At 44.6% G+C, this 69,472-nt stretch overlaps 1 protein-coding gene across 2 annotated transcripts; it reads left to right on the top strand.

Annotated features, from left to right (window-relative positions):
- The first annotated feature begins 19,955 nt into the window (after positions 1–19,955).
- On the top strand, positions 19,956–47,743 carry UBALD2 (UBA like domain containing 2). Of its 2 annotated transcripts, XM_087709886.1 has the most exons (4): positions 19,956–20,527; positions 22,017–22,079; positions 27,525–27,563; positions 45,871–47,743. In XM_087709886.1, the coding sequence occupies exons 1-4, from the start codon at positions 20,408–20,410 to the stop codon at positions 46,189–46,191; spliced, it is 543 nt and encodes a 180-aa protein (XP_087566012.1). In that variant the 5' UTR covers positions 19,956–20,407; the 3' UTR covers positions 46,192–47,743. The 2 variants fall into 2 exon arrangements, with proteins under 2 accessions (XP_087566012.1, XP_013912596.1); XM_014057121.2 differs by lacking the exon at positions 27,525–27,563 and having other exon boundaries at positions 19,965–20,527.
- The last annotated feature ends 21,729 nt before the right edge of the window (positions 47,744–69,472 follow it).

The following is a 69,472-nucleotide window of genomic DNA, read 5'->3' as shown; positions in this document are numbered from 1 at the left end:
GAAAAGAGAAAGAAGGGGTTTTGCTGAGAGTTCCTGGGTTTTTTATATACTCTGTTCGGCCCCACCTCTCTGTTTCCTGTTCCTGTGTAAGAAATGTATTCTGATTGGTTGTTGGACTCCTATGGGGCCATGCAGAGGCAACTCTCTAGGCTGTGTTTTGAGTCCAAGTTTGGTTGAGCATTGCTTCTTCCCAGGTGCCCTGTGGTGAGATGGGTCAAGGGCTAATACTATCATACCTTAATTCTATCACCCTGGAGCTGAAGGGTGGTCTTTGTTATGTAGAACAGACCACCTCAAGCCTTTTAATGGCCTATTGACAAAGGTGGGGGCTATTAAGAGTGAGTTTGTTTCCTGCCTAAAAACATGTTTTTCCATTTCTTATCCAGGGAAATATAATATTCTGCCTTTTCAATATTTCCTAGGATATTTCATTCTTCTAGGAGAGGGGTAAGTGCTAACTTCCTACAATATAATAACAGGGGGGGGGGGTAATCAAAAAGGGACAAAACACAAAAATGCATACATTGTCAAGGGGGGGGGGGAAGTAATCACAAATGCTTAAATATAAGTGAGAAAAATACAACTTTTTACCCTTATGCAAACGTGCAGGAGAGCAAAGGTTTGTCTCCCTACCAACTTCAGTACTGCTTCCTGCTTTTCTCAGAACCCGGCTAGAAGCTGGATTTGAAACTCTCCTCCGTAAGCCTCCCACCTACTTAACCTTTTCATGTTGTTTTAAAAGGCATGTGGCAGTAGTCAAGCCAGGTGCTACTGAAGGAGAGAAAAGACAAAAGCAGCAGCATGGGAAATTGGGTCACTTCTGCTTCTGGCTGATATAAAGGCAGCAAATCAATTGCTGTTACCCCTCCCCACCCCCACAAACCAAATACAATCTAGCCATACGAAGGGAGATAAGGTTGTTTGCCACTGTTTGCTCTGCCCACCTATTTTTGTACAAAGCTGTGATACACAATTCCTGCTTCTTTTGTGTTGTGGCTTGGCCGGGCTGCTTTCAAGATAGGGAAGCACATTCGGATTGCAGCATCTCATGGCAAAGTGGACCTCGTTCGTGACACTGAGTAGAGAGCCTGTGTTCCCTACGAGATACAGAAACATTCAGAAGAACAATGGAGCTTTAACACTGCTAGGGAGGTTGAACACTGAATTTAGAATCTCCAGAAGTGAATATCACAGTCCGATGTTGTTCGGGAGTCACAGAATGCCCCTCTTCTGTCAGAAGATGCAAACAAATATATAAAGCTCTCGAGTCCTCATGCTGAATAAAGCTGCTGTCCTCCCTTTGTGGTACCTGGCAGGACACAGCAAATGCACAAAGTTTAGTCTGCGATTTTTGTCTATGTATCAATTTTTAAAACCTCTCATCTGCTTCTGTTGGAAGAAATGTCCTCTATTCAGTTCCAAGTGAGGGAAAAGACACTGGGAACATGAAGGTTGCTTGGAAAGATGGTTTAATGATGAACAGGTTCTCATGGATTGAGTTCCTGAACAGAAAAGGTGATCACATGCTTCAAGTATGATGTTGGGTGAAGAAGAAAAGAGGCAGAGATGCTGAAAGTCCCTAGTTTTATGCCCTGAGCTTATATTCTGATTGGTTGTCAGACTTCCATGGGGCCATGCAGGGGCAACTCTCTAGAATGTGTTTTGAGTCCACGTTTGGTTGAGCATTGCTTCTTCCCAGGTGCCCTGTGGTGAGATGGGTCAAGGGCTAATGCTATCATGCCTTAATTCAATCACCCTAGAGCTGAAGGGGGAGATCTTTGTTATATAGAATAGACTGGCTCAGGCCTTTTAATGGTCCATTCGCAAAAGTGGGGGCTATTAAGAGTGAGTCTGTTTCCTGCTTAAAAACATGTTACTCCATTTCTTATGCAGGGAAATATAATATTCTGCCTTTTCAATATTTCCCAGGATATTTCACTCTTCTAGGAGAGGGATGAGTTTTATCTTCCTACACTTCACAGAGGGACTCTGGGCAGTGTGCAGGTAAAATATCAAAAGAAAAAAAAATCAGTATATAAAATTTAGAATGGCAAGGGTGAATTAGATTTTGCTCAGAAGGCCACGTAGTCTTAAACTTGACTAAGGGGTAACAGTATGAATTTGAAATTGAAACACAGTTTGAATGGTTTCTCTAATTGCCTCTCTTGGTGTCTGCCTGCCCCATCATCAGATCTAGCAGGGTGGGGTCATGCCCTAGCGTTCCTTTTTCAACCATTCCCATCTTGTTGGACCCCGGAGTCCTGTCTTCTCAGTGGCAACATCTGTCTTCTGGAACAGCAAAACTCCCCACTCACCCAAATTTGGATGGTCCCACCATTTAGCCTTTCGCAAAGTTCTAAAAACCTTGCTGTTTTCATTCAGGCCAGGAGGTTAGGTGAGCTCCGTTGCGGCTTTTTTTATTGCTTACCTTGGGTACCATGGGTCATTGCTTAAAGCTGTTGTTCTAATTCTCGCAGGCAAACCAGAATCACTGTTGTGTGATTGGCAGGCATATACCGTGGATGATTTAAATAAATAAATACAAAACATGAGTTGGCAGCTATGCAATTGGCATGCATTTATGATCATTGGAAGCATTCCAGAGTCACATAATCGCCATTTGTGACCTTCCCAGCTGGCTTCCAAGAAGCAAAGTCGATAGGGAAAGCTGGACTCGCTTAATGACTGTGTGATTCACTTGACTGCAGTAATTCGCTTAACAAATGTTGTAGAAAGGTCATAAAATCAGGCACAATTCACAACAATCACTTTGGTTAGCAAAGGAAATTCTGGTCTTACAATTGTTGTAAGTTGAGAACTGTCTGTAATTATATAAATCATGGCGAATGAAAAATTCATTGTTCTGAAGAAAGTTACTTATCATACTTTTGCTGGTCATCTGGAAATTCCCAAGCTTAAATCTCTCCCTACATTTCCTGCATAAACATAAGGTAAAGGTTCCCCTCGCACAGCTCACTCACAGCCAGTGACGTGCAGTGAGGTTTATGGCTGGTGAGGCAAAAAGAAAGAAAGCGGCTTTTGGCCGCCCTGCCGCTATGTCCGACATAGAGGCATCCCGCCTCTATGTCGGACATAGCGCCGGGGCGGCCAAAAGCCGCTTTCTAGAAAGAAAGAAAGTGCCAGCCCGGCAGCAGCGGTGGGTAAAAGACCCGCCTCTGCTGGCGGGCTGCCCGACACAGGGAAAGAAAGCTGGTGGGCTGCCCTCCCTGCCTCTCCTACCCCCTTCCCTCTGAGTGAAGAAACAAACACACACATACACACACACACATGCACACACGCGCACAAATTACTTACAATTACTTACAAATTACATTAATTTTGAATTTCTCCCCCTCCCTCCGACCCACATACCTTTTCCAGTTGTTTCACAATCATAGAGGATTTCAACTCTGCTCTTGCCCGCCATCATGAAAATGTAAAAATATAAAAAGAAAAAGGCAAGAGCTGCTGAGGTCAGGCTGGGTTAGCTGATGCCAGAGTCCTCAATGGATGACTCTGCTTAAGTGTTTAAAAAAGCCTCTAAAAAAAATGCCCTCTACAAGAGGAGGCAAGAGAACCATGTGCCTCCTGTACATAAGGAATTTTTCGGCTTTTAACCCTTGCTTAACTCTGCTCGAGTGATCATAAAGTCAGACTAAATGAAGCACATGGTTCTCCCGCCTCCTTCTGTAGAGGGCACTTTTTTAGAGGCTTTTTTAAACAGTTAAGCACTAAGCAGAGTCATCCACTGTGACTCTGGCAGCAACTACCTCAGCCTTTTTCCTTTTACATTTTTTTCCTTTTCATGATGACAGTGGTGAGGCTCTGCACGTCACTGCTCACAGCTCAGTAGAAGCAAAAGTGAGGGCTAGGCAGCATCCCGTGCTAAACATCATTGTCTTGCAGTCAAGTAAAGGAGAAGGAGATGTCTGGGGTTTTTTTTTTGTATCTTTTGGGGAAATTGTCCTACATTTTTTTTGGGTGATAAAAATATAAAAGTGAACACAGGGAGTTTGTTCCAGGGATGAGTATGTTATTAGTGGTCTGCGGTCACACAGGTATAGGTAGTCCTTCCCTTACAACCGTTTGTATAGTGGCGGTTCAAAGTTACGACGACACTGAAAAAAGTAACTGATAACCTTTTTAAAAAAAATATTTAGATAATTGCAGCATCCCCATGGTCACAGAATCAACATTCGGACACTTGGCAACTGGCATAAATTGTTGACAGTTGAAGTGTCCCAGGGGTCATATTATTTACTTTTTGCAACCTTCTGAGAAGCTAAGTCAGATGTCAAACCCGATCACATTGCGGGCCATATCGTGACCTATTGGGATGTTTTTTGTCTGTGTGGAGCTGGGGTGGGCGTGGCCTACACGGGCCATATTGGGCCAGCAGACCGCCCGTTTGTCAGGCCTGAGCTATGTCAATGCGGAAGCCGGATTCACTTAACAACCGTGTTACTAGCTTAACAACTTCAGTGATTTGCTTAACAATTGTGGCAACAAAGGTCATAAAATGGGGCAAAATTCATTTAACTCTCTTGCTTAGCAATGGAAATTTGGGGCTCGGTTGTGGTCATAAATTGAGGACTACCTGTATAACAATTTGACTTGGCTTAGGAAAGGAAACTGAGGGGAAAAAAGTATTTTGGCCATTCTCCCATATCTCTCAAAAGAGACTCAGCCATTTTTACATTCTAGTTGCACCAGCTCAGGTGGGAAAAAGTAAATAGGCCAGCTGTAGAAGGATTTTAATTCTTACTCCAAGTAGGGAAAAAATACAAGTATTTTACAGGGCCTTTTCTACTAGGGAAGAAGAACTTTGTATGCCCAAGATGATGTCCTGTCATGTTTGAGGAGAACTTTGGGGAGATGATTTTCCTTTTCGGGGTATACAGGGGGTACCCTATCCCATTATTGGCTCCAGGTCCAGCTATGGGAACTTCCTGGGATCTCGGAGGTACCCTTGAGCTGCAATTTCTTGCTCTGTAGCCGGGACGTTGTGAGTGAAATGGGGCGGTTGGCGGTGAATGGAGAGTGTTTTTCGGCTGCCGGCATGGGTGTGGTTGGCGTCAGTGGCATCGGTGGGGCTCCCTGCCTGGGGTTGCTGCCGCTGCTGCCGCTGCTGCCCCCACCATATTATTATCCCGGTTGCTCCCCCCTGCTTATGGACGTGATAGACTGGATTAGTGGGGAGTGGCTAAGGCGGCTGGCATGGGCATTGGTGCCAGCATAAGATGGCCTTGGTAGTTGGCGTGGGAGCGGTTGGAGTGAGGGGGGCTCCTTTGCTGTGGCCCCCACCAGTATCACCGCCATCGCCTGGGCCACTGTACTGTGCCATTTGGCCATTTGGCCCCTCCCCTTGTGACATTATGGACTGGGTTAATGGAGTGCGGCCCCGGCGACTAATATCAGTGCGGCTGGCATGGATGGAGCTCAGTTGTTGGAGTTGAAGTAGCCGCCGCTGCCGCCACTGTCCTCACCACCGCTATCATTGGCCGCTTCAATAACTTGCAATTTATCATCTGCTGCAATTTTGATATCTGACCGTTACCCTTACATATTGTTTTCAACATCAACCATGGCTATGATGGACATAAGCCTCCCGCTACCCCCTTGAACACTGTCGGCTGCCCCCTCCCCCGTGGATATGTCATCTCCCCGTTCCATCTCCCTGTGATGTCACTCCTTTTTGGTTGATGCCACACTCTCCTCTTTGTTATACTGCGACAGAACTTTATTCCCTTCGGGAACTCCCACTTTCCCAGGGATGGCCTTCTTGCTTATCAAGATGCTTCCTTAATGATGGATCTTGGGATCCCGAGAGGTGGCATGCAAAGATGAGGCTTCTTAGGGGGGGTTTACAGGGTTTTTTAAATCAACGGAACACTGTTACCTTCCCACCAAAGGTGGTCCCTATTTTTCTACTTGCATTTTTTATGTGCTTTCAAACTGCTAGATTGGCAGAAGCTGGGACAAGTAATGGGAGCTCACTCCATTACGCGGTGCTAGGATTCGAACCACTGAACTGCCGACCTTTCTGATCAACAAGCTCAGTGTCTTAAACATAGGGCACGCCTAATTCTCAATGCTGCATAATTCACAAGGATGTTGTGAAAATCAAGTGAGGCTATGAGAGAAACAACAGATACCATCCTGTTCTCAGAGAGGATAATAATGCAATAGTAAAATATAATTCATCAGAATTGTTTGATAATAATTATTTGTGTAATACTATTTTAAACACTTACTTTTTTGCTGTTGCTTTTCACTTTTTAAAATTGTTGCAGCAGGACACTCTAAAAAAAACCTTTAAGAGAAATAATGGGGGCAAACTGTCTTTTTAGAAAGTAGGAAGAAAGTCTCAAAATTGGAGCACAGGAGATGGGAAAGAAAAATAAGCATCTTTGAGGAATTTGATCTTTGTGAATTTCAGAATTCACATCTTCTGAGTGAGTGTCCTGTTATTCACAAGCTTTACTGCTTATTGAATAGTCTCCTGCAGTTCTTGCCTCAAGAAACTAAAGTGTGTGTGTGTGTGTGTGTGTGTGTGTGTGTGATTAGGTGTTTTAATAAAATATGCCTCTAAAATGTGCATTTAAATGTGAATATTATTGCAGGCTTACAAATAGGTAAGGTGCTGGCAAACAAGAAAATAGGTCAGGATGGAGCCCTTAAAAGTGAACATTGGCATCCGATCCCTGTAAAAATGGGTTGGACTAGAAACATTGTATAGCTGCGCCTAAACATTACCTAGGCCAGTGATGGCGAACCTTTTTCACCTCGGGTGCCAAAAGCATGTGCTCAAGTGCTAGCTCACATGCCCACCCCCATAATTTAATGCCCCCCTCTGCCGTGACCCCTGCGCATGCGCACCTAACCCCCGCCCCTGCCATGTGCACAGCTTTCTTGGAGGCTGGGGAGGGCAAAAACGCCCTCCCCTGCCTCCCTGGAGGCCCTCCAGAGACCGGAAACAGCCCATTTTCTGACTTCCGGGGGGCCCAGTAGGTCTGTTTTTCGCCCTCCATAGGCTCCAGAGGTTTTCTAGGAGCCTGGGGAAGGCGAAAATGGCCCAACAGGCAAAGCAGAAGTTCAGGAACAGACTTCTGGGTTCTCCTTTGGACTGTTTTTCTCCCTCCGTAGGCTTTAGGAGGGTTCCCTGAAGCCTCCAGAGGGAGAAAAACAGCCCAACGCGCAAACCGGAAGTCCATTTCTAAACTTCCGGTTTGTGTGTTGGGCTTCCTCCGGAGGGAGAAAAATGGCCAAAAATCAAGGCCAAAAGTCAGTTGGCGTGCTGGAGCTGATAAGGCAACGCCTCGCGTAACCTCAAAAATGGCTCTGCATGCCACCTGTGGCACATGTGCCATAGGTTCGCCATCACGGTCCTAGGCAATCCAGCAGGCACCATCCCACACACACAGACCTTATTAGCCTTTTGGAAACTGGGAGAAAATGAGATGGGAGTCTATGGGGTGCTCTCACCATTGTAGAGTAGGGGGAATAGGGGGAATAAGAACTTTTTCTGATATAGTCCAGAGTTGCATTAACCCTTCTAGTAGCTATCTCACACTTGGCTGGTCAGTGGTCAGTGACCATAAGCAAGCCCTTCTCCCATGCAGTGCTTCCAAACCACGAATCTGCTATTTTGTCTCTTTTTCCATACATTTTTTTCTCTTTTGGTAAATATAACATCTCACATTTTTCCTCTCTAGAAAAGACATCTTGTTCCTGTCTTTTCTTATAACCTTTCCAGACTAGATTGCAATATCATTCTGTCATCTTGGATCTTGGCCAGACCTCCAAACTTTGTATGTGAAAATCTGACAAGCAGCTCATCAATCCTATCACCCATGCCACTAATACAAATGTTGAATAACATTGCACTTAGGAATTATACTGGTTACAGCGTTCCACCTCAACACAGAGCTATCGGTGCTGACTCAAACGCGATTAAATAGCCAGTTGTGGATACACCTGACTCAATGGTGGGATTCAGCCTGTTTGCAGGATAACCGGTTGTTAAGTTTCTGAGCAGTTTGGTTAAACTGGTTGTTGGAAGAAATCCTTAGGGCAGAGAACCGGTTGGTAAATTATTTGAATCCCCCAGCTGACCTGACTGTATTGCCATTCAAATCACACTATAACAGCTTATCAGTGACAATGTCAGACGAACCCTGTCAAAAGCTTTTGGTGAAACTGAGGCAGATTATAGTCACAACATTTTATACATCTACTAGATATCGTATTTTTCAGAGTATAAGGCACCTTCTTCCCTCAGTAAAGTGCATGAAAATCTGGGTGCCTATTATGCACTGAATACAGCATTTTTGGCCTACTGAAACCCCACCCCTTTTGCAAAAATGGACATGCAGAGGGTTTGGGAGGCTTGCAAAGTGCTCCTGAGAGCTGGAGAGGACAAAAACAATGGGATGTTTCCTCACCACCACCACCAGCCCATAGGAGCACTCTAAGAGCCTCCTAAAGCTCTGCATGCCCTTTTCTTTTTGCAAAAAAAATGTCCTGTTTTTGTGAAAAATGGGACATTTTATGCTTGTTTTTGCCCCCCCCACCTGCAGGAGCACTGTACAAGCCTCCCAAAGTTCTGCATGCCCCCCCTTTTTTTGTTTCAAAAAACGAGGCATGCAGAGGGTTTAGGAGGCCCGCAGAGTGCAAAAACGTTTTTTAAAACATTACCTCTTCAAAATCGTGGTGCATCTTATACTCCGATGCGTCTTATAGTCCAAAAATATGGTACCATATGAAAGAAAGACAAGACTGATCTCCCATGACCCTTTTTTGACAAAACCATGTTGCTTTTCAGAAAATGCATCATTGTCTCTGAGATATATACAAGTGGCCTCTTTTATTATTTGCTCTAACATACCAGATATTGAAGTTAGGTTAATTACTGGGATCCCCCCCCCTTTTTTTTTCCTTGAAGAAAAGAAGAACATTTGTTCCAGTCCTCTGGGACATCTCCAGTTCTCTAAACTCCTCCAAAATAATTGACAGGGATGCAACAGCTCTTCTTCCAGATCTTTCAGTGTTGTTTGAGGCTGAGCTATCTTTAGTTTTCTTTTCAAGATACCCCAGCTGGCTACACCACTTTCGCTGTTCCTCCCATGACCTCTCCCTTATAGTTTCTCTTGGTTTCTTAAAACCAACCTTTCTAAAATCCATGGATTATGTTTGATTGTTCTTTAACCAAACTTCTGTGAAAACCAAGATTTGAGAATTAGATCTCCTAGTTTCCTGCTTAACTTTTTTAAAATTATCACTAATCAAGAATCTATGTGACATCTAATATTTGGCAGGATTCATCTTCCAACAAATGTCTTGGTAGCTGAAATGTCCAATCACAACCAACTCATGATTTTTGGGATTATTATCTAGTTTAATAAATTAATTGAGTGAAACACAATAGCCTCATAGCAAGATATCCCTTCATTTGTCCTTCTATCCTGACCCAGAAGTTTATAGTACTCATGCTACCATCAGTTCAGCTGGACCTAATACAGGTAAGCTCATTCTACTGTGTTTCCCCGGAAATAAGACAGGGTCATATTTTCTTTTGACCCCCCTGAAATAAGCGCTTGGCCCTATTTTAGGGGAGGTCTTATTATTTTTGAGGTGCAGGAGGCGGCAAGTGTGATCACCTCATGGCTACTGCTGTGTTGCAATATTTTCAGGGAGAGCTTATTTTCAGGGGAGGGCTTATTTTGGGGGAAACACGATATATATAAAACATTACTATACAAATTCTTCCCTTGTATTTCCTTCTCCTCTGAGATAATGTGTACTTTCAAGGCCAGTGCAGCGCTGTTGAGATTGATCCCACCATGTTTCTGTAAACCCTATTATAGTATACTTGCTTTTGTATCCCACGACATCCATCTCATTTTGCTTGTTTTTCATACATTTGTAAGACTAGACATTTAAGATAATAGACTAGACACGCTATGTTCAGTTTCCCTTTTTTCTTTATCTCTGTACCTGCATTGTTACTTTGGTAAACTAGTGCTGCTGTACTTAGTCCAATATTTCCCAATTTGTTACTCATCAATAGCCTTAACACTTGTGCCCTTTTGTGTTTCAGTTCAAAGTCCTCCTGACGGAGTTAGTCTGCTCCTGTCCAGAGACTTACTTTCTCTCCTTAGTGAGATGAATTGCATTCCTCAAAGCCTCTTCCTTGAAGATTGTACCACTATTGAAAACCCAAGCCTCTGTTGCATGCACCAACTTGACATCTTGAAAAAGTTTCCATTCTTTTGCCAGGCCTTTATCTTTAATGGTAAATATTGATGAGAACATTACCTGGATCCCAAGAATCTTCATCCTCTTCCCAAAATCATGAAGTCTCTTCGGATATGCTGTAGATCTTGCCCTGCAGAACCATTTGTGCCTATGTAGATGAGAAGGAAAGGTCTGTGATTAGCAAATCCAATGTCTAATCCAGTGGTAGTCAACCTGGTCCCTGCGGCTCACTTGTGGGCTTTCCAGCTTTCATGGTGGGCGGTAGGGGTTTGCTGTAACTCTGCTTTATAAATTTTATAAAGTAAATTTATTTCCCTACTTTATAAATCACCATTACTGTGGAACCAGTGGGCGGTTAGAAAATTTTACTACTAACAGAGATACAAAAGTGGGTGGTAGATATAAAAAGATTGACTGCCTCTGGTCTAATCCATCTATCCTATCCTCCTTGATTTTAGGCACTCAGAAAACAGCAGACATGAAGGCGGGGCTAATTTCACTATGATACGACAAGCAATCTTGGAGCTCCAGGATTGCTGTCAATATCTCTGTTGTTGGATGGTCCTTTTTGGACCTAAACCGTCCTGTAGAGACGGTGATAGAGAAGGGCGCGTCCTCCTGATCTCAGGGGCATCGCAAAGCCCCTGATCGATCCAGGAGAAGCCCTTTTTTCCGGCTAGAAAAGAAGCAGCCATTGAGGCTGCAGAATGTTGGGACAGACCCCTGAAACGGAAGCAGAACAGGAGAGAGTGTGTGTCGGAAATGGTGAGAAAAATTTTACTATTGGAGAAGAGAACACCCAAAAAGACTTAGAATTAAATTAAAACTGAAGACAAAAAGAAAGAAAGCTGCGAATTAAGCCTGGATTAAAACTGTTGTGTTATCTTTTTCTTTTTAATTTCGTTCCTTTATATGGATGGAATTTTTACAAATGCCTCTTACTTTTAAATTGGACTGGTCTTTTTTCCCCCCTTTTTCTTCTATTTTTCTCCATTTTTTGTATTTGTGGATTAAAATTCTCTTTCCTCTCAAGGCTCAGCTGGATCATAACTTTTAAGCATTTTTTTCTCTTCTTGAGTTCGGAGATTAAAGAGAGAGATAAAAGCAGAGAAAAAAGAAGTAAAACTGCCACCTAGAGGCTGGAGGCTTGGTAACATCTGATATTACAAGGCTATTAAGCATGTTTTGTTTATACAGGTGCTCTTTTGGAGTAAAGAGAAAGCCTTGACTTGAAAGATTACACTGAATTTGTTTGAAACCTAGCAAAAAGCCTTGGATGTCTTAGTAGCAGTGTTTACAACCTGGAAAAATGGTGCAACATGAAGAAGAAAAGGAATTAACATTACAAATAATTATATTAGAAATTCAAAAAGTACTAATAAGCACAGAGAGAATTGATAAGAGATTTGAGATTATAAAACAAAATACAGAAAGAATGGAGGGAAGAGTTGAGAATATTTACAAAACAGTGATGAAACTTGAGGACGGAGTTCAAAAATTGCAGAGAAATATGAACAAAGTGATAAGAAAATTGTTGACACTGACAGCAAACTGAGAGTGGAGGGAAATGATATGTGAACTCTATCTCAGACTTCAAAACATAGATGAAGAAAGGGGAGAAAATTTGGCAGAAATAATGAGTAATTTTGGCAGAAGCACCAGTGATAACTAAAGGCAAGCTGATGGAAGGAACAGATGGAGGGTTTGGACTCTCTATAAGATATGGAATGAACAAGTTGCCAAGAGAAGTCCACATAAGACTTATCAAGAAAACACTTAGAATACAGATTCTACAAATGGCAAGAGATATTGGACTGCACTACTACTGGAAGGATACAGGATGATGAAATGAAATGTCACAATAAAATTAAGTTAAACTTAGTTAAACTTTGAGTATTATGTATAAGACAAAGTAATAATAGTTATAGTCAAATAAATGATTAACAATGATAATAATGCATTTATATATACTAGATTGATAATATGAAATTTTATATAAAATTGCAAGTGGGACTATGGAGATGATGTTGAAAAGCTTTTTTTTATAAAAGATAAACAATTTTATATAAAATAGAAGATAAAGATGTAATATCATTGGATGATTTCAGGACGATGTAATGAAACGCCATAATATAAATTTACTTTAAATTTAGTATGCTTCATATAAAAAGGATGTAATAATAGCTATACTCAATGAATGTTTAATAATCATAACAATTGTATACATATATATTAGATTAATGATACTAATAATGGAAAAAACATGGAATTGGAAATTATTAGAGAATGTTATCAATACTAAAATAATGGAATGACTTAGAATAGGATATAAAAATACTTTATTATTGGATATATTGAAGATGATATAATGAATTATTATAATATAAATGAATTCATATTTAGAATACCTTGTTTAAAATGAAGAAGCAATAGTGATAATCAAACAAATGAAGTACCATAAAATAATGTATATAAATATATTTAATTGACAATATGGTCTCAGGCTGCTGTTGCTAAATGCCAGGTCTGTTGTTCACAAGGCTCCCCTCGTCCGGGACTTAATTTCTGACGAGAGGGCAGACCTGGCATGTATTACTGAAACCTGGCTGGGCACAGAAGGAGGAGTCCCCCTTGTAGAGATGTGCCCAGAAGGATTTCAGGTGCTTCATCAGCCGAGAGCCCAGGGAAGGGGTGGCGGTGTGGCTATTGTTATCCGGGAGTCTCTAGTACCTCGTAGGATCCCTGCTCCGGAGCTTGTCGGGTGTGAGACTCTGCTGGTGAAGTTGGACCTCAAGGGTCAAGTGGGTCTGCTGCTAACGTACCTGCCTCCCAACTGCGTTGCAGCAGCCCTCCCCTCGCTCCTCGAGTCAGTAGCCGAGCTGGCAATTGAGTTCCCCAGGCTTATGGTTCTGGGGGATTTCAATTTGCCATCGCTCGGTGAACACTCTGATGGGGCGCAGGAGTTCATGGCTTCCATGACAGCCATGGGCTTGACCCAGGTAATTCGGGGCCCAACCCACTCAGCGGGTCACATGCTCGACCTCGTATTTCTCTCGGAGCAGTGGATGTGTGATCTTGGTCTGAGGGGTAATGAGACCATACCCCTGTCGTGGTCAGACCACTGCCTACTGAGGCTTGACTTCCGGAGGCCAAACCCCCACCGTAGGGAGGAGGAACTGACCAAGTGGTTCCGCCCCAGGCGACTTATGGTCCCTTTGAGGTTCCAGACGGAGCTTGGGGTTATTCCTGATACTCTCGCCCACAGTTCGGCGGAGACTCTGGCTGCTGCCTGGTACTCGGCGGCATCGGAGTCTCTTGACCGGATTGCGCCACTACGGCCCCTCCGGGTCAGCGGATCCCGGAGACCTCCTTGGTTCACCGAGGAGCTCCGGAAGAAGAAGCGCCGGAGGAGACGCCTAGAGCACTTGTGGAGGTCCGATAAATCCGAGTCGAACCGAGCAATGTTGACAACTTGCAACAAGGATTACATCAGGGCATTGAGGGCTGCCAAAAGAACACATATCGCCACCTTGGTTGCGTCCGCTGAGTCTCGCCCAGCCGCCCTGTTTAGGATCACCCGCTCCCTCCTAAATAGGAGGGATGTGGCAGACCCCCTACAGGGTAAGGCTGAGGACTACGCCCAGTTCTTAGCGGACAAAGTTGCTCGGTTTCGGTCGGACTTGGACTCCACCGCTGCAGATCCAGTCGGGACACAAGAGGATTACTTGGCAAACCATCTCTGGGTTGAGTTTCAGGATGTTGCCTCTGGGGATGTGGACAAGGCCATTCGAGCTGTGAGTGCCTCCACCTGTATTTTGGACCCGTGTCCCTCCTGGCTGGTTGCCAACAGCAGTGAGGTGACACGTGGCTGGATCCAGGCGGTCGTAACCGCCTCCCTTCGGGAGGGGCACTTCCCCGCCGCACTTAAAACGGCGGTGGTGAGACCCCTCCTGAAGAAACCATCCTTGGATCCAGCCATTTTAAATAATTACCGTCCTGTCTCCAACCTCCCCTTTGTTGGGAAGGTTGTTGAGAAGGTGGTGGCCTTCCAGCTTCAATGGGCCTTGGAGGAAGCTAGTTACCTTGACCCCTTCCAGTCTGGCTTCAGACCCGGTTACAGCACAGAAACCGCTTTGGTCGCATTGACTGATGATCTCTGGAGGGCCAGAGATGGAGGCCGTGCGTCCATCCTGGTTCTCCTTGACCTCTCGGCGGCTTTCGATACCATCGACCATGGTATCCTTCTGCGACGACTGCGGGAGGTGGGGGTGGGAGGCACTGTTTTGCAGTGGTTCTCCTCCTACCTCTCGGACAGGTCGCAGTCGGTGTTGGTCGGGGGGCAGAGATCGTCCCTGAGGCCCCTAAAATATGGGGTGCCGCAGGGTTCGGTCTTATCCCCCCTACTATTTAACATATACATGAAACCGCTGGGCGAGATCATTCGGAGGCACGGGATAAAATACCATCAATATGCGGACGATACGCAATTGTATCTGTCCGCCCCGTGCCAACTCAATGAAGCGGTGGACGTGATGAACCGGGGTCTTGAGGCCGTTAAGAACTGGATGAGTGCTAACAAACTGGTACTCAACCCGGACAAGACCGAGTGGCTGTTGTGTTTCCCTCCCAACAATTTGGCCAATGTTCCATCTATCAGGCTGGGGGGTCAAATTTTATACCCCTCAGATAGGGTTCGTAACTTAGGAGTCCTCCTGGACGCACAGCTGACTCTCGACCAACATTTGTCGGCTGTGACCAGGGGGGCATTTGCCCAGGTTCGCCTGGTCCGCCAGTTACGACCCTACCTGAACTGGGAGGCTCTCGCAACAGTCACTCGAGCCCTTGTGATCTCTAGGCTGGAATACTGCAATGTGCTCTACATGGGGCTGCCCTTGAGGTGCATCCGGCGATTGCAGTTAGTTCAGAATGCGGCCGTGCGAGTGATAGTGGGCGCACCGCGGTTCGCCCACATAACACCCATCCTCCGCGAGCTGCACTGGCTACCTGTTGATCTCCGGGTGCGCTTCAGGGTGTTGTTGACCACCTTTAAAGCCCTTCATGGTAGTGGATCTGAGTACTTGAGAGACCGCCTTCTGCCGATTACCTCCCTCCGACCGATAAGATCGCACAGACTGGGCCTCCTCCGAATTCCATCCGCCAGTCAATGCCGACTGGCGACTACATGGAGGAGAGCCTTTTCTGTTGCAGCTCCGACCCTGTGGAACGACCTCCCCGTCGAGATACGCACCCTCACCACCGTCCAGGCCTTCCGCACAGCCCTCAAGACCTGGCTATCCCAACAGGCCTGGGGATAAGCTTCTAATTTGCCCCACCCGAGTGTTGAGTGTTGAATGCAAGTTGTGTTTTATTATTTTACTTTGTTCACATACTGTTTATTTTTGAATTGCACCCCCTTCCTAATGATTGTAAGCCGCCCTGAGTCCCCTCAGGGAAAAGGGCGGCCTATAAATCCTAATAAACATAAACATAAACAAACATAATATGTGACTTTAGATAAAGTTTAAGTGATGACTATGGAAAGGACGCACAAAAACCTTGTAACCAATCGACATACTGTATGTAATTGAATATGTTTTTATGTTACATGTCTTGTTTGTTTATGTTTATTTAAAAATAAAAAAAATATTAAAAAAAAGAAAACAGTAGACGTGGAGATGAAAGATCTGCCTTCATTTTCTGTTCAACGATTGGTGATGGATCATTTCCATTAACATCAAGTAGCCAAACTTCAACTATTTTGTTGTTGTTAGTTGCGAAGTTGTGTCCGACCCCATGGACAACGTTCCTCCAGGCCTTCCTCTACCATCCTCTAGAGTCCATTTAAGCTCACGCCTACTGCTTCGGTGACACCATCCATCCACCTCATTCTCTGTCGTCCCCTTCTTCTTTTGCCCTCAATCTTTCCCAGCATTAGGCTCTTCTCCAGTGAGTCCTTCCTTCTCATTAGGTAGCCAAAGTATGTTTGATTTTGTGTATGTTTGTATCTTTTTCTGAGGTTGGACCTGGTGGACTGAAATGAGAATAGTTTACTTTGTGACTGTTTTGCGTTTGACGGCAACACGTTGCCAACTCCCATGATTTTCATCCTGTGATGAAACTTAAGCTTACCATTACTCTCTTGCCTGTGGCAGGTGATGGTATCCACCATCATTATTCACGATGGATTCATGTGTTGACATATAAGGTATAAAACTAAGGCTCAGGCCTCCAGTCCCCTAAATGTTGTTTTCAATGTTTTCACAAACTTACACTTTACACAGATGAAGTTTGCTTTGTCTTGTGGGAGAAGGAAGGACATGATGCATCTTTTGGAGATGATGGCCAGCATTCCATCTATGGGAACAATATCCTTTATGCTATGGAGGAAGAGAAAGAAAAGGAAAGAAAGAGATTTTTCCATGTTTGGGGGGCACTGGGTTAAGCTGGTCAAATGAAATTGCTTGGCTGCACGCGGTCTTCCCAAAATATACCATGATGCCCAGCATTTGTCCCATCCCTTTCAATCCCCCAACCCTTAGCTGCAATGGAGAATACAGGTAGTTCTCCATTTACAACCCCAATTAAAGCTCAAAATCTCTGTTGTTAAGTGAGACATTTGTTAAATGGGTTTTGCCCCCATTTTACAACCTTTGTTAAGTGAATCACTGCAGTTAATAAGTTAGTAACCGATTTTTAAATGAACCTGGGTTCCCCATTGACTTTGCTGGTCAAAAGTTTCCAATGACCGTGGGACACAGCAATGGTCATAAGTATGAATCAGTTGCCAAGCATCTGAAATTTGACCACATGATCATGGGGTTGCTACAAAGGTTGTAACTGTGAAAAATGGTCATGTCACTTTTCAGTGCTGTTGTAATTTTGAACGGTCACTAAATGAAATGTTGTACGTCAAGGACTACCTGTAAAAGGAGCAATTGAGCAATTCATAAGGAAAAGCAACCGGGACTGTGTTGACCTTCAACTGCTAGTTGTCAGAGTGGATTAGCTGGGTTAGAATGCTAACGAAACAGATAATTCTCCCATCTTTGACTCAGGTAATGTGGTATGAACAAGGTCATATGCAATTATGAAAATCTATCTTTTTTTTCATCATTGGCACCATGAGATGCGCAGACTCTTCTCCTGGGGCAAATCTGATCTCTTTATGCCTGTTTGTCCACCTACTAGGACATGGAAAGCCACGGATAGCTTGCTGAGATACTGTTGTCTGTTTCTGGAGACACTTTCTCTCCTTTGCTTGGGACGGATGTTTGTACCCTGGGCAATGCAGTCACTGCATACTGATTTGTGCCTTCCACGCATGGCTAATGCAGGAACGTTGTAAATGAATGACAATGAAGATTGGTAAGTGGCAAAAGGAATTTCCAGAAATACTATAGGAACAGATCAGTATTGCTTCAATAGTTTTCGCTTCTATAGTTACTATTGCGTAATTGTACTTACTCGAGTTAGAAGTGCAACTGAATTAGGGAGTGGCAGGAGGTTCGTTGTCTCCCTTCCCCCAATAAGCATACCCATGATCAGGCTGTAACCAAACTTCCTCAAAAGACTGCCTGTCCCAGCATGTTTTACTGTCATAAATTGATTTTACAGGAAATGATTAGCCCAGAACGGAATTATAGTGCTTCAACACCCTGGTATGAAAAATAAACAAAATATGGTATTTTCACAGGATGCATAAGTCAACATTGGCATGAATGAATGAATGAATTTGGGCCAATCGCTCTCTCAGTGACACTTTATAATGTCATTTTTTTAAGCAAAAAGACACAGGAGGAAGAGCTTTATATGCTGTGTTGAATTTATGAATGAAAAATGAGATAGTGTAATGAATTAATAAACACAGCTCTTAAGTCAGTGTGAAATCTCTAGTGATTTATTGATAATTTGGAGGCAGGAGAAAATCAAGAGAACGGTTTATGTCAAGTGAATAAAAAAAGCAAAAGTTGTGTACCGATTAAAGAGGATTACTTCAGTTGGGTTCATGAAAAGGTAACTCAAATCCAATCAAAATATAAGTCAGTGCAAACTACAGGTAGTCCTCAACTTACAACAGTTTTGTTAGTGACTGTTGAAAGTTACAACAGCACTGAAAAAAGTGACTCATGACCATTTTCACACTGTTGCAGCATCCCCATGGTCACGTGATTTACCTTCAGATGCTTGACAACTGGTTCATATTTATGATGGTTGTCATTTCCTGGGCTCATGTAATCATCTTTTGCGACGTTCTGACAAGCAGAGTCAATGGGGAAGCAAGATTTACTTAACAACTGTGTTACTAAAATAACTGCAGTGATTTACATAATAAATGTGGCAAGAAAAATTGTAAAACTCGACTCACTCCTAAATGGAGCTGCCATGTATTAAAGCAGTTGTATATGTAGTTGGGGGCAGGATGGCTCAGGGTACGGGGGGGCTCAGTGGCTAAGATGCTGAGCTTGTCGATCAGAAAGTTCGGTGGTTCAAATCCCTAGTGCTGTGTAACCGAGTGAGCTCCCGTTACTTGTCCCAGCTTCTGCCAACCTAGCAGTTCGAAAGCATGTAAAAATGCAAGTAGAAAAATAGGAACCACCTTTGGTGGGAAGAGTGTTCCGTGTGCCTTTGGTGTTTAGTCATGCTGGCCACATGACCACAGAGACATCTTCGGACAGCGCATGGCTCTTTGGCTTTGAAACAGAGATGAGCACTGCCCCCTAGAGTCGGGAACGACTAGCACATATGTGCGAGGGGAACTTTTACTTTACCTTTATATGTAGTTAACATTCCTGGGTGACTACACTTTGAAATAAAGAGCTGCCCTTTTTGTGCTAGGGCCAGGCAATGACCCCCCCCCCAGTCGAAAGGTCAATTTTCCATCCGACTTCATAATGTCAGTCCAACCTATGCTAACTGTGATTCACATCTGCCAGTATACAGCAAAAAGTTGTCAGGAACTGACTGAAGGGGACCGTCTTCATTTTAGAGGGCCGCAAATGTTGGGCGTGTGATTAAGCTTTCTTTCATTCAAGGCCAAAAAAGAAAAAATACATATGAAAGGGGGGAAAAAAGAGTTCCGTATTTCTGTAGGCTGTGGGTTCTTCAAAAGGAAGTTATTACTACCGGTACCAGTTCATTCCATTATGACTTAGTAAAAGAAACTAATATAGATTTCTAAAAAAACCCAACAGTTCCGATCTTCATTCTCCGCATAAGGATCCGGAAGTTCGCGAGAGCGTAGTTTCCGATAAGAACTGTGAATGTTTTACCTTTTTCAATTATATGATAAAGTTCGGTTTCAGGATAATTATGTATTTTCAAAGGAAATGAGACACTGCTGCACATCCTTGCTTTTCCAGCTGGGTATATTTGTCACACAGAAGTTTATCAATGAACTTGTTGTCTATAGCTATACTTTTTTGTTCTTTTTTTTTCAACAGTGGAAAGAACGGGAGGAGGAGGAGGGAGCAAAGCAGCCAATCAACAAAGGGAGTAGAATTTCCAGTTCAGTTCAAACAAGAGCATAGTTTTTTACCCCTCCCTTACGAGAAAAAAAGGACCAATAATGACCCCGTTCTCAGCCAAAACACAGGAGCTAACCAATGAGCAAGGAACCTGATAGTTTCCTTCCTCCAATGAAATATAAGCAACGGGGCAGAAGGGGTGGGAGCAAGAGAAACATCCACCGCCTGGAAGATTCGAATCGAACGTTCATACACGCAAAGAATACTGCAGCAACCAATCAGCGGGCTAAGAAAGCGTGGAATCGAACGTTGAGGCACCTCCGGCTTCCCCCTCTGCCCACCCCGATTCTCTCCACATGCTCCTCCCCTAGATGCTGTTGTTTGTGGTGGTGTAGCTGCCGAAGAACTACGAGAGGGGAAGGGGAAATATCAACACAGCCTTGTTCCTGCCGACTGAAGCTAGAGAGGCTGAGAGGCGGCTTGGCTCGAACCCGGCGAGAGGACTAGCTTAAAGCCTCGGAACAGAGTAAAGCGCCTGGCATTTCGGGCTAGAAAGGAAGGAGGAGAAGCCTTTGTCGATATTTTTCCTCCCCCCCCCCAAAAAAAACACGTATCCCAGCCGCCTCCACCACCTTGAGTGCGTTTGGCTCTCCTCCCTTCCGTGTTGTGGTTTCGCTTCTCTCGCCATGTCGGTGAATATGGAGGAGCTTCGGCATCAAGTCATGATTAACCAGTTCGTGCTGGCTGCGGGCTGTGCGGCGGATCAAGCGAAGCAGCTACTGCAAGCTGCACATTGGCAATTTGAGGTGCGTTGCGAGCTTTTCTGGTTCTCCGTCTCTTCCCCTCTCCGCATTTCTTCGCGGGGTGGGGGGAAAGAATCACTACGACCGCCCTCCCACGCCTTAACTAATTTTTGGGGGGTCTGGGGTCGGTGGTTTAAGGGATATTCTGCTGCCCTGCCCCCTCCTCCGGTGTAAGGCGAGGGAGCCTTTCCCTTGGCACTGGGCATGTAAACAATCCATCAGAGCCATTTTAATAACTACTGTCTCTTTCTACAATGAGTGCCTTCCGGGGCTAGGAATGTGCTAGGCCTTTGCGTGTTGACTAATCTGTTGTTGCTGCTGGTCGTGGGAAAAAGGGGAGGAGGAGGAGAAGCGAGTGGACAACATTAATAATCTTGAATTGGCCAGGCGGCGAGAGTGCAGAACGCGTGATCATACAGCCTACTGGCCGGGCGGGGGGGGGGCTGATTCGAGCATTCAGATAGAATAAATGGCTTTAAAAAATTCCTCCATGGATGTGCACACATCTCCTTAAAAAAAGGACCAAGAGGGGGGCTGAGTGTGAAGATTTTATCTTGCTCGCCCATCCCCCTTCACTTCATTCCTAAGTGAGGCACCCGATTTGGAAGCAAAGAAATATCAAGGAGACTGTCCCGCCCCGCCCCCCAGTCTATCCCCCCCCCCAATTATTTAGGGACGTTAGTTTCTGAACTAGGCCTGCTAATAATTTGCTGCTTCGTATGTGTGGTCTTTATTTAGCTGGAGAAGAAACGAGATAGCGAGTTGAGATGTGGTTAGAAATTCTTGCTTTTAAAGGAGTCTTGTTTGTTTACATATGGCCCTGGTCTAGCCACAATGTTTTAAATGCCTCCTCTGTTTTGATTTACAAGACGAGGAGGAAAAGATTGGTTTCAGCCAAGCCCTTGGCATCAACAAAGATAAATGCCTTTTGTCCATTTCTGCTGGGCATAGCATTATACTTAGAAAAGCCATCCGCCATGAAGCCAATCTCCACTCCACCCCCAGGTTGCCTTTTAAAACTACACATTTTTGTTGCTCGGCCAATTTTTTTAAAGTAGTGGGGTAGAGACTTTCTTAGGACATTTTAAAATGTTCCCCCGACCAGCTTTGCTCGTACTGTGTTGGACTACAGTTCACTTCATTCCCATTTGGAGAATGGCACCTAGCTAAAGAAAGCTGCTGTGGTCTATTGGCTTGTGGGTTAGAAAACCTAGTTGAGGCTGACAATGATTACCTATGGGTATGTTGTCCTCTTGCGTGCCATGTTTGTGCTTTCATTTTTCCCCCCTTCCTTTCCCAAAGGGAGAGGAGAAATTAGCATTGTCCTAGGTCAGTGCTTAAAAAAAATGGGAAGAGGGGGGAGAGTCGTAGGCCGGACAAGAATGTCCCTGTAAAATACCTTGCTGTTCCTACCCTCCGACTTGATTTTCCCTTGAAGTTGTGGCCCCTTGTTCTAACAGTAGGCTTGTGTATTTGTATTTTTTAAACATAGACGGCTTTGAGTGCGTTTTTTCAAGAAACCAACATTCCCAACACCCATCACCATCATCAAATGGTAAGTAGTTCAAAGTTCTCAGGCTCATATTGTTCCTCACAATCCTCCCACCCCCCTTTTGTGAGCACTGGAAATGTACATTAGGTGAATAGTTTATGTGTGTGTTTTAATGCCTTGAGCCTTTCTTGTTTCCATGAACAAATCCAAACTATCCTTAGCTTTTTTTCCATACCTCTTGGAAAGCAGATCTAAAAGAGAAATAAAAGACCACACTGAGCAGTGCTTGAGTTGTCAAGCCATGTAAATACGAGGAGGAATTCCTTGTCTTGGATATGCAACGTCTGCATAATTTTACACAACCTTTGATACTGGGAGGGAACAAGAGCCTGCAGCCAGCAGTGGTTGTGCATTCAAAGCTGTCAGCTCTACAGACAGCCATATTGCTCTGCAACAAGAGAAACACAGACTGCAAATGTAAACAAGAGCCAAAATGTCTGCCAGGAAACAGGGACTTCTGCTTCTCTCACCCTCCCTCCCTCCTTCCTCTGCCTTTACCTCATATGGAATTGTTTAACCATTTTTATACTCCATAATTACTTAAAATCCAGGGAGTTTAGAAGAAAGGAGGAAAGCTGGCAAGCTTTTAAGTACACCCCCTCCACATCTCTATTAGTATATATTAGTGTGTTTCGTCTAAACTTGAGCAAAACTTTGTGTGACCTTGACTGAGGGCAGGGTTTTTTGGCAAGCAAAATAAGTTTTTTTTAAGGAAAGTGAACTAGTATTGTGTGCAAAGATAATAGCAAATACAGACTAAACTACAGCATTTCACTTGTCTATTGTTGAAGCCATTGTATAGCTTTAGAGATGTAAAAAAAAAAACAGAAATCTCGAATACAACGTTGCTTGTTTGTTTTTCTATCTACATAGCAATGTAATTATATTTTCAATATTTATCTACTAATGAATACTTTTAATTGTAGATTTCAGTTAGATTTTATATTTTGACTAATACTAGAAATATCTAATTTATTCTGATAACATTGATAAGACTATTTCTCCATTAGAAGTACTTGTTAATCAGAAAGTATAATTTGTGTTCGGAAGTTACGTTTTGTAAACTTTAGGAAAATATAAATAACATCTAAATGACTACTGTTTGCATCAGTGTGCTGTATTGTAAAAATGTCTAAATAGCTTGTTTTTACAAGTCTTTTGAAATAATCTATACAAAAAACAGGCTTTACTGCATTTCATGTAAAATAACTTTCTACAATTGACAAGGACCACGATTATCAGATTTCAGTGTTCTGCAACTGGTGTTCTATCAAAAAGTCTTGCACTATTTTCATATGATTTTGTAGAGGAAAACACTGGGCACGGGAATTGTAGTTTAGATATAGCAAGAGGGGAGTAGTTTTAATAGAGCCTATAATTTCGATTTGAAAAAGGGTTCTTCTACATAATGCAGAAGCTACAACATTCATTTCATCCCTGAACCTGGATGGTTTTTAATTTTGAAAAATGCAAGGGTTTTTTTTTTTTAGAAGAATTATCCAGTTTTTGAAGGGAAGAGAGAACTTGTCTCAGCAATTATATGAAATAGTTTAAAGCAGTGTTTCTCAACCATGGTGACTTTAAGTCCTGTGGACTTCAACTTCCAGAATTCCCCAGCCAGCTGGCTGGGGGATTCTGGGAGTTGAAGTCCACAGGACTTAAAGTTGCCAAGGTTGAGAAACACTGCTTTAAAGGGTCTGAAAAGACTGATTTTCTACCCAGGTCTGGAAGGAAATGCATATAATGTGTAATTTTTAATTACACATATAACAATGTACAGAAAGTTCATGTATTTTTTCTTTTTCCACCAATGTAACAGAATATACACGGTAGAAACTTGGAAAATAATATGTTCACAAGTTTGCTTAGATAACCTGGAATATCATCATTTGGTTTTCTGTTTAGTTTTTAGAGAGAGGGCACAACCTGCTTTATGTTATTCTTCAGAATCGTAGAAAGCTGCCTCAGAGTGTAATTGGCGGTGGGTCGTTGGGTAGACAGCAGTCTTTATGAGTACCTGCTCCCCCTTTTTTCAAGCTGGAGAACACGACAGTATGAAAATGTGTGCTGTACCATTCTGAAGAGTAAATGTTACAAAGAATGTGAAACTTTGCATTTGGCTTAGAAAAAGATGTTTATAATGGGAAAAATATGTTTATGTAGTTTGCTGATTCTATTTATATTACTGGGGGGAGGGGGTGAATTGCAGGTTCATGTGTGTGTGTCCCCCACCCGCTTCTCCCTATGAAGTTCTCTACACAACTGATTGCATGATGCTGGCATGAAAATTCAAGCTGTGCAATGAGAAACTAGTATAGGGATAAATGTTCTGTATGTGATTGCCAAGTGGTGACAAATGATTCATAACTGCCCTGGAAGCTAAAACAAGCAGCCAGTGAGCTAATTTAAGCATGCTCTTTTAAACCTAAATGTGAAAGTAGATCTCAGGTTTGCTATTGAGCTTGAAACAAGGCTGAACATCCTGGACCAGTTTCCTATGTGACTTGCAAGCAATCATACCCGTTCCCCAGTAAAGAGCTCATTGTCCTCAGAATTGGTTGACTTCTATGATTTCTAATGATTTCAAATGTATGGTAGGGAGGTCACCCTGCATTCTGGGACTGGGTTCTTGCTGAAAATGGACATTCCTACAAAAGTAACGAAAGCACTTTCCCAGTGTTGGAAGCGGCCATAGTGAATAATGTATCTTCCTGGCTGAAGTGTTTTCTTCAGAATGCCTATTACATTGATGCTTTGGATTCACAGACTGTCCATTACTCCATGTTCCTTCCTTCCTGCATTCCCCTCTGTACCACTCTTGCTCTTCCTGCCATACTTGCCCATTTTTTGTTTTAAAACCCTTATTTGGCCAGCAGTTGGAATCTTTGCAGTTCAAGAACCAAAATCACAGAACTTCTACACCAAGATGTCTTTGGTTGTGAAAGGACCTTAACAAGAAAAGAATCTTGGTGAAGATGGGCCAGTGGGGCAGCAGTTGGTAGGAAGGGGACAGCAACATGGCTTGGGGCTTGGGTGCTTTTGAAAAGCGTGTTTTGCCTCCTGAGGGTAAAGTCATTCCATAGAGGCAGCCTGCTTTGTTTCCCAAGGGGCTGCATTTTTGCATCTCTGAACAGGTATTGAAGGTATGGAGATGAGCTGATGGGTGCCCTTTTGCATCCAGTTGCTGGATAGAATTTCAGTGAATGCTGGAGGTTTCTGTTAATAATATCCCAACCCCAAATCACCTTAGAATATTCAGGAGCCTTTCTTCTTATGCAGCCCCTTGCGCAACTCAACAAAGTAGGATTTCAAACATGATTCAAGGTGTTTGAAATGCTTAGCACACAGTAGGGGAACCTATTTGGTTGAGCCTGTTTAATCGGTTTTTATATCCAGTCCTTCGTGCTGGGCATCCTTCTGTGCATATTGCTAACAAATCCATTTCTGGCCTCACTTTTTTTTTAATTCCCCCAAAGGAGGTTACTGCTATTAATTGACTGTTGTCTGCCACTTGAAATACATACAAAACACACACACACACACCTTACATACCCACACAGACATCACAAGAAAAGCCTCAAATGAGTAAATATACAACAGGCAGGAAAAATCCCATCTTCCCATCTGGCAATTTTAAAATATTTTGTTTCTTTCCTTTGTGTGCCTCCCGTGCTTTGCCAGGCCGTCCCATTTATTCATAAATCTTGCGTGTTAGATGCAGATTTCGGCCAAACAGAACCGCATGTGAACTGTAATAAGACAGCAGGGCCCATTCTTGCTTGCTTTGGAATGTTTCTCCCAACTGCTGAGTATTAAAAGAGTTTACAGTTTCTGCATTTGCCAGGGACAGTTTAACAGAGATTACAAACAAAGGAAATCCTGTCTCCTCGGCAAGGCTGTCTTCTCAAGCCTTCCCTCCCTGTATCTTTTTATAACCAGTTACACATTAATCAGGAAACTAATGTTCAAGTTATGATTTGCCCAAGCATTATTCATCTACATTTCTCAGTTGCTTCTCAGACTTAACATGGTGCCTAGTTTTGAATTCCATTTTGCTGCTTATAGGACATTCCCCAGTGTGAATTAGGAAATTCACAGCTTGTGAACAGAAGAGATTTAAGAAAGTTGAACAGAAAAGAAACTTTACGAAATGCTTTATTTAGGAAACGAAAAATTATAGGTGTCAGAGATATTCTTGCCAGTAGAAACGAATAGCAGGAATTGTAATGAAAAGTCTGAGGTTGCTGTGTTAGAGAAAACTGATTATTATACACAGTGGGTGAAATTCTTGCAAAGATATTGTAGAGAAACCTATGGAAGTAAAATCTGTAAGTTGTGGGTAGAGAAGATACATAAATCTGTTCAAACACAAACTCAGGACAAAACAGTAGTAGAGATCATGTTTTAATGTTTTAAGTACAGAAAGTCTAAAGTTCATTAGCTGAAGTCTTTTAATACAGTTCTGCTTGGGGAATTCTGGGAGTTGAGGTCTGCTAATATTAAAATTGCTGAGGTTGAGAAACACTTGAGTTAAAGGATGAATAGTTGGCGATGTGACCTCTACATATCGATAAACCACTGAGGTTGTGGAAAGAGAATATGTTGATTTTTAAAGAAAACCAGGGGGCAAAATCAATGAAAATTGTGCTCCCTTTTTTGTGCTTGGAGGGTTTGCATTCATCAGTTTTCTTCAAATTGGCCAAGAAAGTCTTGATTGCAAAGTGTAATATAGATCACATCCTAAAATTTCCTCAAACATAAAGCTGATAGCTATTACAGAACTGATGATGTGGAATTTGAGACCAGTTCATCAAATGTATTTCTCCTGCAAAAACTGAGCCAGTTTTATCCTTTAGCTGAATTACCTAGACATTGTAATTGCTGAGACCAAACTTATGATCCCCTTTGATATAAATAACATAAAATGGGATACAAGATCTTTAAAGGGCTCCAGAATTTATGATGTTTTTAGATTTCTGGAGTAAGAAGTGAATCCTGGGCTTAGGCATGGCTATTTTCTTGGCCCAATTGTTAGACACTGGATCTGCAAAAATAGCTTTGGAGAGCACTAAATTGAAGAAGAAAGCTAAGTTGGTAGTCTCTTCATACTATTTCCCCATCTCTTCCCTGTACTCTGTGAGTAGGATCTCCATTGACTTTTGGAGGGGCAGGCAGCTAATACTTTCCACCAGAACTTGCATTGCTTTCCTCATCAGGTTTCCATTGTTCCATTAGTGTATTTGAACCCATGACTGTTGGGAGACTTAGATTCAGGCTCTTCTGTGAGTCTTCTGAAAGTTTTCCAAATCAGAACTGTATTGTTAATGCCTATATTATCTTACCAAAAAAAAAAAACACCCACCCATCCTCCCCTCAGAATCTCTTGTCAAGTTTATGCTACAAAGGACCGGAAGATCTTTATGTTCTTCCTCTTTCCCCCTTGTTCAGGAGATGCTCTCACCAGAGAAGGAGCTGAATACAATTCCTGTAAGTTTAAGGTTTGTTTTAACTTCTTTATCTAGGTTTAAAAGTGGAAGGTGAATGAATAAAAGAGGCTTATCGTGGACATTTTTAAAGGTCTGAACAGTTTAAGATCTGCTTTCCTTGATTTATACTAGTTTCTTTTCTCTACCGAGTTTTGGATTTGTGCATGAGCTGAAAGAATTGTGCTGTTGTATTTCTCTTACTCATTAGTTCTAGAATGATGAGTCTAGATTCTCAGGTCAACGTAAGAGGAACAATATGGTGCAGAAATGATCAATTAGGGCCAGGTTCCAATCCTTGCTCAGTTATGGAATTCATTCAGAAGTGTTGTGTTAATCATATCTCAACCAACCATTTTTCTGATAGGAAAAAATAGTGTGTGTGTAATGGATACCCACCAAACAATAATAGAAAGGGTGGGATTTTTTTTAAAAAAATGGGGGGGGGATATGGCCTTAAAATATATGCATGGGTCATGGCCTTGGGGTCTTGATGCATGAGAAATTGGCACACCTGTATAGAGACAACTCTGGAACTACAATCAGATGGAACATGGTGGTTCTAACATAGCCTTCCTTAAAAGTGCTGTGAAAGTTGGACCCTAAGATAGGCTGAGCACCAAAGAATTGAGGCCTTTGAACTATGGTGCTGGAGAAGACTCCTGCAAGTCCCTTGGATTACAAGGCGATCAAACTGGTCAATCCTAGAGGAGATCAACCCTGATTGCTCTTTAGAAGGCCAGATCTTGAAGATGAAATCAAATACTTTGGCCACCTAATGAGAAGGAAGGACTCGCTGGAGAAGAGCCTAATGCTGGGAAAGATTGAGGGCAAAAGAAGAAGGGGATGACAGAGAATGAGGTGCCTGGATGGAGTCACCGAAACAGTAGGCGTGAGCTTAAATGGACTCCTGCTGGAGGACAGGAAGGCCTGGAGGAACACTGTCCATGGGGCGCAATCTGTTGGACACAACTTCGCAATTAACAATAACAAATATATGGTCTTGCCATATCTTATATTGTAGCTCCCATCTTCCCCTATACAATAGGCAGCTAACTAAGGGTTATGGGTATTATTATCCATACATCAGGACAGCAGCAAGTCAGGGAACACTGCTCAGACACAACCAAGGGATACAACTACATTGCTAATGATATAACCACATAATTTCTGTCTCAGGCAGATCTGGTTAATCTTCAGTTGTCCTGGCCCCTTTGTTTCTGTTGTAGGCTTATTAGGCTGATAGGTAATAATGTAGGAGGGAGGCAATCCAAACATTTTATTTCATTCTGTACTTTGTAGTATCAAGGACGAGGAACACACACATCCTGGAGTGCTCTGCCTCTTATTTTTAAATCTGTTGAAGCTGCAAATCAACTAACCTCACACACACACACACACACACACCCTTTATTTATTTTGGATGCTGCACGTCCCACATAAGTATATAGTAATGCCATTAACATGCATGCTCCTTTATATTTAATATATTTATTCACTTCTTTTCATGGATACAGCAGACAGTTAAACTTGTATCAATTCATCTAGAAAAAAAATTATTTCCTCCTCAATCCAGAGAAGTCTTACACACACTCCTTTCTAGTATTAATGGTTGACTGTAGGCTTGCCTATGACTGTCAGTGACTCAAAAATTGCTAAAGGCTTTAGTGGTGAATGGGATACTAAAATAGTACCAAATGGTGCATTTAATAGAGTTTACACCGATTACAAAATTTATTTTTTCTTCGCTAGAATTTAATGGTGAACAAATGTTCCCTTGGCCCCTTCTAAGTTTACTTTTACTCTTTTGATACTGTAATGGAGACTCATCAGAAGAGTATATAGACTGTAGGTTAGTTGTTTTAGTGTCATAACCTCCAACTACCCAGCAATTGTATATGTTAAAAGCTTTTGAAGCTCAGTTGCCCTCAGGCTGGAGTCAAATACTGGTTTCGCTGGAAACTTCACTTCCTTATGGATAAAGCTCCACTTGACCAGAGTCATCCAGGCCTGATAACTTCCACTTTATGCCACTTTATGTGACCCCTCTCTAGGGAGCTTCCTTTGAAAACTTCAATAAATTCAGAATAAAATGGATAGAGTCATAGCTGGTGGCCAGAACAGACAAAGTAGTTCAAGTGTCTCCTTTTGCTTTTGCAGGCTTAAATAATCAACACACATAGACACAAACAGATTGACCTATAAAACCTGATGCCAAACCATATTAGACACCTCAAGGATTGTCATCTGGGAATTGTGTTCTCAGGAGGGATATTTGAGATTTAAGATACTTTTTGCTCCCTGGCCTTGCAGTGTCCTCAGGTCCATGTATGTGCCAGATGTTAGTTGAAATGTCCTTTCATATTCAGAGGGAAATGATTTATTTATTTTTTACCTCAGGAGATTTAATATATTTAGCTGTTGGCTATCTTAAGTGCCAATTGGGAAAAAGTCAGATTACAAATATCTCTCTCGCTCTTTCTCACATGTACACGCTAACACCAACCTAAACTTAGATTTGTACCTTTTGTTAAACTGGCTCTTTTACTGCTTTATTTTTCCATTTGTCTTTGTGTTCTATATTTTAAAAAAATATTTGTACAAACTGGCAAAGAAATCTTGCTGGGAATGATTTTATTAACAAGCAAAAAATAGAAATACATTTTAAATACATGATAATGAGGAGAACTAAGGAAATTCTGTAGATTTGTCCCTTGAGTTTGATTGGCATCTGAATGTATACGAAGAGGAACAACCATTTGCAAATGGAGGATCTCTACTACTGAGTTTTTATAGTATGAAAGTATTGAAAATATGGCACAGAAACTGAAGCTCATCTGTTTTCTCTTGCTCTCCCGCACCCAAAATGATCACCTTGTGGTCTGTTTACTTGCTTTACAATTACAATTAACCTGCTTTGGATGTAACTAAAAAGTTTTGGGGTGCAGGTTGTGCATTGTGTTATTTTTATGCTAAGATTTGATAAATTCAGCAGCGCTTTGGGTAAATCTTTTGATTCCTTATTGAGGTGGCCATTTTCCTCCCAAAAGAACAGACTTCTAAGTAGTTGGAGCTGAGCAGACTTTCGCATGTTGATGTGTGTCCTGCAGTGTTGTGTTGGTCAAACCAAGAAGTCTGTTTCTCGTTGCTTGGTCCTCTTAGTATTGGCCTATCAAATATTTCTAGCCGAATCAGCACAAGTGCCTAGGTTTCCATCTGAATGCACTCTCCCTTTCTTGTCTCGCCCTTTTATTGTTCCTCCCTCGCTCTCTGTAATGTTGAAACTTCGTTGATGGTAATCTCTGTGGGGCAGGACAATTTGTGTGTACCATTTGTGTGTTTACTTATGATGTTCTGCAAAGCAGTGTGTACATTATTGGTGCTGTATAAATAGCAAGTACAGTCAAGCTTTTCCATGATACTCTGTGTCAGCATATGCATTATGGTATTACTATTGCTAACCTAATTAAGGATTGTAGTCTCTTCTCTTTGCACACACACACACACACACTCCAGACTTTCTCCCCTGAGGGATTATTTTAAAATATCAAGGATATTTAATATGTTTGCGGTAGAAGATGGGTGTAGTATAGCCAGAGATGAGCTGGACAAATGATGTCAGGAAGTTACTTTGGCTTAGCTCATAACTAGAACGGGTTTTGAAAAAATAAAGAGCAAAGCAGTAGAAGCAAAAGTGAGGGCTGGGCAGCATCCCGTGCTAAACGTCATTGTCTTGCAGTCAAGTAAAGGAGAAGGAGATGCCTGGGGGTTTTTTTTGCATCATTTGGGGAAATTGTCCTACATTTTTTGGGGGTGATAAAAATATAAAAGTGAACACAGGGATGAGTATATCAGAGTTGATCTATGTTATTGGTGGTCTGCAGTCATGCAGGTACAGGTAGTCCTTCCCTTACAACCGTTTGTATAGTGGCAGTTCAAAGTTACGACGACACTGAAAAAAGTAACTGATAACAATTGCGGCAACAAAGGTCATAAAATGGGGCAAAAATCACTTAACCCTCTTGCTTAGCAATGGAAATTTGGGGCTCAATTGTGGTCATAAATTGAGGACTACCTGTATAACAGTTTGACTTGGTTTAGGAAAGGAAACTGAGAGGAAAAAAAGTATTTTGGCCATTCTCCCATATCTCTCAAAAGAGACTCAGCCATTTTTACATTCTAGTTGCACCAACTGGGGGGGGGGGGAGTAAATAGGCCAGCTGTAGAAGGATTTTAATCCTTACTCCACAGTAGGGAAAAAATACAAGTATTTTGCAGGGCCTTTTCTACTAGGGAGCCAATTTCAGGGGGCTGGGAACTGGGGACAGAATGAGGGATTAATCATTTCCTCTCTGGTTCGGATGCCTTGACTCAGCTTAGTACAAGGAGGAAGACTAAAAGAAGGCCATGGCTACCTGTCAAGTTAATATCTGAATTAGTTTAAGGGTTGAAGATAGCCGAAGAAGTTTAGCAGAGGCTTGAAAACAGGAAAAGGACTGAAAGGACACAGAGAAGAATGAAGGGATAAAATCCAGGCAAAGTGGAATTGATTCTCAAACATTTTGGGCTAAGGATCCCTTTACATTCCTCCAATTTGAGAACCCCAGAGAACTTTGGTTTATGTGGATTGTATCTTATTAATATTTTCTATCAGAAAATAAAACTGAGAAAATATCTATTTGACTAAGTGGGTTCCCTGAAAAGGTCTTGGGGACCCATATTGGGAATTATTAGTTTGGAGGAATCTCAGCTCACTCTTGAGTTTTGCTTTTCTCACACTGAGCGAACTGAGATTGTTGGCTGCTAAGAATAATAAAAAGTGCCATTTTAGACACATCCAGATTAAAAGAAAGAGAAAAGCACAATCAATTCAGTTGCCAAGTGAAGATGGCAAAATGCTAACAAGGGACAAAAACAAAAAGCCCAGCCAGTTTCCTTTCTTTCCAGACTTTAGGATACAGAATAATGGATTCAAGTTACGGGAAGACAGATTCTGGTTGGGAGGGCGAGTGTGAGGGGAGAAAATCCAATACTAAAGACCTCTTTTTAACTGAAGATTTTCAGGTGGAGGTTAGTAGCTACCCTGTTTCCCTGAAAATAAGACCTCCCTGGATAATAAGCCCATCGGGCTTTTGAGCACATGCGCTAAAATAAGCCCTCTCCAGAAAAAGCCCTGACCCAAAATATTGCAACACAGCAACAGCCATGTGGTGACCACGCTCACCGCCTCCTGCACCCCAAAAATAATAAGACCTCCCGAAGATAAGGCCAAGTGCTTATTTGGGGGGAGAAAATAAGACCCTGTCTTATTTTCGGGAAAACACAGAATCAATGTGAGATGTTTTAATCTGGTTAAATCTGCATTGAGTATGGCATTGGAAAGGGCCAGTTAAGCCAACAAGTTCCACCCTTGATTCTATGACTTCTCATTTTGGACTTGAAAAATAGAAAAATTCAGACTGTGTGGAGGCCACATTCAACTCCTTATAGATACAGTTTGCTGTTGATTTCTGGGAATGCACTTTGGAACTACAAACCCTTGCCCTTTTTATAAGTAGGTAGATAGTTTATTAATTGGTTAATCTTACAAGCATATAAAAAGAATGAAAGAAAAATTAAATAAACAGGATCAAATTCCAGGGTAAAATAGAAAAATGAAAATGCAGTGGTAAATACAAAGAATCAACATTCAGAAAAATACATCGCCTTTACAGGATATTCTAATCTGTTTGATATAACGGGTTCTTAACCGCTTTAATTATAAACTTAGTGATTCTGCTCACAATATATACATTAGAGTCCAGGAGGAAATAGAACAATCTGTGATTCAGTTCCCACTGGACTGTTTTTTCAAGTAGGGATGTTAAATATCTATAAGCCTAAAAGGGGCATATAAATGACAATCAAACAAAGCATGACAAATACCTTTGATGGCTTGGGATACCTTTTTTTTAGGTCATTTTATAGGAATCAAGCATACGTTAATGCAAGACAAGTCTGCTATTCCACCAACCAACCCTGCTTTTTATTTCAGTAGATTGATAGTAAAGGTAATGGTTCTCCTTGCACATATGTGCTAGTCGTTCCCGACTCTAGGGGGCGGTGCTCATCTCCGTTTCAAAGCCAAAGAGCCAGTGCTGTCCAAATTCATCTCCATGGTCATGTGGCTGGCATGACTAAATGCCAAAGGCACACAGAACGTTGTTACTTTCCCACTAAAGGTGGTTCCTATTTTTCTACTTGCATTTTTACCTGCTTTCGAACTGCTAGGTTGGCAGAAGCTGGGACAAGTAATGGGAGCTACTCCGTTACGCGACCCTGGGGATTTGAACCGCTGAACTGTCGACCTTTCTGATTGACAAGCTCAGCGTCTTGAGTTATATAAACTCTGCATTTGAAACGATGCAAGGGATTGGATCTTGGTTGCCTTGCATAATTCCCAGCAGGTAGAACAGGAATGATATAAATGGATTTGACAAAAGGCAAATGCTTTATTTACCAAAAAATTTCTCTGAGAAATAAGTCAACAGAATTTGCCTTTAATCATACTCTCTGTATGCTTTGAATGATTACCATCCACTGCAGCCACTTATTTGCTTTATCTCCCTGACCTGCAAATTGTGTTAAAAAAGCAATAGCATATTGAAGTTGCTGAAGAGGCTCATGGATTGTGGCCAGAGACCATTAGATTGATAAATAGGAAGTGGTGCAAGCTAGAATGAATAATTTAATTTATACGTTAGAGATGGTGTTGAAATCTCTTCAGCCACGCTGGAATCTTTTACTTTGGGGGCTGTGCATATAAATGTTCTGCACTCTGCAGTTTCATGTTATAAAGGTCGTATCCTGCAGCTCAACAAGACCAAATGCACAGTCAAAATCTGGAAGCCAGGGAGGAACTGTGAGATCTTTCATGGGGAGAAAAAAAAAGCCTCTTTCCTTCCATGGATAACAAAATCCAAAGCCAAAAGAACAATATCAGGAAAACCCTTTGCTTAGGCCAGATGTCACTGAAAATGTCTTTCTGGATAAAGCAAGCAAGTGGACAAACCGATCCATAATCATCTTGGAATTAGCTTTGGCTTGGAACTGAAACAGTGTAGTGCAGTGTTTGCTTTCTGTTTAACGGCAACATTTTCTCATTCCAACATTTGCGAACCTCTGTGGTTCAGAATGACATTGTGTTATGCAAAACATTTCCTGAATGTTAGGGACAACGGGAATTTGGTGTGAAAGGAGCACATTCCTTCTATGCAGAAGATCAGTTTGCCCCTTTGTACAACTGAGTTTTGTGCGGAGTAAAAAAAATATTTTATGGTAAATGCAAAAAAGTACATATAGCGTGCCTGTATGAGGAAGGTGTGATTTGATTGCAGTTCTGTGGGCTAGCAGATGCTTATAGATCAGAATCTTCAAACATTCAGAAATTCACTGCATGATAGGGCCACACTAGGCAGAAAGCAAGCATATCTGCTAATTTATGTAGGAATCCTCAATTTTCTGAACTTTTAAATTTTACCCTCCAGTTATAGTGTAGTCTGGAATTGATTTAGTTTGGTTATGGTATTGGTCTCCCATCCTTGATTTTGCTGCGGTGGCTCATCTGCATGTTTGCATCCTCCTTAAATTACTGTAATGAGCCATTTTTTTGGTCTGTTCTAAATGTCTATTTGTCTGTCTCCCTCCTTTTTAACCCCTAAAGGTAATTTTATTTTACAATAAATTAATTATGCAGAGTTGCTTCAGGTTCAAATGGTTGTTTTCTCACATAGAAAGTTCTAGCACAATGTGGACTTATGAAAAGTCATTTAAGTAACTTGATCATTCTGGCACACATAAATGCTTTCACACAAGAAATGCTAATTAATATTTCCTTGGTTATTGATGCTGTTGGGAGTTTTGCAGTTTCCAGGGCAAGTTCCAAAAATAAAGGTAACTGTTTGTGAAGTTTGTGGGCGTCTGTGTGCATAGATACAAATGGATGTGTGTGTCTGTGTGCGAGAGATAAATGCCAACATAACAAGCTCAAGGCTATTTTTTCCTATTTGGATTGCTTTACGTGTTTCTATCACCTAGTGTTGTTAAAGAAGACTTTGCCCTCTATGGGCAATTAAGCTTCTTTATGCAAGAGAGGCCAAGCCTAATTTTTGTGCCTATTTAGCCATAGTGCTGCCTTCTGGTACTTTGAACCCTTGGCCATGATGGCTGGGCATGATAGGAACTGTAACTCATAAAATTGGAAAAGGTTGGGAATAATAGAGCAACTTTCGTTAAACATTTCTCCTCTTTGCAGCAAGAAAAAAAATCTTAAAGAGAAGTGTGGTTGACTAGCCGTCTCATAAATGTTAGCGACGATGGCTTTTTTGTGCCACAGAACTCAGCCCATTGAATTGTTTTTGTTGATGTTTGAATAGGGCAAGCAGGAAGGTTGAGTCACATATGTGGAGCATTACGCAATCACTTCCGCTTGGTTGAAACCTCTTTGTTGTGACAGGCTCCATTTTTCCTATTCTCGGCCTGCTGCTTCCAGGCTGGCCAAAGAAGATGGAAGGATGGGGGTGGTGCAGCCGGGACGGGCAATCTATCCTTTTCGTTTTAATTACTTTCACAAGACAGAATGCCAGATTTATTCCATGCAAATCAAGTGAATTGCTTGGATTGCCTGTGAGATGCCTTTGCGCATCAAAGGGCTGTGTGTGTAAGGGCTCGCTGGCACTTTTTAATCATACGTTTTAATCACCTATTTTAATACAAAATTAAAATGATTTGAGGAACAGGGTTTGGACCAATATTTCTCTCTCCTCCAATCTTTTGTTAGTGGTTTTTCTTCCATTGTAATCCAGGGCAGTATACATAGTTCTTCCCCACAACTCAAGTGGCTTGAGAGAGCGTGATTGGCCCACAGTCATTTGGTGAGGTTTTTATGATTGAATCTAGCTCTGCTTGGTTCTATATCAGCTTAATTCTATGTCAGGTATTCCTATATCTCAGAGATATATTCTATATCAGTGGCACCCAAACCTTTGGAAACCAGGGACCAGTTCCGTGGAGAGAGGTTTTTCCACAGACTGGAGGCGTGTGGTTTCACATGCTACCTGTATCTCGTGGATGAGGATTTTTTGCTCTGCCCAGTTTCTGGCATGTCACAGCCTGGTTCCAGGGAATCCCCAGTTCTACATCTCTCTCGTCTTTCTTTCTTTCTTTCCTTCCTTCCTTCCTTCCTTCCTTCCTTCCTTCCTTCCTTTCTCATAGAGAATAATTTGTTTTTCCCCCCTCCTGAACCTGGCCTCACCATTTCCCCACCTCCCATTGAAAAAAGAAGGTGTAATGTCACCAATATTAAAACAAAAACATAGTCCTAGCAGAAAAAGTGTTTTTGTGTTTGAGAAGTTATAATTAGAATGGAATGGTCACAGCTTACCAGGAAGTAAAGAAGCTTGATGAGGGAAAGACTTCTGCAGTCTTTTGATTCAGCCTCTCCAGAGGATTTGTGATGATGCAAGCTGCTGGCTGAATTTGTTTGTACGTGGGGAAGGAAAAGCAGTCTGATGCTTGCTAATATGATTAGTCGACCTATCACAGAGCTGATGCTGTTTTTTGTTTTGCAACATGGTGTTGTTACATTACCTTCTGGCCCAGATCTAGTCATATCCCCTTCCTCCACTTGGCTTGCCATGGGCAAGTCATAGTTTATAATGTTAACTTACCAGAACCATGGTCTAAGCTTGCTAGCACCCTTCAGATGAAAGGCTACTATAAAATAATAGGTTTGTACATAAGATAATTTTATATAGCCCGTATTACTTAAATATCCTTCAATCTGGTTTCTTTTCAGGTAAGTTGAGTATCAATAATGTCATGTGGCCGAGGAGTTGTGGGATTTGAAGTCCGTCACATCTCTGAAGGGCCTCTTAGGCAAGGGAAGTCTGTTTTAAGCTCATTCCACCTATACAACAGACAATTTTGCCTTAGCCCAGTGTTGGTGAACCTTTTCAGCACCAAGTGCCGAAATGGGAGCTCACACATGGGGGAGCACCAGAAACCAGAAGCTCAGCTTCCTGGCGCATGCATGTGTTCCAGGGAGCTGCTCTTCCGGTTTCCGGCTGTCCCGTTCGCACAACGACCAGTTTGCAGGCGCACATATATGCACTGGAATCCGGAAGGGCGATAGCCGGAAAGATGACACCATCACAACCTTAGCCATCATCTCTGCCCCAGTCCCAATTTACATGCATATATCTGAAGGGCCATAGCTGGAAAAGAAAGAGAGGTCATGGACCTGACTGATTGCAAGAAGTTTCTTTTGTTCCTAAAGTTAAAAAGCAGCTTCACTTTTTGTATTTTGTTTGCATACCTCTTTATAGACCCACGCCCATATGTATATATATTTGTGCCTGTGTCTATACCCAAACAGAGGTGCTGTATAATGTAAAGCGCACTTATATGTGGGATTGGTGGGGAGGGAGGTGTTGGGATAAGAGAGGGGACAAGACTAGTGAGAGATCAGTTGTAACTCATTCAGAACAGCAAGATGGAGAAGAGCCACTGTTGGCTTGTTTTGTAACTGTTTTTGTTGTGGTTACGCTACTGCTCAGTCACTATGCCGTTGTTAACATGGCCTCAGCTTTCCAGAGAGAAAGCATGCAACTGTATTTTAAGTTTGATGTTAGTTTGTTTTTCGTAATGTGCCATTCCATTATCGCTGGTTGGTGGGGAAATGAGCAACATGAGCCCCAAAGTCTTTCTTTTGTGAAGTAAGGCTGAAATTTTTGCATTAAGGGCATGTTTGCCCAGAATTTAAACCAGCAAGTTGGTACCATAAAGAATAACAAAACATCAGAGAAGTAATGGTTGTGCATCTTTAACAACACTGAAGAAATGGGATTAAACATTGCTAGAAAACAAATGGCAAAAGATGGCCTACCTTGGCCGATCTGAAAAAGCTGAGCAGGATGAAGCCTAGGTGACACCCATTTAGGAGGTCCCTGTGAAACTGAAAGCTACAAGTTAAACTAAGGAGTAACACAACTACAACAAGCAAATAGAGGAAGAAAGTGGCAAAGCGCTTCCACGCTGTTGCTGGGAATACAGCATGGGCCTGTCCCTAAAGTCACAAGACTGTCAACCAAATGCCCTCTGCCCCATCTTTTCAGTCACCTAGAAGTCTTCCTTGTGTTTGACCTTGAAAGATCACATTGTTAGCTTAGCAAAGGGGTGAGATAGCAATTCAGAATATGGAGGAAGCATAGAGAGAACCTGAGCAGGATAAACGGCAGAAGTGAGGCTGTCTACAGCCTTTGTGATTCCTGAAAGCCTTTGTCCACAATACAGCCCCAACCTGTGGCTTCCAGGTATGTGAGATATCTCCAGGTATCTCCTGGTTGTATTAGAGTTTGTGGGCTATGTTATGCTGCATATTTTAATTTTTTGCATTTGTTGTAATTGTTTTGATTCTTGTAGCTTGCCACCCAGAGTCACGTGTCAAGATGAACAACTACATCACTTGATTTCTCTTTTCTCTCTCTCTCTCTCTCTCTCTCTCTCTCTCTCTCTCTCTCTCTCTCTCTCTCTCTCTCTCACTCACACACACCCACACACCATGGTTACTACAGTTGCACTTTCTCTTCACTTTTAGAAACTGCCCCCCCTCTTATAAATAACTACATACATACATACATAGATACATACATACATACATACATTCATTCATTCATTCATTCATTCATTCATTCAAAACTTACTGAAAATATATTTTGGGCCTGCTTGAAAGGGATTTTCTTTTAAAGTTGCCAGTGTGAAATGAAAAACAGATCCAGGTTAAATGTCCTTGGCAGCCAGAGTATATGTTTTACACATTCAGCTGCTTGAGATTAGATACTGGTTGTTAATCTGTAATGAAGTCACATTGGGGGAGGAATAGAGTGGTCTTTGTTTTAAAAGAACATTTTGAAATACAATGTTGCCTTAATTCTTTGGAATCAGGTTTATTTGTAGTGTGATTTGCCTACTTTTATACTGTAACTATGAAAGCAGAGGTATTAATAATACCAATATCAATATCCTGTGAGGCAGAAGAATAAAGGTGCTAAGGTACAAATGGTAATATAAAAGATTAGCTCATTGAATCATTATCCACAGGAGATCTAAGAGCTTTTCCCAGTCATTGGTCTCCCAGGATGTTAGGATGATAACTCTCAGAATTATTAGCCAACTTTTGAACAGTGGAATCTTTAGTCCACTGAGCACAGATGGCGGGACACAAACTTGAGAATGGTGTCCTATGTACAGAATTTAGGTATATTGTGGCTTACTGACTTCTGCCTTGAAACACTTAACAGCTTGTCTATCACAAAAGGTCTTTTGGTGATTCACTACCACCATTCATTAGTTCCACAGTAGTACTTAAACAAATGTTAAGGTTGCAATTAGGCTTCATCAGATAGGGTATTAGATTAAGATTCTCTTTTCTACAGTACTCATATCACTATTCTCAATAAAGTACAATTATTTTGTGATGTCAACATGGCAGGGGTCCCTGGTTAGATAAAGAATCCTACGGCCTGATGTAAAAAGAACTCTAGATATCTCTTTTAATGAGCCTGTCATTGTCCTCTGATGACAGGAACATTGGAGAAAAACAGCTTTGATGGATGGACAACTGGTTATGAAGCAGAGAGCAGGGGGGAGAGACTGAGATTGATTTGATAAATAAAAAAATGAACGTGTGTGGTCTGGATCAAAATGATAGGTTTGGGTATACAACTTTGTTTGAAAGGAAGTTAGAAAGAGAATGTGCATTGTATAATGACTCTCTGAAGCACCACATGTAAAATTGGTCCTGGAAGAAGTAGGTCAGTTGAAATTACTTGCCTTAAGGTACAATTCTCTAACCCTCACAGAATCTTTGATCAGTTTTTTCATGGATTTTCACCTGAAAGTATGAGGATTTTCATTTTTTAGAAAACTACTAGCAATTCCATTCTCCTTTAAGTTTATAAATAAGTTGATTATCTCCACAGCCTAGAGCTAGATCAATACGACGATTCTTCCTTTACATCATGGATGGGCAAACTTGGGTCATATACCCTCCCTACCAAATAACACACCAACCACAGTCTTAGAACAGTGCTGCTAAACTGATGGATTGATTATGTGCCATCAAGCTTTTTTCAGTTCCTAGTGAATGTGTAGGTAGTTGGCAAAATGTCCGGTTTTGCATGGCACATTTTTCCTACTAGGGAATGAATGAATAAACACAGAGAGAGAGAGAGGGAGGGGGGGGAGAGAGAGAGACCATGCATATATCTAAGCCTGGGGAATCCTAGGGTCTTCAGAAGTCTATAGATTTGGCATTAACTTATTTTAAACAGCTCAGTAAAAATTCAGGATACTAGTGAGGAACAGGGTGAAATTGTAACTAATCCTGGAACAAGCCTATTGAAGAAAAAGTTACACCCTGAAATGTTTTATATGACCAAGGACACAAAATGTGAAGATTTTTTAAAAAATATACTTTGAGCTGCTACTCAACTGGATGGGAGGCAAATGAGCTCCAGTCTATAAGCTTTAATACCTGAAAGGATGTACAGTTCCCTAGCTTGTGTACAGAAATTATCATATAGAACATTTGCCAAGTAAATGAAAACACACAGGAGCCATTCCCATGGTATGAAGAAATTGGAGATCATATCTTTTGAAAGACAGTGCTGGACTGGTTGACGGAGTTGCTTTTAGGAAATACACTGTTGTGTAAATAAATGGGTACATCTCATTATGCAGGTGCATCATAATGGGTGAGCAAGGCTTAATAAGCATACATTATTGGCAGGCTTTCAGTCTCTTGGCTGGAAGAGTTTCAGGGAGTGTTTGTTTTTATTAGGGTTGGGAATGGGCACACTTGCTCTCCTGTACGCCATTGAATGTAAACACTGGTGAGCATATACGTCCACCTACTTTTCAACCTGTTTCATTTCATAGGAGGAATGAGGGTAATGCATTGAGGGGAACAGGGATTTGGTACAGTTCTTCTATGCCTGTTTTCTAACCCTATAGATTCAGCCTTGGGTAGTTAAGTACCCAGAATGAAATGGTAAAGCTAAAACGAGTCCTTGGTGCTGTTTGAGTATGATTGCTTTCTTGCAGATGTTTCATTTCCCAAACTAGGTAACATCATTAGCAGAGATGATGTTACCCAGTTTGGGTAATGAAATATCTGCAAGAAAGCAATCATAATCAGAGAGCACCAGGGACCCCTCATTTCAACCCTGTGCTACAAATATTCTCCTTTATTGGTAAAATGGGTCCTTTTCTCAAAGGGGTGAGGGGGAGAGAGAAACTCATTTAGAAAAAGAAAATTTGCGTCGATGCAACATATAAAAATTAGGTAATGGGATACAGCAGGCCTACACTCATTCCCAAAACAAAGGACATAGGGATGTGTGTGTGAGTTGCACCCAGCAGGGAAGATAGATGGTAGCACTCAAAACAATTAAACATGTTGTACAACAGCCAGATGTAGGTTGGGAGGCCTCCATCTTTGATGTTTCAAGTTGGTACACCTCAAACTGAGGACTTGAATCTCACTTAAAAGATAGTGAGAAGGCATTAAGGGGTGTGAACACTTGCTCGGGTGGTAGACCACGTCTGGGCTGTGCCATCAGAACAGAGCCGAATGTTTCTAAAATGGTATTGAAATACCCAGTTAGAATATAGCAATAGCACTTAGACTTAGATACTGCTTCACAGTGCTTTACAGCCCTCTCTAAGCTGTTTTCAGAGTCAGCCTATTGCCCCCCAAAAACTGGGTCCTCATTTTACCCATCTCAGAAGAACGGAGTCAACCTTGAGCAGGTGACAGCCGAACTGCCAAACTGCTGGCAAACGGTAATCAGCAGAAGTAGCCTGCAGTAACGCACTCTAACCACTGCGCCATTGTGGCTCTTATATATAGCATATATAGCATGAAAAGCATGGCCCGCCCAAAGAGTTTGGGTGAAGGCATTAAATCCCGGGATTGGAGCATTCTGGAGGAATCTGCTCAGTGCAGAAGGGAAGTGTTCATTTCAGGGTTTTTTTGTCATGCAGTTTATAGAACCAAAAGATTATGCTTTGTTTCCACTCCTTGATTAATAATTCTTAACACTTTTTTATTGTACATTTATCAATATCCAGCTGTAGATTTGTACTGCCTGCTTTTAGCAATCTTAAGCATCTTCTTTACATTGGGTGTAGTTTTATTTCAAAGCATAGCTATCCTGGAATAGTTAGCTTTTAATGCAGAACCTGGACTCTTGGTTTTAGCAACTAGCAGAAGTTGCATCTAGCAGGATCTCAGGCTGATTTTACAGGGCAAACAGAATAAGATGGTGGGCGTTGGGTCCCTCTTAACATGGCTCGTTTGCTACCCCACCTCCACCATCTTCTCAAGGTCTTCTTGCTTTTCCAGCTGTTGCTCACATTTCCCAAGGAAACCCCCTCCTCCACCACAGAATTTATTTTCAGAACAAAAAATGTTTGAATTGGTTCCTGTGTGGACCGAAACATCAGAAGACCACTTAATTTGATTTGGGTTAAACTATTCAAAACCTACTATTTAGTTCACTGATTGAGTCACAAAGGGAGAGTTTTGTGTAGTCCCGGACGCAGCGAAGATGCTGTATGATAGACATCAAACTGGGTGGGGCAATCCATTGGGGAGTGTTTTATTACATGCATAATTCCAAAGCCCACCATATCTTGCCGTTTCTTATCTCTCAGAGGTATCATTTCTTTTTGAGAGCTAGATGGGAGGAGACTCCGATGAATCAAGAAGTGTGCTGCAGCACCCAGGGCCGGAAGAGATGCTAATGAGATATAATAATAATAGTGCATGGGCAAGTCCAGTAATTCCCCCTCCCGTTAAGCGGAACCTGGTTATGATACAGCATACAAGAGGGCCATCTTTTCCACATAGGAAAATATAAGTGTCCTGGTAAGAGCGAGTTTACTCATTGGTGATGCCCATGACTTGCAGTCACCAGTTTTACAGTACTTACTGTGTTAATTGGAAATTATGCAAAGTGTATGCATGAATGCTCATTTGCATGTTTTGCTTTGATGGCACAGAATGTGGGACTCTCTTTCTTTCTTTGGAATTATATCAGAAGTTGTGGGCCAGTGAAAATTTGCAGTACAACTTACCCGTACACTTCTTGTGGCTAAAATATTCCTGCGATTTGCAATCCAGAGATGTGTCATCAGTTCTCTCCAGTTGCAGAAGACACTTAACTTCCATGACTAACCAGCTTCAGCAACACCTGCAATTTATTTATAATCTGGGCAGCAGTACTGAACTCCTCTAATATGCTTGATTATATATTCATTAGAATCTGGCTTTAGTGTGAATACTTTTGCAGTCAATCACTCTTGCCTCCCTAATTCATTATATGGAGAGTTTCAGGCTTCCTTCAAATTGAAGCTTTGAGAGAGACAGTTTTCCCCTCCCTTAGCAGAAGAGTAACTATCCTTTGAAAACCATGCTTGAATCTGTCTCAGTAAAGAAGGCATATATGCCTTTTAGTGCTTGGGTTGCCCCTTTGCTGAGTATTCATAACTCCAGGCTTGGGAAAAGTAGCACTCATGAGATTGCTTTTATATTAATATCAAGTGGAAAGTTTTAGCTCTTTGATTGAACTAGATTGGTCAAGGGGACAAAAAAGGGGACGATAGGCCAAGCTGTTAGCTCTTCTACTGTGCCGCTTGCTCTTCTCCCTATTATTGATTCTGTAACAGCTATTTCTACAGCCTAATATTCTTTCCAGCCTAGTTTTCTTTTCCTTTAAATTGTGCTTCTCAAGAAGAATGCTTAAATGATAAACCTAGCAAGCTATTTGCCAGTTTATGAGAAACATCTATTAATTTCTAAACTATTGCTGCTGTTATCTTCTACAGACCAGATGTTTCTGAATATGGGGGTTCCACAGATAGTGCCTCCTGTCTCTCTTCCTTTTTCACCCAGGAACTGTAAGGAGAAAGTTGAATTCCTATGAACCCACAAACCACATCCTACACTATAAAAAGCATCTTGCCAAATTAGGCCTTAAGATAATTCAACCACAAATAAGATAAAGGGCAATTCACAGACTAGTTGAATCTATTAGTCTTTAAAAAATGTTCTACCCACTTACTGAGTACTTTATCCCGTCCTTTCCTTTACTTATCAAAAGTACACGTGCAGGATCCATTGCCACCCATCTAAGCAGTGTTGAGACAGACTGTCCCTTTAAAATCATTTTCAGCATCTTTTTAGTTAGGGTGAGAAAAGAGTAATGAAAAGAATGGTGTAAGAATTTAGCTTTTACTGTTATGCTTATTTGGGATCCAGTTTCCATTAACAAATGTAGAATACATAATAGAAGGTGGTGGTCAAACTGGATTGATTTTAATGTGGAGCAGTAAATTATAACTCTGTTCACTTGATTTCTGTAGAGATTCTCAGTGAAGCCGGGTCATGGTTGTCACAAAGCTGCATTTTTTTTTCAGGAGGCAGCTGGGCTTTCTTATTTTCTCTTTGAAGATGTTTCACTTTTCATCTTCAGCTCAGACAGATGTACCAAATTGCTGGGAGGTAGAGGCTGAAGGATGGGGGCCAGCAGATGGACGGGGCTTGGGCAACATTCACTCTATAAGATGCATAGACATTTCCACCCACTTTTGGGGGGGGGCGGTAGTGCGTCTTACACACCGAAAAATATGGTGTATTCCTTTTAGACAGCTGGTCATTTGCATCCTTTTAGAGGGTCCTTGAAGCACTTGGAGATTTCTCTGTGTCCTCAGAGTCACCTGAACAGTGCTCCTGGTCCTGTAGTCTGAAATTTTTCTCTGGCAATCCATTCTTATTCCCACACCATTCAAGGGTGGCTGAGAATCTCTACAGATTTTTAGCTATGCACTTTGAGATGAACACCCTTGGAATGGTTGCAAATGACCAGCTGTCTGCAAGCAATATAAATCCTTCCATTCCCCACTATCCTGTCAGAGCTAAAGAAGCTTCTTGGGTGAGAAGTGAAACGTCTTCAAGGAAAAAACAAGAAAGTCCAGTTGCCCCTTCAAAAAAAGCACTTTTGGGTCTGTTCACTTGAGTTAGATGTAAAAGGTTGAGCTAGAAGGTATCATGTGTTTGGCAAGAGAAAACTACTGAATCATCAGAGAGTTGTTGGGACTAATTTAAATACTGTGTCTTGAGTGCTGCCATATTGATGCCATGTTGATCAAGTGATGGAGTCCTTAATTATAATTAATTAATTAATTAATTATTCTTCTGTCTTCTTCAGATGTGCACACCCAGCAATACTCCAGCCACGCCACCCAACTTCCCAGATGCTCTAGCAATGTTTTCCAAGCTGCGGACTTCAGAGAATCTCCAAAGCAGCAATAGTCCCATTACGTCCATGGCATGTTCTCCTCCAGGGAGCTTCAGCCCTTTCTGGGCCTCTTCGCCTCCCAACCACCAACCTGCCTGGATCCCTCCTTCATCACCCACCAGTCACAACCTCCACCATCATCTTCATCATCAGCAGCCCATGTGGCCTCCTGTGTCTCAGCCAGCGCCCCCCCAGCAGAAAGCCATGGCAGCAATGGATGGACAGAGATAAGACTTTGACGTTTTTGGATGGGAAAGAAGATGGGGCAAAGGGGGGAAGAGGATATGGCAAATCTGAGGCACGGGAAATGGGAGGGGGCAATTTTTTTTTCCTCTGAAGATCGCACTGGAATATTTTATAGTTTTTTTTTTAATTGATGATATGTCATCAGTTATCCCCATGATCCTTTTCTTCTTTTCTTCCCCTATCCGCTCTTCAGGAGATTTAATAACTGGTCTCTTCTCTTTTTTAAAAAGAAAAAAATATATATAACTATAATATATAAATATATAAATATATCTAATGTATATATACATCACAAATGAAAGCAACGGAATTGCAAAGATCCAGGTGGTATTCTAAGAACGCTGCTTGGGGAGAGAGGCAGCTGCTTTGAAAACAGGATAAAGGCGCCTCCCTTGAAACATGTAGGGGTGTGTGGGGAGGGGCCTCAAAATTGTGTGGGAGGGGGGCTCTCTTGTTTTTGTTGTCCTCTTTTTTTCCCCATTGGTTCCCGGGGATGTGGCAATACCTGTAGCAGCTAGAGGGTTGAGGGGCCTTGGGAAAAGAGTCGTTGAAGGAAGCCACGCAGCTTCCCTTGTCCTTGTGTGAAGAGACCAGGGCTGGAAGAGGTTGCAGCTGAGACATGGGCATTTTAAGAGGCCTGTTTGGCAGAGGATTTATCTGCTGAAAGAATCCAGCCTCCCTTCTCCATCAAAATGTGGGGTGGGGGTGGGGATTTTTTTTTGTTGTTGTTAATTTTATGCTGCAGAGGCTGCTCCACAGACTTTTCCTGTAGGCCACAGGAGAAGCTGGAAATAAAGAAATAATGCAAAATGCCTCTGCTGTTAGACACTTTGGGGACTTTCCTCTTCAAACAGCATCTTGTGTTTGGCCCACAACTTTCTGTACACATAAGAAGTCTATTTTTTGCTCTCTCATGTCTCGGGCAGGAGTTAATATATGTGCACTCTAACAAAATAATTTTGATAGCTGGGCTAGCTCTTTCTCCTTGCAGCAGGCTGGATTCCCCCCCCCCCCCCTTGCTGGTGTTCTCTTCTAGTTGTTTTTTTTTTTCTTTTAAGAAGGGGAAAGATGCTCTAACTTGAGTACAAATTTGTATCCACATTTCCCTATTTTGGCCTATTGAAACTTTCATGATAGCTGCAACAGGTACATCCCAAATCACTGAAATGTGTATCTTACAATGAACTAAAATATCTTCTTGTCCTACTTCCCTCCCTCCTTTCCTCCCTCCTTAGAAAAATTTTCCCCCTTCAACTCTCGGGCTGATTCCCTTTAAAAAGGACAATGTTTAAGCATTGAGGAGGCTCATCCAGAAGGGGAAACAGCTGAATTTTTCAAAGGCATATGCATCACGGGGACACGAGCTATTATAGAAGATGGATCTGTTGGAGGAAGGCTCCCGATCGCTCCCTTCAATCCAGTGGCAGGCTAAGAGTTGAGGTTCTACATTTTTTAGGTTTTAAAATCAGAATCTTGCTTAAACAGGTTGAAGGTTTTTTTATTAATTTAAAAATAAAAAACCACTTTTTTAATTTGACTGGTCCTTGTTTTTTTGTCCTTTCAATTCTTTGTTGCTGGAGACCCTCAACCTAAAAATAGTTGTCTCTGAAATCTCATCATTAAGGATTTGTAAGAAGACAACAGGTAACTTTGCAACTGCCGGCTGAGTTTGTGTACACAAGCCAATAGTTGTCAGGATTATATTTGTATTCCTTCAGAATTGCTTTTACGTTGCAGGTTTTTTTTAAAAAAAATAAACACTTGGATGCCACATTCTTTAGCCTGAACAGTTTTAACAGAGCCATCTGCTCTGGATCAGGAAGAGCCAACGGTGAAGAAACGGAATAACCCAGTAACCTACAGAGAAGGCCAGAGGGAGTGGTGGCACTTTGCCCTTGTTGAGTTGTTGGGGTTTTTTTTCTTTTAAAACGTTTCCTGTGGTTCCACCAGGAAACAATATGTACTACCTCTAAAGCTGACATAATTCTTTCCGCAGTCTAGAATGACATCTTGCAGTGACTGAGAGCTTCCCTTAGCAAGGGTTGCAGTGGGTGCCTTAAACTTCCTGAAGTATTGAAAATTAATTCCACCCTTAAAAAGTAACCTTTCTCTCTACCCTACATCACTCAAAGAAGAAAGGTGGGCTTGAGAATTTCAGCTTCATCCCCAAGGGAGTATTTTGACTACAATGTAGAGGGACAACATTGATGCATCCATATGTTATCAGTTGTCTACCTCTGAACCAGCGGCATCTCAGCAATTCTGAGAGGGTATAAATGGTGCTGTCAAACCAGCTGTCTTCTTGAGAGTGGCCAATCACAAAATACCTTTGTAATGGAAAGCTTTTGAGCTACCATATCTCTCCCCCCCCCCATTTTCCAGAGGAGGAGAGGGAGTGGTCACCTGTGGGTATTCTCAAAGCCTGATTGGTCCAAAGACTGAGAGCAAAGCCTTAAATACTGGTGCCTTCCAATCCTGGCCCAGTTTCTCTCAGTCTGGTCCAAGTACTGTTGAGAATATTCCATAGGTAGGCTTAATTTTATTGTGATCTGGTTTTCTATTTGGCTTAATTGGGCACTTTAAAAGTTTTACTAAATTCTAAATTGTGCAGCTGCGGCCCCAAAGGACAGTTCTCTGCCTCGGGCGGTTGGGGAGGGCCCTGTGGGGCGTTTTAGCCTCCTCCCCCCCCCCCCGCAGTCCCAGAGCCCCAGCCCTATCCCTGGGATTGCGGGGGTGCCAGCCCCCATTTTCAGCTGCTAACAGAGCAGCTCTCGCTATATGGAACGGCAGCGGCAGCAGCTTCGGCGCCATGTGGAGTGCTCAAGCCGCCTGCGGAGCAGCTGATCGCTCCGGGCGGCTGCCACTCCGCTGATATTTGCCTGGCTGTGATGGAGGACAAGCGGGGGTGAGGAGAGTGTGCCTGGGTGCCGCGTGGCTCTCCCCAACTGCGTTTTGTGCGGCGCCGGCCCCTGGAAGTCCAGCTGAGCCACTTGTGCTTGTTGGTGGCCTCTCGCCTGAACATGGAGCTCCAGCAGCCATTTTGGCTGCCACCACGTGTGAGAGACCTCTGCTTCGGCCTGCTACGAAGGGGAGGCCTGGCAAGGAGAGTTTTGGCCTTATTCCACTCACAGGCTTTTAGCCCTGGTCCCGGCAGGCCCTACGGAGGCCCGTGTTCCTGCTTCCCTTGTCGGACCCGTGAGTAGGCTATGGATGAGGGAGCAGAGATACCCCAGGGCCAGGTGGTGGGCCCGATCAGGGGTGAGGAAGCCCTGGAGCTGGAGGTAGGGCAGCCTTGCTCAGAATAACCCGCTCCCTCTTGAAAGGGAGGGATGCGGGCAACCCTTTACAAGGTAGAGCTGAGGAATTTGTCCAATTTCTCGCGGATAAAGTTGCTCGGCTTCGGGTAGACCTGGACTCCAATTGCTCAGAGCCAGCCGAGGTACCGGGAGAGGGTCTTGAGCGGAATTTATGGATTGACTTGCAGCTTGTCACACCTGAGGAAGTGGACAAGGCCATGGGAGCTGTGAGTGCCTCCACTTGCGTGCTGGACCCGTGCCCTTCCTGGCTGGTTGCTAACAGCAGGGAGGTGACACGGGGCTGGATCCAGACGATAGTCACCGCCTCTCTTTGGGAGGGGATCTTCCCGCCCCTCTTAAAGGCGGTGGTGGTGAGACCCCCTCCTGAAGAAGCCGTCTTTGGATCCAGCCATTCTAAGCAACTACAGTCCATGCTCCAACCTTCCCTTTGTTGGGAAGGTTGTTGAGAAAGTGGTGGCCTCTCAGCTCCGGCGGTCCTTGGATGAAACCGATTATCTAGACCCCTTTCAGTCTGGATTCAGGCCTGGCTACAGCACGGAAACTGCTTTGGTCGCTCTGATGGATGATCTCTGGAGAGTCAGGGACAGGGGTTACGCCTCTGTCCTAGTGCTCTTTGACCTCTCAGCGGCCTTCGATACCATCGACCATGGTATCCTTCTGTGGCGGTTGTGGGAGGTGGGAGTGGGAGGCTCCGTCCTTCAGTGGTTCTCCTACCTCTCGGACAGGTCGTAGTCGGTGTTGGTTGGAGGGCAGAGATCGACCCGTAGGCCCCTTAAGTATGGGATGCCGCAGGGTTTGGTCCTGTCCCCCCTCCTGTTTAACATCTACATGAAGCCACTGGGTGAGATCATTCGGTGGCACGGGATAAAATACCATCAATATGCGGACGATACACAGCTGTATCTCTCCGCCCCGTGCCAACTCAGTGAAGCGGTTGACATGATGTGTCAGTGCCTGGAGGCTGTTAGAGTCTGGATGGGTGTGAACAAGCTTGCACTCAATCCCGACAAGACCGAGTGGCTGCTGTTTTTCCCTCCCAATAATTGGCCTTGTATTCCAACTCTTAGGCTGGGGGTTGAAATTATACGCCCCTCAGACAGGGTTCGCAATTTGGGAATCTTCCTGGATCCACAGCTGACTTTAGGGCATCATCTGTCGGCTGTGACCAGAGGGACATTTGCCCAGGTTCGCCTGGTACACCAATTGCGTCCCTACCTGAACCGGGAGGCCCTCAGAACAGTCACTCACGCCCTTGTGACCTCAAGACTGGACTACTGTAATGCGCTCTACATGGGGCAGCCCTTGAAGAGTATTCAGAGACTACAGCTTGTCCAGAATGCAGCCGCGCGAGCGATTGTGGGTACACCTCGGTACACCCACGTTACACCTATCCTCCGCGAGCTGCACTGGCTGCCTATTGGACTCCGGATGCGCTTCAAGGTGCTAGTCATTACTTTTAAAGCCCTACATGGTATCGGACCTGGGTACTTGAGAGACCGCCTTCTGCCAATTACCTCCTCACGACCGATTAGATCCCACAGATTAGGTCTCCTCCGGATTCCATCAACTAGTCAGTGTCGATTGTCGACCCCCCCCCCCGGGGGAGGGCCTTCTTTGTGGCTGCTCCGGCCCTCTGGAACGATCTCCCCGTGGAGATTCGTACCCTCGCCACCCTTCAGGCTTTCCGCAAAGCCGTTAAAACCTGGCTGTTCCGGCAGGCCTGGGGCTGATGAGTTCCCAGCCCCACTCGAATTTGTTGCGGCTGTTGATGAGTTTTTAATCTGTTTGTATTTGTCTGTCTTTTCGTTTTTTTGTACTTCCCCTTTCCTCTATTTAGTTTGTTAGCCACCCTGAGTCCCCTCAGGGAATAGGGCGGCATACAAGTTCAATGAAACTTGAAACTTGGTGCTGGAGGTAGGGCAGGGGAATCCCCCCCCCCCCGGGATCCTTGGCTCCCCAGCGCTCGGATGATTAAAATGCGGGTCTTCCTGATGAGCCTTCTTCTAAGGGCCTCTTTGTTCCAACCATGTTCAAAATCCTCTTGGACAAGGCAAGGCAGACCACCAAGGTAGGAACGGAGGATCCTTCGGTGCCCCCCCCCCAGGGATCCTGACATGGTCATGTTTTCTGCCACAGCCACAAACGAGGAGATTCCAGCTCCTCCCCTGTTTCTGGAGGTTTTGACCAACCAATGGGCTCGCCCCTCCAATTTCTTGGCTCCTGGGAGTAATGACCGCCGGCACTACAATGTGGAACAAACCTTTGCTCAAGCCATTCAGCTGCCGGCAATTGACAACCCAGTGGCCGCCCTTGTTTCCTCCTCTCCGGTAGTATCAGGCGATGCGGTGGATAAATTGAAGCCGGAGGATAAGCGTGCGGAGCTTACCTTGTGGAAGAATTTTAATGCCACAGCATGGGCTATCAAGTCCGCGGCTTCGGCCTCCTACTTTAACCGCGCCACTTTCATGTGGCTTAAGAAGCTCCAGGAGTGCATCCCCATCCAGGATGAGCGGCTCCACCAGGATCTCTTCAAGATCATGGCGGCCTGCCAGTTCTCCGCCGATGTGACCCTGGACACGGTCAAGTTTGCGTCCAGTGCCTTAGACACTTCTGTCACCTCTCGCAGGCTCCTTTGGCTGCGTCATTGGCAGATGGATAACAAGGCTAAGTGGGACTTGGCGGCCGCTCCTTTCAAGGGGCCCAATCTTTTCGGGGAAGCCCTCATTCCCATTCTGGTAGAGGATAAGGACAAGAAGAAGGTTCTTCCTTCTAACGCTAAGAAGCCCGAGGCTAAGTCTCACTCTTACCGTAGGCATAGGTATAGGGCTGTGGATTATGACTATAACCAGCGTTTTTCTTCTTTCCGCTCTGATAGGCAGTTCCCCAGGTCGTCCTTTCAGGACAGGAATCGTTTCCAGAACCAGTCCAGGCGGCCCTTTTGTGGAGGAGGAGGCCGTCCCTACCGCAGGGGGAAGTGCGGCGAACCCGAGTCGTCCCATTGGCGGCCGCCTTTTTCTCTATGCGGATCAATGGGAGGAGATCACATCGAACGCTTGGGTCCGAGCCACGGTTCGTCACGGTCTCAGGTTAGAATTTTTCTCCACCCCTCTGAACCTCTTCAGGTCGTTCCCTCCATCTCGGAGCCTGGAGCGCCGCTGCCTGATGGATCAGGCGATCGCCCACCTTCTCAACATTCGGGCAGTGGAGGCAGTTTCTCTAGTGGAGTGGGGCCTGGGCGACTACTCCAATCTGTTCATGGTTCCAAAGAGCACGGGGGGCTGGAGGGCGATTCTAGACCTCAAGCGCCTGAACCGTTTCCTGGTGTACAGGCGTTTCAAAATGTCCTCCCTCAAATCTATACTTCAAGGCATATGGAAAGGGGACTTCCTGGCCTCCGTGGACCTCACACAGGCTTATCTTCACATACCTATTCTGCCCGCTCACCGCAGGTTCCTGAGGTTCTCGCATGGGACCCGCCATTAGCAGTACAGGGCTCTTCCTTTCAGGCTGGCCTCGGCTCCCCGGACTTTCACGAAGGTTCTGGCGGCCCTGGCGGCTCACCTGCGCTCCATCCCAGTGCGGCTCCAATGTTATTTGGACGATGTCTTGGTTCAGGCGGGGTCTCTTCCTCAGGCCGTCTCGGATCTTCGGCTCACCATTCGGAGCCTTCAGAGCCTGGGTTTTTCGGTGAACTTCGCCAAGAGCCATCTTTCCCCCTCCACGCGTATTCTCCACCTGGGGGCGGTCATAGACTCCGTGTTGGGGGTGGTGCAGCTGTCCCCGGAACGTCAGAGCAGCCTTCGTCAACTGGCGGAAAGCGTTCGCAGAAGGCGGTTAGCTTCAGTCCTCTCTCTGTCACAGTTATTGGGCAAGATGGTGTCTTGCATCGGGATTGTCCCGTGGGCCAGGCTTCACCTTCGGCCTCTCCAGTGGGAGCTCATCCCTTTTCAGAGGGGGCAACTGAGCAATTCTCTTCGGACTCTCCGCCTCCTGGCGGGGATCCGGGTCTCTCTGGCGTGGTGACTTTCCCCGGCCATTCAGCGGGGCTGCTGCTTCTGGGAGCCAGACAGGGTGACCGTCACCACAGACGCAAGTCTGTTTGGGTGGGGGGCCCTGGTGGGTTCTCGGATGGCTCAGGGCAGGTGGACGACCTCGGATCTCTGCCACAACATAAATTGGCTGGAGCTGAAGGCGGCCTGCCTGGCTCTGTGTCACTTTCAGTCCTCGGTGGAGGGGCGTCATGTGCTCCTCCTGATGGACAATGTGGCCACCAAGGCCCACATCAATCGTCAAGGGGGGACCCACTCGCGGGCCCTCTGGCTGGAGGCTCTGCGGCTGGGCACCTGTTGTCCTTGGTGTCAGAACACTTTTTTTTTTCAGTAGCAGTTAGACTTATATACCGCTTCATAGGGCTTTCAGCCCTCTCTAAGCGGTTTACAGAGTCAGCATATTGCCCCCAACAATCCGGGTCCTCATTTTACCCACCTCGGAAGGATGGAAGGCTGAGTTAACCTTGAGCCGGTGAGATTAGAACCGCTGAACTGCAAATAACAGTCAGCTGTAGTGGCCTTCAGTACTGCACCCTAACCACTGCACCACCTCGGCTCCCGGGCTCTCCAAAGTCCAGGTGGATTGGTTGAGTCAGGCGACTCTGGACAATGGCGAGTGGCAGCTCCACCCGTCGCTGTTTCGGAGGATCTGTCAGAGGTTCGGGACTCCTCTGGTGGATCTGTTCGCCTCGCCCGCGAACTCCCAACTTCCTCGGTTTTACCCCCTTTTCCAGTCCAGGTCGGCGGAGGGCACGGACTCCCTCAGGAGCCGGTAGCCCTCGGGCCTTCTTTATGCGTTCCCTCCCATTCCCCTTGTCCTGGGGACCGTCAGGAAGGTGGTGGCGGAGAGGGCCCTGGTCATAGTGGTGGCCCCTTATTGGCCCAGGAGGCCCTGGTTCGCAGATCTAGTCCAGCTGTCAGTGCCCCCCCGTGGAGGATTCTGCGGGGGGAGGTGGTCTTGCTGCAGGGGGCGCTGATTCACCCGGAGCCTCAGTGACTCCATCTGACCGCCTGGCTCTTGAATGGCGGCTTCTAAGGGGGGCTAATCTGTCCTCCGGGGTCATTCGTACCATCGAGGCGTCTCGGCGTCCATCGATGAACCGCATTTACAATTCCACCTGGGCGGCCTTTGTCCGATGTTGCGCTCCTCTGGGCATTCCTCCCGATAGGGCCACTATTCCTAACGTCTTGGACTTCCTCCAGAAGGGTCTTGAAGGCGGGCTTTCGCAGAATACGTTGCGCTGCCAGGTGGCGGCTTTGTCTTCGATCCTGGGGGTTGGGGTCTTCTTCCCTCTCCCATGTCCCTCTGATCAAACGTTTTCTGAAGGGGGCGGCTAATCTCAGGCCTCCCACCATCCACAGGTTCCCCACGTGGGATCTTCCCCTGGTACTCAGGGCCTTGACGGGGGCCCCTTTCAAACCTCTCCGGTCTGTTCATCTACAGTTCTTGTCACTGAAGGTGGCCTTCCTGGTGGCAGTTACCTCCGCCCGCCGTATTTCTCAACTGGGCGCCCTGTCTTTCAGGGACAACCTTTGCCATTTTCACCAGGACAGGGTGGTGCTTCGCCTTGATCCTACCTTCATCCTGAAGGTGAATACTCCCTTTCATAGGGCTCAGGAGATCGTCCTGCCCGACTTTTGCCTGGGTCCGTCCAATGATAGGGAGCAGCTCTGGCATTGGTTGGACATCCACCGCGCTCTGCGGATCTACCTCTGGCGGACCGTGGGGGTCCGTAGGTCGGAGGCCTTGTTTATTTCATTCCAGCCGGGGACACTGGGTTCTAGGGTGTCCTCGGCCACCATCGGCCGTTGGCTGCGTCAGGCCATTGCGGAAGCTTACGGAGCTTCAAGTCGTCCGGTCCCGTCAGGCATCACGGCCCATTCTACCAGGAGTGCCGTGACCACGGCGGCGTGGGCCATGAGGGCCTCATTTGAGGACATCTGTCATGCGGCCACTCCGACGCCTTTCATTCGACATTGTCGTCTGGATGCCTTCGTGTCTGCGGACGCGTCGTTTGGTTGGAGGGTCTTGCAGAGGGTGGCGGCTGATGCTCCCCTTGGGTCCTTGTGGTTTCTTGTTTTCCCTCCCTGGGACTATAGCTTGGGTATGTCCCACAGGTGACCACTCCCTCCCCTCCTCTGGAAAAAGAACGTTGGTCTTACCTGAACGTGTCTTTTAAGAGGAGGGGAGGGAGTGGTCACGACCCGCCCTGAGTTGTGTTCCGTTGGGGCCAAGGGGAGAGCCCGGGTGGTCCCGAGGGTTTGGTTGTTGTTGTTTTTTTGTTGTTTCAGTTGTACCGTTTGACTTCGAGGAAACTGGGCCAGGATTGGAAGGCACCAGTATTTAAGGCTTTGCTCTCAGTCTTTGGACCAATCAGGCTTTGGGAATACCCACAGGTGACCACTCCCTCCCCTCCTCTTAAAAGACACGTTCATGTAAGACCAACGTTCTTTCTGTTTTTTGTAAACAATCCTTGTGGGAATAAGGTGGGGCCCAGAAACATTGTTGAAAGTGCTGGTTATGCTTGAGGCTGTTTCTTTGCTTTGAGTGTGCCCGCTTCCTGTGCATTATTTTCAATTCAAATGATTTAAAATTTGGTAGATAAGGGGTTTTGGCAAGTGCTGGGGATCTTGTTGGCAGGCAGATTGTTGTCCCCAGGCAGCATGTTGATGTCCGGAGGTAATAAGAAGTGAAGAGCCAGGTTCAGCCATGGAGTTATTCAGCCAAAGTTGAATTTCACTAATAATGTTAACATTTTGCCTAATCACCTTATGTCAGTTGAAAGTTGATTTTGGTGACCTGGATTTAACACAAAAGCCTGACAATATGGTTCTAAGGCCGCAGTAATAGCTGAATGAACCGGAGCAGAGCCTCGATTCTCAGCTCTGCTGGTCTGTGGCTTGCAATGAAGATTGTCAATGGTCAGCTCATCATGTAGGCCAAGGAGGCTGAAAGCTGTAGCTTTTCTCCATACTGTGTTTTGTAGCATCTGCTGCCCGTGTGCTTCAAGTGAAAAGGTTTTGCCACATAACATGGGTCAGAAGGGACTGTTTTCTGTCATTGCATGCTTGTTGAAATGGCTTGTTGATTTACATAACTCTGATGTACATTTTACACCTGTTTCTGTAATTCAATTAGGATTGCAGGCATGAGAGAGTGGGAATGTACTCAGAGTTACTTCTGAGTTACTTCTCCAATTCATGGTTTGCTTCTCATACCAAGGACCATGCTGAACTTACATGGCTTTCCTCCCACAGTAGAGAGCTCTGATTGTGCAAACTTCAGTTCTTCTGCCTAGGCCAGGGGCCGGCAACCTTAAACACTCAAAGAGCCACAAAAGTCCTAACCAGAAGCCCCCTGTTCAATTCTGGAGCCGGTCGGAAATCCGGTTTCTCCACCATACAGTCTCCTCCTAGTGAAGTGTCCGTTTTCCTCTACCTGTCCTAACTAAAAGCCATATCAATTGTGGAGCTGACTGGAAAACCCACCCCTTGCCATAGAGTCTCCTCCTGGCACACCTCACTCCCCCCCCCCAACCAGAAGTTCCTCTCAAAATTGTGGTGCTGACTGGTGACAGGGAGCCGCAGCAGAGGGATGAAAGAGCCAAATGCAGCTCCAGAGCCGTAGGTTGCTGACCCCTAACAGCCACAGTTAAAACTGAGCTGAATAACCCCATTTCTTCCACCACCACCCCCAAACATACAACATGTTTAAAATTGCAACAGAAGCTTCAGTCGACATAAAATATGACAGCAAGGAGACCAAGTGGTGTTTGTTACTATAATACAGAGCTTTGGACTGCTGATGTCGGCCTATCTTTAAAGAAGACGTTTCCTTATTCTGCTCACAAAGGAGATTCAGGATGATTCTTTGTGTCCAGGTTCAAGAAGCAGCTGATAAATTACAATGCAGCACAGTGTGTAAACAAGAGTTAACTGGGCAGCTGTTGCTAATGGACTGCTTATTGCTCCTTGAAAGCATCAGTGAGCAGCTGTGGCAAAAGGTATTTTGGGAAGGAAAGAAGAATGGAACTGTCTGGCTGTCTTATAAGATGTTTGGCTTCTGTCTGTTATACCCTTGGACAGCTTCGTTGTACTTTGTCTAAGGGTAAAATGGCAAGGAGGGTTTTTAGTCATCCAGGCTTACCCTATAAGAAACAAACCAAGTTTTCATTTGAAAAAATAGAAATATTTGTAACTATGTAAGCACTGATAGACTTTTCCAAAAATGTACATATGTTGATGGGGCTTGTGATAAATGGATGCAATATGAAGTGCCTCTGTTTAGGATGTGTTATGTGGCATATCCCATGGTATGCACCACTCTGCATTTAGCTGCATCCTTCTTCCCTTTACATTTATTTTATGTATTGTGGCCATTGAGCATTTCAGACCACTTTATGTTATTTGAGGCTTTTTCTATCTATTGTCTTTTTCTTTCTTTTCTTTTTTTACTTCAATGTTCTCTGAAGCCTACTAAGTTTCCAGAGTGAGGTGTGGGAGGAGTAACAGATGGATATTAACCCAGCCCTTTTGCCCTGGAGTCTGAGGATAATCTTTTGAAGCCACGCCTCTGATCCTCCTCTTGCTCTCCCAGATTAACCTCAGACTCCAGCCCAGAAGGAGTGTTTCCTGACTCTCCCTCACTTTGGAAATCTAGAGGTTTTTTTAGTGTAAGTTTTTTTCCCTTTAGCAATCTTTCTCTCACCAAGAAGCTTCCAGCGCTGCATCTCTCCTCCAACGTGCTCAGCGCTACTAGCCTTGCTGCCCGGCTAGCACGCGCGCGCTCCCCAAGCAGCCGGACGGTCGTGTAAGAGGGGAGGAAGCCTCCGCACCGATCAGAGTGCGTGGAGAGGCCTTTGGACTTCAGCCGCCTGATCAGACTCCAGAGGACTGGGGATCCACAGGGGATCGCCCCACCGCTCTCCAGCTTCAGAGAGGCTCGGGTCGCAGGTCAGCGGCCATCATTTTGGAAAGAGCACGTGGCTGAGCGTGTGACCAGCAATCATCTACGGTAGCCGGGAGCACTCAAGAGGCACCGAGGAGGCCGGAAGAGGCCTAGAGCGGCCCCCACTCTGCCGGTGGATCTGCTACCAGGGCCTCATCTAGGAGATTTAGAGCGACCATCAGCCCATCGCCTTCTAGGTCACGCTCCCCCCGCAGGCTCCCTGCTCTGGCAGAGTCCCAGGCGTCCTCTCCTGGCTCCCCCAGGAGCTCAGGCAGAAGGCATAGCTCCATTTCGCCCCCCCCCCTTTCGCCTGCTCATTCCTCTGAAACAAGGGGGGACCCCTTTGGTCGCAGGGTTTCCAGCCCAGCTAGACCCAGACTGGCACCAAGTTCACCAGAGGCAAGGGATCACCTGCAACCTCCAGAGCTCCGCCTTGCTCTCCCAGAGCTACCTGAGAGTTTTCAGGAGGTTTTAGACAGAGCCTTAGCTCAAGTGATGGCTGCTGGGATGCAGCACCAATCCCAGGCCTCACAACAGGGATCATCCCGGGACCAGCCCAGGGATCATCATACTCTTCCCAGAGCCTCTGTGGCCAGAGAGCACAGGTCCCCTTCTCCCTCTACTGCCAGTGAAGCCTTAGATTTAGAAGAAGGGGAGCTGAAAGACGCGGGGTTCTCTGAGGATGTGGATGCTTAGTCTACAGAGGCCCCCAACATCACGGGCCTGTTTCCCCCCTCCTTATTTAGTTCCCTACTCCGTAAGGCCAGGGACACAGCAGACCTGGATCCCCCACCAGAACCCAGGCCGACCACTGCCACACCTAGCACCAGTAAGGGTAGAAAAAAGGGTGCCTTTCATAGACCCTCTGGTAAAGAAGGAGGAGATTCCAACTCCAGAGATGTTCATGGAGGTCCTAAAATCTCAGTGGGTTAAACCAGGATCCTTCCCCAATCCGCAGGGCAATGAGCAGAGGTTCTATAACCTCAACCCCACCTTTGACCAGGCACTCCAGCTCCCGGAGGTGGACAACCCGATCGCCACTCTAGCCTCAGCCTCATCCGTGGTGACGGGAGACATTGCAAACTGTCTTAAGCCAGAGGATAAGAAGGCGGAAACTGTGATACGTAAAACATTTCAGGCAATAACCTGGGCCATTGGGGCGGCCGCTTCTGCTTCCTTTTTTAACAGATCCACGGTGTTGTGGCTGGAACAGCTGAGAGACAGAACACCGGCCACTGAGGTGCGACTGCTGTAAGCCATTTCGAAGGTGCTGGCAGCCACGCAATTCTCTATGGATGCCACCCTGGATGCAGTTAAGTATGCGTCCCAAGCCTTATCTTCCTCCGTAGCGTCCAGGCGTTTACTGTGGTTGTGCCACTGGCAGGCGGAGTCCCGAGCCAAATGGCACCTTGCAGGAGCAGACTATGTCAGGGACAAGCTGTTCGGTGCCTCGCTGGACCCGCTTCTGGTGGAGGACAAAAACAAGAAGAAGGTTCTCCCAGCCACGACCAGACGGTCGGATAACCAACACGCCCCCTACCCAGGAGAACATCCTTCCACCAGCCTGATTCGGACGCTCAGACTCCCAGGTACCAGCCCCCCAGGTTCCAAGACAAGGGGACAGACAGTTTTTTAGGGACAGATTCAGGGGCCAGCAACAGGGCAAGCGGCCCTTTTGAGGAGGAGGCGGTCGCCCATTCCGCAGGTTCAAGTGATCCAACCACGGATCACCCCATTGGTGGTCACCTCTCCCTTTTCGCGGATGCCTGGGAACGCATCACCTCTGACGAGTGGGTCCTCCAGACGTTAAGCTCGGGTTACACCTGGAGTTCCGCTCGCAACCCCCTAACTGGTTCCGCACCTTCGCCTCCTCTGCTGACCCAGCCAAACGGGCCATTAAGGCTAGGGCCATCAAACACCTTCTGGATATCAAGGCCATTGAAGAAGTCCCAGAGGCGGAGAGAGGTTCTGGATTCTATTCTAACCTGTTTCTGGTTCCCAAGAGCTCAGGAGGGTGGAGAGCTATCCTGGATTTTAAACAACTCAATTCCAGGGTAGTCTACCGTAGATTCAAGATGGCTTCCTTGAAATCCATCTTGGAAGGCATCCGACAGGACGACTTCATGGCTTCCATCGACCTTACGGAGGCCTACCTCCACATCAGAATCGCCCTGGAACATCGCAGGTTCCTTAGGTTCTCCCATGAGGGAAATCACTTCCAATATAGGGCCCTTCCCTTCGGGCTGGCCTCAGCCCCAGGACCTTTACCAAGGTGCTGGCTGCAGCCGCAGGTCACCAGTTTAAATCCTAATGCATTTTCCTGTGTCACGTCTATTTTGCTATCTAGATGACATCCTAGTCCTAGCCAGGTCCCCAGCCACGGCCAGAGAGGATCTGGGGACCACCATCGTCACCCTCAGGTCCCTGGGGTTCTCTATCAACCTAGAGAAGAGCCAGCTGGTCCCATCTACCAGGCTCCAACACCTCGGATCTCTTATAGATTCGGTGTCTGGGGAGGTGTTCCTTCCCCAGGAGCGAAACGACAGCATTGTGCAGCTGATTCATGAAGTTCATAAATTACGCTCTGTCCTTATAGTTCTTCTTTCCAGGCTCCTTGGGAAATTCATTTCTTGTATAGGGATCGTGCCTTGGGCTCGCCTACACGCCAGGGAGCTGCAGTGGTTCCTGCTTCCATACCAGAAGACGGGGACGAGCAACGCCAGATTCAAGATCCGAGTGTCGCCCCAGGTGCTGCTCTCATTCCGTTGGTGGCTGACCCCAGCACTGAGCAAGGGATCCCTCTTCAAGAAGCCAGCGAGGAAGATACTCACGATGGACGCGAGCCTGTTCGGCTGGGGAGCAGACCTGGAAGCTCAGATAGCCCAGGGATGCTGGACTCCAACAGATCTATGCAACAACATCAACTGGTTGGAACTCGGAGCCATCCACCTGGCCCTACAACACTTCAAGTCCATGGTCACCGGTCACATCCTGGTCTTGATGGACAACGTGGCAGCCAAAGCCCACGTGAACAGGCAAGGGGGCACACACTCCAAGGCCCTTCGCAACGAGGCCCTCCGGTTAGGCAACTGGGCAGAGAGACATCTCCAGTCTATCAGAGCGGAACACATCTCCGGGACGGAGAACCAGCAAGCGGATTGGCTCAGCAGAGAGACGGTCGACAATGGAGAGTGGCAGCTCCATCCCAGCGTCTTCCAGCGGATCTGCGAAAGGTTCGGACAACCGACAGTGGATCTCTTCGCAACTCCAGCGAATGCCCAGCTGCCGAACTTCGTAGCGAGGTTCCCCTCCAGAGGAGCCATGGACACGGACACCTCCGCTGCAGATGGCCACCAGGTCTACTTTACGCCTTTCCTCCCCTTCCCCTCATTCCTGGGGTTCTGAGGAGGCTCGTGTCAGAAGGGGCAGAGATGATTCTAGTGGCTCCTTTCTGGCTAGCAGACCTGGTGGACCTGTCCTCAGCTCCACATTGGAGGATCCCCCCAGGGGAGGTGTCTCTACATCAGGGGTCTCTGGAGCATCCGGATCTGGAGTGGCTCCATCTGACCACCTGGCGATTGAGCAGGAGCAGCTAAGAGAGGCCCAATTTTCCTTCAAGGTCATTAGGACCATCGAGGCTTCCAGGAGGCAATCTACCACCCTCATTTACAACGCCTCCTGGGTGGCTTTTGCTGACTGGTATAAAGCAAGGGACATTCAACCTGCCTCAACCTCAGTACCTCAGGTCCTGGACTTCCTACAGGAAGGTCTGGAGAAGGGCCTCGCCCCCAGCACTCTTAGGAGACAGGTCTCGGCCCTTTCCGCCATTCTGGGGGGTGGGGGTGGACGCTCCACCCTTATCCCAACATCCGGTCCTCAGGCGCTTCCTCAAGGGAGCGGCGAATCTAAAACCCCCTGTGGTCCATCGATTCCCTTCCTGGGACCTACCTACAGTCCTCCAGGCATTGACGGAGGCACCGTTTGAACCCTTGAGGGAGGTTTCCCTTCAATTTCTGACCCTTAAGGTCATCTTCCTGGTCGCCATCACCTCGGCCAGGAGAGTTTCTGAGATCAACACTCTCTCCAGCAGAGCGAACCTCTGCTCATTCCTAGAGAACCGGGTAATTCTCAGATTGGACCTCGCGTTCATGCCCAAGGTCAATTCCCCCTTCCACAGGGCTCTAGAGATAGTTCTGCCGGACTTCTGTCCGCAGCTCTCCAGGGATAGGGAAAGATCTTGGCACAGGTTGGACGTCAGAAGAGCCTTGCGCATTTACCTTAAGCGCACGGCTCCCTTTAGGCGTTCAGAAGCCCTCTTCGTGTCATATCAACCTTCCACCAGAGGCACTAAGGTTTCCCTGGCCACCATCAGCAGGTGGATCAGGGCGGCCATTTCACAGGCCTACGAGGCATGGGGAATTCAGGTTCCAGAGGGCATCACAGCGCACTCCACCAGAAGTGCGGCCACCTCAGCAGCCTGGGCCACCCAGGCTTCCATAGAGGAAATCTGCCGGGCCGCCGTCTGGGCATTTCCTTCACCATTCAATTAGGCATTACCGTCTAGATGCCTCCGCGGAGGCAGCCTTTGGTAGGAGGGTTCTGCAGGGAGTCCTAGACTCTCGAGGGGCTCAGGCCTATTGATCCCTCCCTAGGACATCTAGCTTTGGTATGTCCCATCTGTTACTCCTCTCACACCTTCTCTGAAACATACAGTTCAGGTAAGACCAACTGCCATTTCTGTTTTCTAATTCTCTCTCCCTGTCTCTTGCATTTGAATTACTATTAGAACAAGGTGCTACTGCATCTAAATGGTAATATTATAGCTTGCTCTGCATATCTTGCTTCAAGTATGCCTGTGTGTGTGTGTGAGAGAGAGAAAGACAGACAGACAGAAAATCTTCCTTACTGTAATATCCAGTGTCATAATTAAAATGTTGTAGATGGGGAATTCATTGCTGAGAACAAAGTCCTGGAGCTTCAAGTTTGAAATTCTAATTCAACCGTTTAGAAGTATCAGACTGTTAAAATATTTCAGTAAGGTGCATTAGGTAAAGGTGAAGGTTCCCCTCGCACATATGTGCTAGTTGTTCCCGACTCTAGGGGGCGGTGCTCATCTCCGTTTCAAAGCCAAAGAGCCATGGCTGACATGACTAAACGCCGAAGGCGCATGTAATGCTGTTACCTTCCCACCAAAGGTGGTTTTTATTTTTTCTACTTGCATCTTTTATGTGCTTTCGAACTGCTAGGTTGGCAGAAGCTGGGACAAGTAACAGGAGCTCAGTCCATTATGCGGCACTAGGGATTCGAACTGCCGACCTTCTGATTGACAAGCTCAGTGTCTTAGCCACTGAGCTACTATGTCCCTAAGGTGCATTACAAGGTGTTTATTTAGAATTGCACCCTATCAGATTTTTTTTTACAACCCCCCCTCCCCCCTGGTCTCCAGAAGCTTCAACTTCAAAATCAAATTGCTTGCCAAGTGCTGGGCATCCGTGCTTAGAACTGTGAGAGAATAGGTTTGTTAGGTAGCTAGATTTGATGGTTAAACGTCAAAATATGCAAACGTGTGGTAAATATTTACGGAATGGATCCTGCAAGGACAGAATGTATGTGCCTATGTGGTTCACAGGTAGTCCTTGATTTACAACAGTACATTTACTGACCGAAGTTACAATGGCACTGAAAAAGGTGACGTGTCTATTTTTCACTCTTGCGATCATGGCAAGGATCACCATAGTCATGTGATCAAAATTTGCCCGCTTGACAACTGGTTTGTATTTATGACGTTTGCAATGTCCTGAGATTGTGTGATCCCCTTTTATGACCACCTGACAAGCCAAGTCAATGGGGAGCCAGATTCACTTAACAGCCAGGTTACTCACTTAACTGCAGTGATTCACTTAATAACTATGGCAAAAAAGTGATAAAGTGGGGCAAAACTCACTTAACAAATGTTTCACTTAGCAACCAAACTTTTGGGCTCAATTGTGGTCGTAAGACAAGGACTTTTATTTTTCAAAACAGTGGAAGGTTTCTCTTCATCAAGGCAAAGTGGGCAGAGTCCACTTATCTTTGGATAACATCAAATCAAAATTTACATTTAGCACCTTGGGAAGAAAAGCCATCACTTCCTTGGTTCAGCGAACCGACTGATCTGTTGAAGAATGGAAAACTACTGTTACTGTTTACACTTGTAAATTCAGACATTTTGTGCAGATATTGTGCAACTGGAAAGAAATTAGTAGGGAGAACAAAGTGCTTTCGTGTTTTAAATAAGTCAGAAGTGGCATTCCTCAAGAGTTAGTCATGGGCCCATATTAGGAAATACTTTAGTAGTAACCTGGGAAATGGCAATAGGAGCCTTTTAATTAAGCTTGCTGATGGCGCCATAGTCACCTGCATTGTCAAATACGGATAGGGATCAGGCCTAAATGCAGCTTGACCTGGCTGACGAATAAGGGCATAAAAAGTTTTGTAATAACTTTATTGGATTTTTAAATAAGAAAGAATAAACACTAATAGGTAAGATGAAGGAAAGAAAAGAAAAAACAAACAATGCCAAAAGTACAGTGGAGGAGATAAAATTTTCTGTTTTTGTTCTACAATAGTTATACGCATAAATTTAAAAGAAACTATAGTTACAATATAACTCATTTTCTCTTATTATTCTAATTGTCAAACTCATTTGTTATAATTTCTCTCTCCCCCCCCCCTGTTTCGTGAAAGTCCAAAGGGGGGTTTCTATTGGCATTAAACTTAATTAGTGTCTTTTCTCTAATCAAGGCTGTTTGTTGAGCCATCTTTGCAAGTTCCATCACCTTCACCATCCACTCTTGGGATTGGCTTGCATCTTTCAGAAAAGAACAAACTTTCTTGTGGTGACAATGCTCCAAACAACGAAGACTTCCTAGCCTTCTAAATATCTTGTCCCTTGATGAAGTAGGATTTTGAGTCTAAAAATGAGTCCGCCGTTCTCTGAGACCTCCGGCTTTTGGCAAGGAGATTATTATTTTGACCACCACCATTTCCTTCTAACTTGCAATAGGAACAGCTTACAAGTGGTTGTAAGAATTCACAAAATAGTCTGATCATTGTTTTAAACATTCAAAAGCTGTGTATCGGCTTTACGCTTGTAAAGTACTTCTGGAGCACACCTCAATTCGTGGGAGTCTTGCTGTCCCTATAAGAGCAGGAGTTGACATAATGTTATGAAATCTTGGCTGGATATTTGCTCAAAACCTCGTGCCCAAAGATACGGTGAAGAGGGCTGGAGGAGCAGGCGAGGGGGAGGGGCGGGGAGAGAAGCTGAAAAGTAAGCTAGCATTTTGGCTGTGCTTTGGAAACAAGTCTGAAAATAGCCTTATAGAATGTCAACCAATAGGAAGCCGAAGAAGTGCAAAAAACATCCAATGGCTTCAAGGATGGCACTTGGTAGAACTTTCAGCAATCATTACATGCTATCCCATCCTTGGCACTTCAGAAATCTGGTCCCAGTTGGCTGGCGTGGTCCAAGAACTTGGCGTCACTCCTGTTTGATAGTTGTTTGGCAGGTGCTGCCGTCTGTGCCCTTATATGGAAGCCTTTCATCTGTTGCATAAGCCCTGATTGAAGCCTACCACAAGGTTGTTTCTACTCATCCTGTGATGCGGTGTAGATTCTAGGAAACCTGGATCAAGTTCCTTACCAGAAAGAAGGTTTCCTGGATTTCAGTTTATGTTGCAGTCTGTGCTGTGACAAATTCTACGAAAGTTCATTCGGAGCGTAAGATTTTTCACTTCCCAGTAGCAGGCCTTCCTCCTTGTCTTGAAACTTGTTTTCATTAGCATAAGGGCCAGGAGGACACAGTAATATTTCCCCTCCCTCCCCCCCTCTTAAAGCCATTCGCTTTAATTTATATTTCCTTAAATCTTTTCTTTCAATGTATACTTGCTATATTTTAAATTTTTTAAAGAACAATGGGAAAATAAACATAAAAATGAGAGCTAGATCTTATTGATAAAAACAGATACATATAGAGACCTCATAGGGGCATGGTGGCTCAGTGGCTAAGACGCTGAATTTGTCGATCAGAAAGGTCGGCAGTTCAGCTGTTCGAATTCCTAGTGCTGCGTAATGGAGTGAGCAGTTCGAAAGGATGTAAAAATGCAAGTAGAAAAACAGGGACCACTTTGGTGGGAAGGTAACAGTGTTCCATGCCCCTTCGGTGTTTAGTCATGCCAGCCACATGACCATGGAGACCTCTTCGGACAGTGCTGGCTCTTTGGAAACGGAGATGAGCACCGCCCCCTTGAGTCGGGAATAACTAGCACATATGTGCGAGGGAAACCTTTACCTATAGAGATTTTGCTGCTGATACGATCAGCCTATCCCATTTTTATAGGAAGTGGATCGTAGGGAGGGATTAAAACAGCTCTGTCCTAAGCATTCAGCTACTTCCATAGACCACGAAAGCAGGCATTATCAGGAATACTGTATTTATATTTGATAATATAATAATGCTGGCTTTATATTTATGGAGGGGCCTTAAAGGTTCTGAGCACTGTGTACACAAAACAGCTGAATGTATGGCCATTCTTTCAAAGTGTATTCCACTCCTTTCCTTGGGACAACCTTTATTTGCATGGATATGGATGTTTCAGAAACACATTTATTTAGGATCCAACCAGGTTTGTGGCCTCCTTCCCTGCATACAACATTGACTTTCTTCAGATTTAGTTCACACATGCAGATTTACCCTGGGCAACTTTGCATGTGATGTATGAGTCATTAGAGATCAAACACTCTGGGTATCATCACTGTCTCCTCAAACACTATCTTGCACACACATTGAGCGGTGAGTCACAGACAAATCAAGTTGTCTGCCGAATAGGCATGTAACCATCCCTTTGATTAATTCAACCTAAACAGCTGATTTGTTTTTTGAAGATACATTTTGATTGTTCAGAATTATCAGGCAACTGTCTCTACACAGTCACAACTGACACAACTTGAAATATGACGCTTTGTGTAGGCTTTCCTTTGTACAATGCCTACATTTTTTTTTTTTTGCTCCTTTTCTGTCTCATATTATGGTAACTAACAGATTCATGATTGACTTAACCACTGGCCAAGTCCCCTGTTCCAAATTCTTGCTTTTATATTCCAGGAACTTTTAACCCTTCTAGCTTTTGCAAGGCAAAGGTCCCTTTAAATGGCTGTACTTTGCTTCCAGGTTCAGGCCTAATTGCTACAGAGTGCAGTATAAAATGTAGAGAAAATCCAAAGCTGGATCCAAATACATATTCTATATGCCATGTTCTGATTTTTTTTCTTGGATTTTTTCCTTATGTAACTTACCTCTGTACCTGTTAAAAAGCGCACGCCCACTCATTTGCAAATATTTTTACTTTTCAGCATTATGTATCAAGCTTTATGAAACCCCAATATATTTATCCCTTTTCTAGCACACGTTCAGGACAAAGAAAATTGACCTACTGAGAATAGTGTAAATCCTCCTACTCATCCTAAATACCACCCATTTGTCTTTAAACAATGAACTAAAGCACTACCAGGACTACTGAAATTAGTTCAGGGGCAAGCAAACATTCTCTTGGTTGTCTGAATGTTCCTGCTAGAGTATAGTAGTCTTAAGATCTGTGGAAATGCAAACACTGAATAGATTAAATTCAGTCCTATTATGCTTTGCAAAAGGACACGGTGGCTAAGATGCTGAGCTTGTCAATCAGAGAGGTCGGCAGTTCAAATTCCTAGCACCGCATAATGGAGTGAACTCCTGTTACTTGTCCCAGCTTCTGCCAACCGTAAACGCAAGTAGAAAAATAGGAAGCACCTTTGGTGGGAAGGTAACAGCGTTCTGTGAGCCTTTGGTGTTTAGTCATGCCAACCACATGGCCACGGAGACATCTTCGGACAGCGCTGGCTCTTTGGCTTTGAAACGGAGATGAGCACCGCCCCCTAGAGTCAGGAACGACTAGCACATATGTGCGAGGGGAACCTTTATCTTTTATGCTTTACATACACACTCCCCAACACAAATGCATAAGGAAAGCATTTGCTGTCTAAGAGGGAGGCCTAACAGCTGTATTCTTACTGATCTCTTTTGGTTAACTCATTTAAAAAAAAAAAATCTTGATACTTATTTCGTCTCTCTTCGAGGCTGGATCTACTCAGGTATTTAATGAACCAGCATGGAGAGGAAGAGGCAGGATTTGGCCACCATGCTACTTTCCTCGGAGAGGCAATTGACGCTGGCAGGCACATTCACACACAGTAACTTTTACAACAGTTTTAAGTCTTATTCTTTCCTTAGCCCTACCTATTTAACACAGAAGAACAGGAATACAGTCTATTCTCAACGTGGTTGCCTGCTGAGAGGCAACTTTAGCCAGCAAAGCGAAGGCTGCGGGTGGGTACCCTGAGCATTCAGTTAGGATTACTGTGTACACCGCTTGTTCCGGCAATAACAGGCATGTTTTCTTTAGGGATTGAGCCGACTTCAAGCTGCGCTTCCCATAGGCTGTGGTTTTTCATGTGACTGCTGCCAGGCAGAAGTGCAGTGATCAGTTAGTGTTTAAAGGCTGCAACAGCAGCGCTATCTGCATAAAACATTAGCTTTCCCCAGCCAGATGCCCTTTACATGTGTCGAGGCTGCTTCTCCCAGAATTCCCCACTTCCCTGCTCAAGAGCTTCAAATCTGTGGTGCATTACAACCGGCCGTAGAAAGTGGGGGTGGATTTCATCGCTGTGCCATACATCTAGATCAGGTTTCAGCCTTCTGTGAGCTGGGGTGGAAAAAGTTACTCATTACAGCTCAGAATTGCTGTAGTCATGCACTCTGTGGCCCTCTGAACTTGCCATTCAGGTCCTATCCAATGCTCTGTTTTGGCAACAAGATCAGGAAAAACAATCAGCACTGCCGTTGGTATTATTTTAGGAATCCCAAGTCAAGTATA

Source organism: Thamnophis sirtalis, unplaced genomic scaffold (assembly GCF_051295495.1).
Source record: "Thamnophis sirtalis isolate CommonGarterSnake01/CBP01778 unplaced genomic scaffold, rThaSir2_p1.2 scaffold_3, whole genome shotgun sequence".
NCBI lineage: Eukaryota > Metazoa > Chordata > Lepidosauria > Squamata > Natricidae > Thamnophis > Thamnophis sirtalis.
Note: the sequence above shows the minus strand (reverse complement) of the source record. Positions and strands in the feature narration are given on the sequence as shown.

Coding starts and splice junctions, on each gene's coding strand:
- UBALD2 (XM_087709886.1), top strand. CDS start 20,408: ATGTCGGTGAATATGGAGGAGCTTCGGCATCAAGTCATGATTAACCAG. Junction 20,528..22,016: donor CTGCACATTGGCAATTTGAG/GTGCGTTGCGAG, acceptor TTTTAAACATAG/ACGGCTTTGAGTGCGTTTTT. Junction 22,080..27,524: donor CCCATCACCATCATCAAATG/GTAAGTAGTTCA, acceptor CCCCTTGTTCAG/GAGATGCTCTCACCAGAGAA.